This window comes from Rhodamnia argentea, chromosome 5 (genome assembly GCF_020921035.1).
Source record: "Rhodamnia argentea isolate NSW1041297 chromosome 5, ASM2092103v1, whole genome shotgun sequence".
Classification (NCBI taxonomy): domain Eukaryota; kingdom Viridiplantae; phylum Streptophyta; class Magnoliopsida; order Myrtales; family Myrtaceae; genus Rhodamnia; species Rhodamnia argentea.
In genome coordinates this window covers 19,154,161-19,226,249 of record NC_063154.1, presented here as the reverse complement: position 1 = coordinate 19,226,249, position 72,089 = coordinate 19,154,161, and the positions used below count along the sequence as shown (strand labels likewise).

General features: G+C 39.2%; 3 protein-coding genes across 6 annotated transcripts in view; 1 reads left to right on the top strand and 2 right to left on the bottom strand.

The window, feature by feature from the left end:
* Nucleotides 1-16,576: 16,576 nt before the first annotated feature.
* Nucleotides 16,577-20,971, bottom strand: LOC115729888 (geranylgeranyl transferase type-2 subunit beta 1). Of its 4 annotated transcripts, none has more exons than XM_048279275.1 (11): nt 20,909-20,971; nt 20,802-20,876; nt 20,086-20,139; nt 19,792-19,942; nt 19,418-19,534; nt 18,778-18,844; nt 18,529-18,677; nt 17,587-17,720; nt 17,409-17,507; nt 17,225-17,300; nt 16,577-16,906 (listed from the first exon to the last, which is right to left on the bottom strand). In XM_048279275.1, exons 3-11 carry the CDS (start codon nt 20,137-20,139, stop codon nt 16,809-16,811), a joined length of 945 nt encoding a protein of 314 aa, XP_048135232.1. In that variant the 5' UTR covers nt 20,802-20,876; nt 20,909-20,971; the 3' UTR covers nt 16,577-16,808. The 4 variants fall into 4 exon arrangements, with proteins under 4 accessions (XP_048135232.1, XP_030516375.1, XP_048135233.1 ...); XM_030660515.2 differs by having other exon boundaries at nt 20,086-20,145; nt 20,909-20,970; XM_048279276.1 differs by lacking the exon at nt 20,909-20,971 and having other exon boundaries at nt 20,082-20,145.
* Nucleotides 20,972-34,975: 14,004 nt separating this feature from the next.
* On the top strand, nt 34,976-38,321 carry LOC115732224 (disease resistance protein L6-like). The gene is made up of 4 exons (XM_030662879.2): nt 34,976-35,541; nt 36,169-37,252; nt 37,396-37,680; nt 37,854-38,321. The coding sequence occupies exons 1-4, from the start codon at nt 35,012-35,014 to the stop codon at nt 38,319-38,321; spliced, it is 2,367 nt and encodes a 788-aa protein (XP_030518739.2). The 5' UTR covers nt 34,976-35,011.
* Nucleotides 38,322-71,723: 33,402 nt separating this feature from the next.
* Nucleotides 71,724-72,089, bottom strand: part of LOC115732121 (uncharacterized protein At4g06744-like) — a 1,425-nt gene continuing 1,059 nt past the window's right edge. Inside the window, exon 1 of the mRNA XM_030662784.2 lies at nt 71,724-72,089. This exon is cut by the window's right edge and continues 1,059 nt beyond it. Coding sequence (XP_030518644.1) covers nt 71,868-72,089 — 222 coding nt within the window. The 3' untranslated portion in view covers nt 71,724-71,867.

Here is a 72,089-nt window from a genome sequence, read left to right as displayed (position 1 = left end):
TACGCTCTTCATTATGTGGTGCGGTCAATACTCACTCCAACTTGCTTCGGTCAAGCGGCTAAGGATCCCGCATGGAGGACTGACATGGCCGAAGAATGTACAACCCTTATGAAGAATCAAACCGGGGTTCTTGTCCCTCGTCCATCACAATTTAAAGCAATTATATGCAAATGGGTATTTCACATCAAACATCGTTTAGATGGTTCACTTGAAAGGTACAAAGCGAGATTGGTGGCCAAGGGATATATAATCAACAAGAAGGGATCGATTTTCATGAGACTTTCAGTCCCGTTGTGAAGCATGTGACTGTCTATACGGTGATTTCGCTTACTTACAGTCAAGGTTGGACACTTCGGCAACTTGATGTTAAGAACGCTTTCCTTCACGGCCACCTTATTGAGGAGATTTATATGCAACAACCACCAGGTTTTGTTGATGCTAATCACCTCGATTGTGTTTGCAAACTTCAACGGTTGCTTTACGGATTAAAGCAAACATCGCAAGCTTGGCATCAAAGGCTAAGTTCTTTCCTCTTATCTATTGGTTTTCATGTCTCTCATGCTGATTCTTCCTTATTCATCCTACATATATCAGCATACGGTGTTTTCTCCTTGTATATGTGGATAACATCAACCTTACAGGATCTCCCCAAAAACCACTATCCACTTTAATTGCATCTCTAAAACGAGAGTTCGCTCTCAAAGATCTTGGTGACCTCCACTATTTTTTGGGGATAGAATTACAGCACACTACCTCTGGCCTTCTTTTGCATCAAGGGAAATATGCTGCTTAAATTCTTAAGAAGGCTAATAAGGACAAAACACGAATCGTAGCTACACCATGTCCGACCGGTTCGGATCCTCCTTCTCTTCATCAAGGAGCCCTCTTTCATGATCCTACATTGTATCATAGCACGGTGGGTGCACTACAATAACTCACCATTACCCGACTAGACCTTGCTTATGCTGTGAATACTGCTTGTCAATTCATGCATGCCCCTGCTGAAACCCATTGGCAATATGTCAAACGCATTTTACACTTCGTCTCCGGCACTTTGAGTCACAAGATCCTCTTCACTAAAGGATCTCAAGATTTCCTTCATGCTTTTTACGATGTAGGATGGGCCGGTGACCATGATGCTAGACGCTCCGCGGGTGGTTATGCTATTTTTCTTGGTTCTAATCTAATCGTATGGAGTTCTCGCAAGCAAAGAACAGTTGCTCGTTCAAGTACCGAGACAGAATTCAAATATCTTGCTGATACCACTACCGAGATCATATGGTTTCAAGCTTTGCTTTCTGATTTAAAGACCACACTCCAAAAGTCATCGACACTGTGGTGTGATAATATTTCAACTATCTACCTTAGTGGTAATCTTGCTTTTCATGCTTGGACGAAATGCGTAGAGATTGACTATCATTTTGTTTGTGAGCGAATTCATCAACGATAATTACATGTTCAATATATCTCTTCGACGGACCAACCGGCGGACATGTTCACCAAAGCCCTTTCAGGGTCTCGGTTCCACCTCCTTCAGGGCAAGCTTACTGTGATTGCCGCCCCATTAGCTTGCGGAGGGGGTGTCAAAGGAAAGAAATCCCAATGGCGTTGATTTCAAAACTGCCACAATTCCTCCATGTTTTGGTCATCCAATCAAATCATTTCATTCCAAAAATTCACGTCCGATTTCTCCAAATTGATATATCGCTCCTCTTTGATTGATTCACCTTATATGTGAATGTCTTTATTTTAAGAATTAGAATATTGTGTATAGGAAATCACTCTTTTCCTTTTCATGTATTCTTTCTTTAATTTGCTGGACTTCTGTATTATAAATAGGATTGTATCCATACATTTTGTAAGAGAGAAAGTAATATACTACCTCCTATTTCCCATTTCTTCTTCGCTTTCTCTTCTCTAATATTTTCACATAGTATTGTTAGTTGGGTCCCAGTTAACATTATTTAATTTTAGTGGACCCAAGAGGTCAACAAAGTTTGGTGGGTCCAGTTTGAGTTATTTGCAAGAGAAAATATTCAGTGGTTGTTGAATTCCACGTCAACAAGACATGTGGCATAGAAGAGCATATCCGGACCACTGAAAACTTGACATGTCGCGGGGTCGAGAGAGAAACGAAAAAGAAAAATTTAGCTGGCTCAAAATTTCCTCTCTCCTTTGCTGCGTCTCTGCTACTTTGCATATTACCCCGCAACACTCAACCATTAAATGCCATCCTCCCCCTCTCTCCTCTTTTCAAATTTGTTCCTCTTTTTTCTCCCCGCGCGAATGACAATCCAGCCGCCGGCCTCTAGTTCTCGCTTCGGTTTCTTCTTGTTGTGCTCACGAATGCCGGTCCAACAAATTGGAGAACTCTCACGCCAAACCCAGGTTCACTCACTTTGCTTCCTTCTCATGTTCTCCTTCTCGTTGCGCTTCTTAAGCGAATGGTGATTTCGTGTTTGATTGTTTCAATTTTGTGTTTGACTAAAGGTTCGCTGGCCTCTGGTTCTCGCTTCAGTTCCTTTTCATTGTGCTCGTGAATGCCAGTCCAACAGATTGGAGAACTCTCATGCCAAACCCAGGTTCGCTCACTTCACTTCCTTCTCGCGTTCTCCTTCTCGTTGTGCTTCTTAAGTGAATGGTGATTTCGTGTTCGGTTATTTCAATGCAGTCTTTGATTGAATATCATTTCTCGAGTAATGAATTTTTGCCTGATGTTGCTTGCACATAGTTGAGAAAAGTACACTAGAAGTGCCATAACTTTTGTACGGCGTTCACTTGAGTGGCATAACTTTCAAAACGTTCACTTAAGTGCCATGTTGGCGTGGATACCGAAAAAGATGACGTGACACGCTGGAAAAGTTACTGTAGCACTCAAGTGAGCGATTTTGCTCTGACGTGGCACTCAAGTGAACGATTTTTTAAAATTATGGCACCTAAGTGAACGTTTTGAAGTTATTGCACTCATGTGAATGCCATATACAAGTTATGACACTCATGGTGTACTAAACCCTCACATAGTTTGCAAAAGTTGGAAATTGTTATATGGGAAGGATATGAGTTCTTTGACTTTTCTACGATAGATGGGTCTTGTGGCATTTGGAAGCCACATTAATTGTGTCGCTTTTAAGGACAGGTAGTTGCTGTTGCTAGTTGTTTGCTAATGAAAAAGCATTATGGGATGGCTAACCATGGGTTCGATAAGGGGTAACTACAATGTAAATTTTAAGTTTCTTCCTTCCTAACAGCTCTTTTTGATCCACCAATCTTCAGAGGAAAACCTTATTATGTTTGGATATATTCACATTTATACCTTTCCTTGTTGAAAATACCAGTAAAAGGATGAATCTCGTTTCAAGCCATCCTTCTGGTTTGAGCAAATATGGAAATTTATAATGGGAAGATGATAGTTTTGTGCAATTGCTTGTACTCCAGGGGATAGTCATTGGTTGTTCCTTAAGTACAAAATTGTTGCTTGGCCCATGACCAACCTTTGATGTCTAGCTGCATGTCCGTATGTTTGTTATTGTGAGCATGGTATTGAAGTAATTGAATTAAAGTTTACACTTCCTCCTATTTGCTTAACCTATTGAATTAGAATGTTGTGCTTGATTATCTAATCTAAATTTGATTATATGATATTATTGTTTTAGTATGACATCTCAAGGATCTTCAAATTGGTCGGTTGATTTTCCATCCAAGATATGTCCACGTTCTCAAGGAAAACTAAGCATGGTTAAAAAAGTACAAAAGAATCCGATTAATCGAGGAAGATTATGTTATGTCTCGACTTGTAATGTAAGTGTATCAATTTACTATATTGTGCACGCAGTGACCTATGTAATACCCGATATTGATTACCCTAGGTTCTTTTTTGTTTAGACATAATTGTCGGTTTGTGCAATGGGTTGGAGATTATATTGAGGAATGCAGGATCTATTCACCTAAAAATGTGGACGCAATCATTTCTGGAGAGGCATCAAACCAAAATGAAGAATGAACAATCATGAGAGGAGAATTGAAGGAAGTTAGATGAAAAATAGGCTTTATTATACCACTACTAATAATATCCGGAGTCATCATATCTTTCCTTCTTGGAACTGTGATTTCTATGTTACTATATAGGTAATTATAATAGTCAATCTTGATGGTTATGTAGAACTTGCTTTACTATGATTTTAAAGAAACTTAAAGGATAGTGAATTGTCTTTCTTGATTCCATAATCTAGTCGAATTGAAATCGCGTTTGAAATTGTTGCTATCTCGGGTCAACTCAATTTGATCAGATTTAATCAATCATGGATATACGCTTTGAACCGAAGTTGGCAATTGGTTCATGTTGACAGCTGCAAAATGTCCCAAAGGGTGCCCGAGACTTGTAACACCCTACGAAAGGAAACATGAACAGGGAAGAAAAAATAACAGTGCATTTGGATCTTATGGCTTTGCTTTTGTCGGTACTTAGTGAGAGTCGCTTGCATTGTATCTTGTAATATGATTGATCAATTGAATGTACTTAGGTAGCAACAAGTCAAAGTTAAACCATGAAGGATGGCTTTGGAGGAGAAAAATATGGAAGTCTCTCCGTTCCAAGTGGCCTCGTAAAAAATTAACACCAAGAACCCCGCAATTTGATTTGAACAAGCTTATTGACAAATTATGACAAAAGAGATAATATGTAAAATCCTCCTAACTCATTGAAAATGCTGAAATTCTTTGTCTTCCAAAAAGGAAGCAATATGTAACCTCAACATTCACAAAAATTGACACCGTCAAGTTACTAGCAATTCTGACCCAAAAAAAAAAAAAAATGCTAGCAATTTACCAAGCTATCGATTACAAGAGAAAGGCCATATTATGCCAAAAAGGGAATTGTACTTCCAAAAGTTTCCAAAGCATAAGGATAAATAGTAGCTACAAAGCTACTCCCATTAATTAAGGATCCTACCTTTTGTTGATGTCCTCTCATTAACGCATACTCTTGTCTTCATCCGAAAAAACGAAGAAAAAATTTTCTAAAGCAAAGTACACAGAGGAGATACCATTGAAAACAAACACAACAGGAAGAATGGGAAACAGAATGAGATCCATTATTAGGCAAATAGAGAGTTATAGGAAAAAAGAATAAACACTCTCCGGATCATATAACCAACAATAGAGTCAAAACTAGTTCTATTGGTTTCCAAATGATGAAAAAAATATATGAGGTCCATTATTACCTTTTAAACACCACTCATTGCTCTCAGCACAGAGACACATGAATAAACTATTGAGAGGGCTTTTGCGCGCACATTTGAACAAGTAACAACATCATACAGATCGTAATAGACATATGCTACAAGCGGATGCATGCACATTTGATATGATATCCGATCTACCTTTTAGACCAACATGAAGAACCATTTTTGACTCTATTGTTGGCTATCTAATCTGCTTTTTAAACAAAACCCAACAACACATAATTACACATCAATGAACCACAAACAATAAAGAAAGGGCTTTTCTCACATGATGCACCCGAGGTCAAGTCCATCCTATTGATGAAGATTCCTTTCTCTTTTGCTTCTCACTAGCGTCCTTCAACCGAGTATTTGGTACAATTTTGACCTTCTCCAAAGGGGATTGAGTATTTGAATTCCACAATTTTTTGCATATTGAGATTCATCATTTTCCCGCAATAAATTAACATCATCTTCACCTGTGAGAGACTGCATTTTGTTTGTGATACGGGAGCGGAGATGCAACAAGTTTGATGTTGCCATCTTCTCCGTAATATCATGATTCGCACCGATGCTCATAACATTGAAAGACAATTGCATCAACCTCTTGAGGCGCAATGTCTTTGACTTTATCGCATCATGAAAGCTTTCTCCAACATCATCACAAAGACTATTTTCTTTTGCAGCTTTTGTCCACCTTTTCAAAATGTATTGAGATCGAATGTGTGTCAATATACATAAAGTATGCCTGCATAACCATCCTTGCATCTCAAATAACTTGCAGCTACATGTAATGGTAGAATCACTTGGGAAAAAATGGACAATATGCTTTCTGTCACTACTTTCAGCTCCCAGTATATAAGTGTGCAACGATCCATTAGTATCCGATTTCATAATATGTTCAAACATAGACTATAAGAACTTAGCCTGGAATTTTCTATAATCGACATGACTGTAAACATGTACAACATGTTTCAGTATTCCACTATTCACAACCATCATCCGTAGCTTTCCTCGAGCACACTCAAAATCATCACTTACTTCAACATTGTGCATTTTTTCTACTTGCTTCTGATAATGACAAACAAATTAAGACAAAGTCATGGTCTTACATGCCATATCTTGTAAGACACTATTAGTGCTCTCTCTTCTTTGTGTGGATCTAATACCCGCAGAAAAAGTATCTCGACCAAATGCGGGACACCATTTATGGTGTAAATGATACAAATTATCCAACCACTTGTTGTCCCCCAAGTTCCACTCATGACACATAGCTTTTTAAATGTTCTCCATTTTAAGTTCAAATTCACATTGATATAAAAGCTTATGCCAATATTTATCACGAAAACCCGGCGATCTCGGAAGATGTGATATATGATGCGTAGCATTTTTCCCAATATGCCATATACATAGACAATGATTAGTGTTCGGAAGAACAGTTTTAATGGCATTTGTCATTGCATGATCTTGATCGGTGATATAGTCTTAGGTGCTTTATTACACATTGCCTTTACAAAGGATTGAAATGCCCACACAAAAGAAGCAATAGTTTCATCCAATAGAAATGCACATCCAAATAGAACATTTTTTCAATGATGATTCGAGCCAACAAAAGGTGCACATATCAGTTTGTATTTATTTGTATAGTAAGTAGTGTCAAATACCACAAATATCTCTAAAAGTTTCATAATCTAGCTTGGATACACCATCATACCAAAAAAAAAAAAAAATTTTTGGTCAGTCTTTGGTCCTCATCCAATTGAAAAGTATAAGAAAAATTGCTTCCATCTGTTTGCAAGTCATTGAAATGATTAATGAGCCTTTGACAATCACTTGTACTAATCAATTCCCTTCTCTTTGATTGGTAGAAATTTTGATAATCACGAGAGGTAAAGCCAAAATTCTCTTATCCCCCCGCTTCACCACTAAGGTAAGAATACGCTTTCGTAGCCCTTATACCAGCCCTAGCTAAAGAAGTCAAAGTACTCTTATCACTATCTATTATATGCCGATGTGACCGTATGAGATATTTTTGTTTATCATCAATGAATGGATGATTATGAACCTCCTTAAACGTAGTAACTACCCAAACTCCATCTTCGATTTTGAATTTGATGCAAGCTTTACATCCTGTTCTTTTCACGATCCTATAAACATCTCTTTGTTCATGAGGTGGGGTTGGTGGAGAGTATCCTTCACAATTACACGAAAATGTGCATATTCGCAATATTCCTTTGCTATTGTTTGATTTTTCTCCTCTTCGCACTTCAAATTCCTTGCAAATTGCATATGCATTGTATATATATTATATGTTTCATCTTCATTAGCAAATGTCATGCCAATTCTTAATTCAAATTCTTTATCAACGTTATGCACAATGATATCATCCTCTGCAGCCTCTACGAGTTTTTTTTTTTAAATCTACTCGTTTTAAGAAGAAAGATAAACTCTAGAAAACAAACTTAAAATCTAAAGAGATAATCATACCCATTTTTCTTGAGAACACGTCGAATTAGCTACCAAGGACTAAAAATTATCTACCGAATAATAGTAAAAATGTAAGTCGGTGCACAAGTTTTTGTATGTCCACACTTAATTTTAGTTATGATAGATCAAGATGGGGTTTCATGAAAACAATATACATAAAACAATATTCGCACCTTGTAAACATGCGCTTCTAAATCAGTATTACAGCGATGACCTCAACGTTGTTACCTTTCACAAACTGAAGCAAAAGAAAAGGTTGAGCTAAGATGAGTTAAAGCAATCAACGGTTTTAGAGTACAAAATAAACAGAATCGAAATTCAACAAACTTCCAACACAAAAGCAGCAGCAATTTAAACTTACCCATGGGTGATGCTCAGTTAATCATCTCTATGGTCAGTGGCAACAAAGAAGACCGAAGTAGAACGGCCCAAGATCAGCTATGCATAAAACCAGAACGCACCGCATTAGTTTGTAGTTTCCCCTTCTAAAACAAATAGCAACAACAACTACCTGTCCCCAAAAGCGATACGATTAATGTGGCTTCCAAATGCCGCAAGACCCATATGTTCTAGAAAAGTCAAAGAAATTCCCATGTAACAATTCCCAACTTTTGCAAACTATGCGCAAGCAACATCAAGCAAAAATTCATTACTGGAGAGTGATATTCAGTCAAAGACAACATTGAAACAACCGAACACGAAATCACCATTCGCTTAAAAGTGCAATGCAAAGGAGAACATGAGAAGGAAGCGAAGTGAGTGAACCTGGGTTTGGCATGAGAGTTTTCCAATCTGTTGGACCGGTGTTCGCGAGCACAATGAGAAGGAATCGAAGCGAGAACTAAAGGCCAACGAACCTTCGGATAAACACAACATTGAAACGACCGAACACGAAATCACCATTTGCTTAAGAAGCGCAACGAGAAGGAGAACGCAAGAAGGAAGCGAAGTGGACGAATTTGGGTTTGGTGTGAGAGTTCTCCAATCTGTTGGACCGGCATTCGCAAGCACAACAAGAAGAAACCGAAGCGAGAACTAGAAGCCAGCGACTGGATTGTCATTCGTGTAAGGAGAAAAAGGAGGAACAAATTTGAAAAGAGGAGAGAAAGGAGGAAGGGACAACATTTAATGTTTGAGTGTTGCGGGATAATATGCGGAGCGGGAGAGGCGCAGCAGAGGAGAGAGAAATTTTTGAGCCGGTTAAATTTTTCTTTTTCGTTTCTCTCTCCTCCCCGCCGCGTGTCAAGTTTTCAGTGGTCCAGATATGCTCTTCTATGCCACACGTGCTGTTGACGTGGAATCCAACAACCACTGAATATTTTCTGCTATCTGCAGGGTCTCTTTGATTTGACCGGGAAGTCGACTCTTTACTACTCCACCATGAACGTCCATCCTCGTTGAGAATCAAGGAGTCCAGCATCGTGGAGCCAAGACCCGTGGACGTCTCCAAGTTCACTGCCCAAAAGTCCCTAGCTTGAGTCGCAAGTTTGTGCGCTTTCAAATTAGGAGAGCTTATCTTGCAATCAAGGTAATTTTCGAATCTTGAATTTTCATATATTCACTTGCCTATGTGATTTTATTTGCATATCTTGAATATATTGCATGAAAGTGAATATATTTTCAAAATACAGGTTGATTAGGAAAATTTTCTTTTCTAATCCGCAACTTGCCATACAATCGAGAAAGTCCATCTTTAATATTATTGATGGAATACTCGATTAGGTAAATATTCAAGTTTAATAGTTAATCGTGAGATTATGAATTAAAAATTAACTTAAATATTTACGAAATATTTTCATAAAATTAATTGATACATCCACTTTCTCGATTGACATTGATTGGCATATATCTTCTTTCTCGATTTGATATGGATTTAATTTGAATTGATTGATTGCATATCTAACTTTGAAATATATTCGTTGCATGATGTAATATTTTTTCAAAAATTATAAAAGATTTGCATTTATCAATTGATATGTCAAGTTATAAATTGCATTTTAAAAATTCAGATCATGTAGATAATTGCACGTTCAACCTATCGGGGAAATATTTAGGTTAGATTGCATTTGCTTTTAAAATTACATCTCCGAAATGGCAGTTCATGTTAAAAAATACTTAATTTTTAATAAGTTAGGGATTAGGGCAATTTCAATCCTAAAATATTTGAAAAATAAAGTATTTTGGCGTAGTTTTACTTAGGGTTGTAATTAAATCCGAAAATAAAAAAATTAGTCATGTCATGCATTGCATATAGTTTAATTCTTTATCTTTTTATAAATAAAAATCTAAAAAAAATAATGGTCTAGCGCATGTTCCTTGCAAACCATTGATTTCTAGATGTTCATTTATTGATTGTGCAATCACATGATAACCTTTGTTAGTGACTTAGGTTAAAATCAATTAATGTTGCCTAACAAAAAAAACTTTTCATGAAATAAAAATGGTACCGAAAAAGCATTAGAGTAATCTAGCATAACCAAGGCTCCGGACTTTTAATCTCCGCTTCGTAGAAGTAACTTAGTTGTCCCACTAATTTACTTATGTTTCTAATCGTCCTACAAAAAACGATTAGTGGCGACTCCAATTGGAAACATTTGCATGTTAATTACACTGAACCTTAAGTTGCAAATTGGTAGGGCTTGAGAGAGTCCGGGTTAGGTCGATTAAATAATTAACCCGATAATCCATTAGCCTGAAATTTTCTGATTTTAGGTCGCGACAAGTCTTAAAACTTTTGAAAAGTGCAATCAAGTCGTAAACTTATCATGAAAGTGCAATCGAGTTCCGAAACTTCAAAAATAATAATAATAATAATAATTGAGTCCTAAAACTTGTCAAATTGGTGCAATCAAGTCCTTTCGTTTACTTCATTTAACTAGGCCTTAATTGCAATTTTTGAAAGTTTTAGACTCAATTGCACTTTTATGACAAGTTTTAGGATTTCATTGTACTTTTTGAAAATTGTAGGTTCTTTTTTTGTCACAAAAAAGGTTGTTGGATTCAAGCACATTCGTGACGGGTTCTAGGCATTGATTGTGCTTTTAAAATTTTTAAGACTCAATTGCACTTTTCGTTATGTTTTTAAAATTTCTAATGCCCATACCCTTGTATCATTGAAGTTTTCTAAATGTAACCAAACATAAAATTAGCTGAAAGAGCTACACATGGGAACAAAATCCATTCTAACTCTCACAAAACTACACAGCAAAAGGACTGAGAACTCAATGTGTGAGAAGTTTTTAAGGGTAAGTATGGGGCATTTAAAGGGTAAGTAGTCCTCGTAGTGATGTTTGTTTTAAAAAAAAAAAAAAACCCCTGAAGCTGATGACTTGATCTTGAATAACCCCCACCATACCGGTGATACAAAGTTTCGCCGGACGAGGACCACGTGCGTCTTACGTGCCATTTTCCGCACCTTGACAGGAGCATTTTCGTTCGAAATCATGTCAAGCTAAATGAAATTTCCCCCCAAATTTCCCAAGATTCCTAAAATAAAACCCTTCTCCACGAATTTCTTAATCAAGAGTGCAACTGATCCTTCTTTCGTCAAGGAGGTGATTGCAACTTGTTGAATCAACATGACTACGTGCATGTTGTCAAATGTGAGATCGATGGCAGTGATGACTTGGCTGGTCAGATTTGTCTTGCATTTTGTCTCTCCTTTTATGCGAATCAATGCATAGGAATTTCATTTTGTAATTGCAAGTGGTATTCATATGTTCACTTTGTAAGTACAAGCGGTGCAATCATGGTCCCCAGGTGCTGTCGTGGTCCTTGATATTGAAACTTTTTAACTATTTTATGTTTGTTTTTTTTCCGGTGTTACGTCTTGTCGTGTATTAGGGATGTAAAGAAGTAAGCTATTCCATGTTTGATAGTAGGGATACCATGGTTGCTGAAGAAGATGAGCTTCCTATATTTGAATGACTTGTACAGAAGAAATTCAAGAAATGAGGGTGTCAATGTGGACGGTTCAATATAGGGAAATTGAGAGGTTGGAGAAAGCAGCTAGTATGTTGACATTTTAGCTGATAATGTAGATTTATTGAATATGAGAAGCCAAAATAACTATACACATCCCAAGTTCAATGCTAAAGTAGATAGATGAATCGTGTCTTCAAGTTGGGGATGCATTTTAGTAATTCTGAGAAGTTTATAGAGTATGTTACGACCTATGTCGTAAAAAATGGGAGACGGGAAAGGTTCATTAAGAATGGACCAAATAAGTTGATGATATTGTGTCATGAGAACTGTGATTGGCTCATTTTTCTTCCAAAGTGCAAAGGGAACGTACGATACTTGTCAAAACCATTAAGCTTGTACGTTCATGTCTTCGAGCTCTGTGTGTTTCTCAAGTAAGCAACTAAATAGTTAGTAATCAAGTATTGTGATAAGTCAAGGAACAATCCTACATGCCAGGTTTTCGATGAAGATGATAATGGAGTCAAGAATGTTTTGAAGCTATTAAGGGCAATGGTCTGCAGAGTTAGGGCAACACCAATAGAAATAATCACATGGAAGGAGGAGCAATTTTGGTTGCTTATGAGCTATTGCCAAGAACTTTTTTATGCCAACCCAGGATCCACATATGTAAACAAGACTAAGGCATGTCAAGACCAATTCAAATGATAAGAGTCTTCATTTGTCTGGATGCATTAAGGTTTTTCCATAATAATGTAGGTGTTGTGTGGGGTTTGACGGTCGACATTTGTCATTAAGATACAAGACATACTTCTGGTAGCAGTGAGCATGATTGGCAAAAATAATACATCCCTTTACATGGGTAGTAGTAGGACAATAAGCACCAGACATGGCAGTAGTTTGTATGATTGCACAAATTGTGGATTATGGACCCTGAGAATTTTTGAACTACCAGACTTTCTTATGTGACAAGCAGAAGGGATTGGTGCAAGCACTAGCAAATCTAATGCCTGAAGCAAAACATGGATTAATTTTGAAAGTTGGTTTGGAAGGCTGCAATGGTAACTGGGGTATTAATTATGAAATGCCAATGAAAGAACTGAAGGAAGTTAATGAGAAGGCTTATGATTGGTTGTCTTAGAGGCCTCCAGTAAAATGGAGCGAGTTCGACTTCACTACAAGCTCAACATGTGACCTTTTCTTGAACAATTGGCATGAAGCTTCAGCAAAAATACACATTGATGCCAGGGACAAGCCTATCATTACAATCCTTAAAGCTATAATAGTACGTCTCATGAAGAGATTCAAATGCAAAGCGATGGGATGAGTAACTACCCTGGTGTGGTCAATCCTAGCGTCATGGATTAAAGCTGGAATGAGAAAGATCAGTTTGAATTGAGTGGGCCGTTTGGAGACAAGAGGGTAGTTTATATCAATGTGAAAACTAGTTGTAAAATATGGAACTTTGGTGTAATCCCTTGCTATTGTGCTGTGATAGTTCCTCTATAGACGAGGAAAGAGCTTGAAAGATGGGTTGTTATAATGACACCTGTCATGATCTAGTCCACCACAGTTCCCACATGGGATTGTGGTATTCCAACTTTTCAACTTTCTGCATGAATGTTTCCTTATTCTAATATGTGGAAACTCATTTTTCTGGCTCTTCCCGATGTACATAAGAGCTGCCACAACACGACAGTAAGAAATTCCACTAATATATCATCTTCTATAATCTTAACAGCCATCTTATCTCCGAATGGTCCACTCAATTCAAAATCATTCTCCACGTTCTAGTTAGGAATCAATGATGATGAAACCCAGATTCTAAAGTTCCAATATATCCCCCATTTTATGACAGATCACACAAGTGGTGTTAGCCATTTCATCCCTTTATTTATGAATCTCCTTTATGAGCTGCACTCTTATAGCTGCAAGCATTGTTGGATAGGCTCGTCCACAACATCAATGTTGCTCTTATTAAAACTTTCACACAAATTGTTCAAATATAAGTAAAATTTTGAGCTTGTCCTAAAGTGGGACTTGCTCCATTGCACTGGAAGCCTTTGGTACATCCAACGACAAACTTTCTCATCAACTGCCTTAAGCTTTTCCATTACCAATTCAATATTACATGTCCCAATTGTCTTTGCAGCCTTCCTAACCAACTTTTTAAGTTCCTGTCCTTTGTGATGCAGTCTGAAATTCTCATAAAGATGCCTTGAGCAAACACTATGTCCGGCTTTAGGCTTTAGATTTGTTAGTGTTGAATCAATCCCTTTTGCTCATCACATAAGAAAGTCCAATACTTAAAAAAAAAATTAGGGTCAGTAATTTCCAGATTATGCTATTATGCTAATAAGCCAATGTCATGTCTTGTATGTTTCATGTCTCACCACTACTTATGCAAGGGGATACATCTAATTGTTGCCATCTATGCCCACAGCTACCAATAGTATGCCATTGTATCCTGATGATAATGGCAACCATCAACCCCACACAACTCCTACTTCCTTCTGGAAAGCCCCTCAATGCATCTAGACAAATGTAGACTCATCTACACTTGAATTGATCTTGACATGCCTCAGTCTTGATTACAGAGGTCGATCTCGGATCTACAAAAAAAGGGCTTGGCAGTAGCCATAATTGCTCCTCCTTCCCTATAATCATACCCATTGGTGTAGCCGTTAGTTCTGTAGACCGTAGCCCTTGACAGCTTCAAAACATTCTTATATACTCTATTGAAGCACCTTGCTCGCCATGTATGATTGTTCCTCAACACGACACTTGCTTACTAGTCATTTACTACTCACTTGAGAAGCATTCAGAGCTTTATTACATGTACATACATGCTTGAAGTTTTTGACTTATGAAGTATGATTCTTTCGTACTTTGGAAGCATATATGAGCCAATCACAGTCCTCTGAGCACATTGTCTTCCACTTGTTTGTTCATTTAATGAAGCTTTCCCATCTTCCATTTTTTATGACAAGAGCTCCTAACAGACTCTTTAAACTTCTTAAAATTATAAAACACATTCCCAACCCACAGATGTGATTCTCCGTATCAATTTCAGCCTCAAACTTAGTATGTGTATGCTCTTTTGGGTTTGTCATAGTCAAGATATCTACATTATCAGCTAAAACATCTGCATGCTCACCCCTCTCTCCAAACTCCCTATCCCCATCCCTCTCCATTGTGTTGGAGTTGGCGAATACTTCGGGGACCCTTGTTTCTCACACCGGGTACGCCCACGTGAGCTTAGGGAAACCGAAGTGTTACCCAACGACATATGACCCCTACGCGCGAGATGCGGGGGTTCGGGGGCAGCGCCCCCGACACGGGTGTCCCGCTGCCCGGTCGGCGGGTGGGGGTTCAGGGGCAGCGGGCGGGGTTCTCGGGATTAAGAGATTTAGGTTTTTTAGCCCGTTTTTGGGCATATATATTTTGCTCGGTTTTATTATTGTAATTTGCGAATTGGCTGTAAATCGAAAAATATAGTGAAAATCTCTTTGCAGGACGTAACCCTAATCTTGGGGTGAACCCGAGTAATCTCATGCGTCTTTCAATTTTTCTCGATTCTCTATATGATCATCCGATTCGGTTCCGATAAATCCCTTCACATTGAACCATCACCATTGACACCCTCATTTTTGAAATGTCTTCTATATAAGTCATCCAGATCAATAATGACAAACCCATCTTCTTCAACACCCTCAGCTCCCCTGCTGTCAAAAATAAAACATCACTTCTTCACATTTCTCGCCCCGTACAAAATGGCAGTAAAAATAATGTGCATATGTTTCCGTGAATAGAAAAAATTCCCCCCACAAAAAATAAAAGAAAGCAAGCAGAAGACTACAAAATAGGGACTGTTATAGCACCCAGGGACCACAACGACGTCATTTGCAATTACAAAATGTACACGTACATACCACTAGCAATTAGAAAATGCAACTCACTTGCATCGATTCGCTTAAAAGGAGAAACAATGCGAAGACAAATCCGACCAGAAAAGCCAAAGTAACTCTAAAAAAACAACATTGTTCTTGTAACATGATTGTCATTGATCTTCTCAACATGTTGCTTCAACTAGTTGCAATGGCTCTCTCCAGGTGAAGGTAGGATTTGCTGCACTCCTAAATGGAATATTACAAGGATTTGGAGATTTGGATCCACTTTAGGGATTTCAAACAATTTTAGGTTCAAAATTGGAAAATATGGTTTAGATTTAGAAGAATACGAACGAAAATGCCCGCGATTCTCGTCCAACGAAAATTTGTGCTGCTTCGGAGCTGGGGGTTAATTCAGACAAAAGGCACCAACTTCAGTGGCTTCTTTGAGACAAACATCACTGTGGAGGTTCCTTTGCGAAAATTGCCTTCAGGGGCTCTTTTCTGAAAGTATTCCCCAGCTCTGTGGAAAAGAGCCCTTTCGATCCTTGTGTTTTTCATGGTTGGGTGTTCCTTACGTAACAAGAAAACACCAAAGCCCAAGTGTTTTCTGCTTGGAACCAGAAACAAAAATCCCACTCATTCCAACCAGAATTAGGAACCCAATTGATTTTCTACCTGAAATTGGCCTGAAATTGGACAGACTAGACCAGTCTTGTTAGTTCACGGTTCTACTTTAGACTGTTGCTCACCCATACTCATACACCAAGCAGTCCACGAACTATGCCGACTAAGCAATTTCCATCAAGTTTCCAATTGTCAAAGTCTTTAATTTATTTCCAAAGAAAGGTACAAGAACTAAGTTCACAACAAAATGAATGTATAGGGATCAAACTGGAATTTCCAACTATTGAGTTGTGCTTTCAAGAATATTGAGGTTGCCACCAGGCAAACTACATACGCGTCCTGCCTTTTGTGCTAAATTCTACACATCTATAGCTCGAGAGAGACCAAGGTACAAAATGAAGGCTATAGCTTGAGGCTTGAGAGAGATGAAGGTACAAAAAGGAGAAACTATAGTTTGAGAGAGATGAGGGCACAAAAAGGATCAAAGGAAGTTTAGGTTCTCCGAGGGTAACAAATGATTCGCTAGAGAAGTTGTGTCCACTGACTACTATTTCAATTTTTGCGCAATTCAGTATGCAAGGAAATAGAAAGTCGGTTAATGCCGCTAGTACGTGTACTCAGAAAGTCATGAAAATGTAGTAAATTGTGTGGCCTGTGGTCAGGTTCAACATCTGCCAAAGAAAATCCTATTAACAACATCGACTGGCAAGGCATAGGCTGGGTCTATGGCTTTAACTCCTGGATATTCAAGAAGGGAAAGACCTGAAATCACCACCAAGAAAGAAAAACCTTGAGAGTTCGATCAGCATCATATGTCATCTGTTATTGTTTGCATTCTTGATCAACAAAGACAACCTCATATCCTTCATGGTCCAACTTTGAAGTAAATTAAACATAATTCAGATCTAACTATATTTTGTCAAGTAACAATTTAAGATCAATGGATGAACAGACATCGATTTTCACTTTCGGCAATAATATCAAGAACTCCTATCCTGAATTTACCGATGAATTAATTTAATAAGGCCAATTCAACAAGGAGAAGACACAGGATCACAGCAAAATCCAACTATTACTTACCAGCCACTCCAAAATATGTATGGAAAACATCCACAGCATCATCTGGTCTATCAGAAATTCCACCATTTTCAGTGTCCTGAAATAGAAGGCCATGAAGTGAGCATTGTTCCCTCAAACTCAAAATTGTAGTACACTCAATATCCTGAGAGTTTCAATTCAATCCTAGAGGATGCAGTTGAAGAACCTGACAGTCTAATATGAATTTGATAAGCTTTTCTTTGTCAATCCAGTGAACTCTATCAATCATAATCAAGCTAGAAAGCACCCACCAGGAGTAGCAGACCTGAAGCCATGCAGCTAGATCAGTACATAATTTGATAAAACAGTCCGCGTATAGTAGCTTAATTTCATTTAATACCCACATCAGCAAGTTTTTCTGGGCGGCCATTTAAACCTCCAGATTTGACTTGTCGTTCGCATAACCACCAGCCAAGAAGGTCCTTGTCAACGTGATGTAGTGAACCCGTTATAGCCAAAGCTCCCACACAGCAAAATACTGCAGGTGTAACCAAGTAAATCTCCACTGCAGATTGTACTCTAATTCATAAAATCAAATCAATAAAATAAAGAAGGAAGCCACTTCAATGTTGGGCTTTCTAACGAAGGGAAAGATTGGGGTGGGGTTTGTCTCTAACTTGTGCTTCTACCTTTAGGCTCTTGAATCATTTTGTCATTTGGCATAAATATGTCAAAATCCTATTTATGAAAGCTTAGAAGTAGACATAGACACTCATTCCTCTAGTTTCAGCAGATTGTAAGGTCAATTGAAAAAAAGTCGAATCAGGTAAAAGAGTAGCCTACCTAGGCAAGGTGGATAACCAACATATTGAGCTCCGTTATAACTAACTATTTTCCTTTAAATTCCATAGAGACTTTTCTCTTCTTTTGGATTTTCCTACTCCATATCCTTTTATTTGTCTCATATTTCTATTATCTCTCCCCAACAGTGAAGATGGAGATACTTTGATGCAGAAAATTGGGAATAACCGCCCTTTTGAAAAGGAAAAACCCACTGGATTTACCAGTGGAATAAATTCCAAGCCAGCTCATTCAGCTTTGAATAAAATCTTCAGAAAGATATCCAGCTTTGTAACTATTTTACAGCGCACATTTAATTACCAGAAGCCCAGGTTTCCTTCACACTCTAAAACAATATATAATATTGGTTAGATAGGACCGAGAATGGGATTCTTCACCAACATAGTTAGGAGACTACCACATATATAGGAAAATACATGACTTACTAAGCACCAATCAGAAATTAAAAACCGGAGAAAGAGCTCCAGCATAAGGTTATGACATACTTTGCCCTGCATGAGACTCTGCACCAGGAGTGCAACCAAACCCGCCATCCAATGTCTTGCAACTCACTATATATCTGACTGCCTTCTCCACATTTATCAAATCCAACCGTTTTAGTATCGCAAGACAGCATATAGCACAATAAGAGAACCTTTGAAGGGAAGAAAAGGGGTGAAAGAATGTCAATTATTTAAGAGACATCCTCAAGAAGCACAAAAATTTCTAGTTGAACAAAGACGAAGACAAGATACCGAGTATCAACTTCGCCCCAAACATCCCCAGAGAAAGATCCATCTTCGTTTTGCAGTGATCTGATGTCTGAATCACAGTTCAGGCACAACACTGTAGAAAATTTAATAGCAGAGCTGATCCAGCAGTAGCAACTTCGATCTCCACAGAGAGCCCCCCCTCATTAAAGTTTGGCTAGCCAATATACACACTATAGAGTAACTGTGATCAAAATTTCATAACATTTAAAAAGTTTGACATAATCTGACCTCTTACATGCAAAACAGAGGCTTAGGTAAATTTATTACTCTCGTAATGTTGCAAACTGTGCCCTTTATTGATGGATCCCCACTTGTTAAGAAAGTGATCAGGGGCATTCGTAGTGACTGAGGGGGTGGTCTGACACATCACATCTGCTATGTATGAAGATAAGCTCAGCCGCATTCTCATTCTAGAGTAAGGCCAAGGACTTTTTATCCCCCCATTGAATCAAGACTGGCAACCAAGGTCAACCTCACCACAGAAGCCCCACCTACAGACTCTAGAACAATGGACCCTCATTATTAGGTTGATAGATTGCTTGTTTGTTTTATATCATATTTAATAACATCGAGGAACTTGCATCTATGGTAATAGTTTGCAAATCTAGGACGCAAAGGATACAATCTGTCACCTTGTTGAGGTCAAGAACATCTAGCTTGTCAAAAAGGGCCAAAACTTGCACGGCACTGAGTGTATACAGCAGATGCGGATCATGTCCAATGTTTCCACCAAAGCCACCTGAAAAGGCAGGCCTAGGTGAGATTCGCACTTTGCTCTTTAGAGTGAAGTTATAAAAAATATGAATAAAGCAACACTAACCACCCCTATGATGATGTCATTATTGTAATAGATGGACTTTGTTAATCCCAAGCTAAAATATTGATCATACCATCAAATAAGAAATATCTGATTGAATGAGGAGTGGAGGTTCTGTTAGGCGCATATTTTTCATGGGTAATCACAATAAAGAAGCCAAGAGACAATTAAATACAAACCAGACTCATGCTGGCATTGCAGGATCCACGAAACAACTTCATTTGAATCCACAGTGTCAAGTTTTCCAAGAAGATCTAGAGTGGTCAATCCCCAATATGCTCCATTCAATCTCAAGTGCTCCATAACCACCGACTCAAAACTATCCTTTTTCTGAGTGCAAGATCAACCCAAAAACTCAAATCAGTAAACTCCGAAATGCTGAATAGCAGATCCAGATGAACCAAGTCATTTTCACCAACTGGCAGGAAGTGGACAAGAGAACAAGAAGAGAATTGTAGAAATTTCATACCTACCTTTTCAACACACAATATGTACTTGACATGTTTATCGCCAGCGAGCTCCCCCATCTGTCACTAAGAGAGTAAATATTCTATGAACATGGAATCAAATCTTACACATGCGACATATGAACTCAGCAACTCAAGCGCAAAAAGTATACAATTTAGCAATTTTGTGAGGTCATCAAAGACCGTAAGATTCTATAAATTTGACAACAGATTATGTTTAACTTTGTTTTGAACAATCAGATACGTAGTAACAATGAAAAGAGGACATGAAGCTCATCTCCATTTCTAAGAGGAGAAGACGTGGCCATGCTCAAATTGCTCGCATTCCCAATATCTGACGCAAGCCCAAAACAGTCTCTAGCTCAAAGAAGGCAGGCCATTTAGGCAAACAAGCAAGTTCAACAGAAGAAATTCAACGAACACCCATCAGCAATTACGACTCGAAAACAACTGCGGCGTAACATTTTCTGAAATCTCACCTTCTTATACTACAATCTATCTCGATTACCACAAGAGATCTCCGCTATTTTCTCGCTACGCGACCTAGAAACCGCACAACTCCGTGTTAAAGACGATTTAATCAGCAAAAAACAGTCGCGACGTCAAAGAAAATCAATGCAAATTAACTTAAACAGAACAGGAAGAGCTCAAATCGAAGAACAGAAGCCTTCGGCGTGTCGATTCGAAGTGGAAAACACGCAGAAGTTCCCCGCAGACCTTACCAGCCGATCCAAAAAGATGAACTTGAGTGAAAATGACGACGTGGGTTCGATTCAGAAACCCAAAAACTCTCTTCAGTTGACTGAAGATTCCGATTCTTCCGACTACCCTAGACCGCTGGCTTCCTTTCTTAACAGGCTTCCACCTTGTGGAGGAACGAAGCTTTTCCTTATTTCCAAAATCGAAGCTTAGGAGTTAGGAGGCTTTGGGGGCTTTTTTTTCAAAATATGGTTAAATTTTTTTTTTTTTTTTCAATTTACGTGACTTTTTTAAAAATTTACCCATTTAGGATATGTGCGCCTATACATGGCCGGTTCCGGTTCCAAGAAAAGGTGGAACCGGAACCAGCGGTTCCGGGCCGGTTCCCGGGCCGATTCATTCCGGTTCCTTCTTTAATTTTAATTTTTAAAATAATAAATAATAAAATAAACATAATAAATTATAAATTATAAAATATAATCAAATTGTACATTGTAATAAAATGTGGGGAAAAAAGAGAGAGAGGAGGAATGGGCTTGAACTTAATGAATTATTATTAAGCGCCTACATATCTTCTTGGGGATATAAGAATCAAAGTCCATGTAGTTCTTTTACATTTGATAACCCCAACTTACCTCATCGTCAATCGTCGCTACTCGTTGTGGTACCCGTGGCGGTGGTATCTCCAATATCATCGCTAAAAAATTCGTATTCTCGATCTAGCTCTTGGTGTTGAAATTTCGCCCTTGTCCAATCGTCGACATAAGCTTGAGCTTCCACGGACTTCAGGCTTAATCTTGAATGGCGAGAGTCCAAAACTAATCCTCCAGTGCTAAATGCTTGTTCAACTTTAACCGTTGAAGAATGGGTTACTAATATCCGACGAGCGATGAGAGCGAGAACCGGGTAATCGATTTGGTGACTCTTCCACCATTTTAGGATTTCGAAATCTGTACTATGTTACGTGTCACGAAACTCAAATTGAGTGGTTAAATATTTTTCTAATTCAAAAATACTACATGTTGCCCCTTTTTGTTTTTTTTTTTGCCTACTCATGAGCATATTATACCCTCTACTAAGTGAACTACCACATTCGCTACGTGAGGCAGTAGATTGTAAAGATCCATAATCACTTAAATCATATCTACTACAAAATTCTTCATATAATACTACTATAGATTCTTTAACATCTCCTAATATATTTGAAATATCTATTTAATCTTCCAAATGTAAACAATCATGATAATACACATTCAAATAATCTAGTAAACCGTCTAATTTAATACGTGGATAAAAAACAATACCAACTAAATAGACAAAAGGAATTTGCAAATAATAATGCAACCATTTTTCTCGCATTACTAAAATAGTTCGAGCTAATTCGGTATCATTTTCATATTCACTAAAACACTACCAATATTAACACACTCTATTAAAAATAAATACGTAGTAGGATAATAAATACCAGATAAAGTCTTAGTAACATCATTAAAAATTTTCAAAAAATCTATTTTTTTTTTTGCAAACGTCCCAATGTTGAGGAAGTAAAGTAATTTTGGGAATATTTTGTGAAATAAACATACATAATAAATCTTTATAATCAAAAGTTTGTCAAAACAACTCGTACGTAGAATTCCAACGAGTCGGAATATCTTTTGAAATCTTCTTGCCCTTCTCCCATTTTGTTCACAAAATTTTTCCCATGATTTCATAAAATGGGGATAACTCCATAAAAATTTAATTGCACCCTTTATTGGGACGAGAGAAGTGTCAAGAGTTCGTAAACCATCTTGTACACATAAATTTAAAACATGACAAGCACATCTAATGTGAAAAAATTGTCCACCAAAAGTGGATTTGCAAATATTTTCTAATTCGGGAATAGAAGCGGTATTTGTGGCGGCATTATCAAAACCAATTGAAAATACTTTATTTATTAAATTATATTCTTCTAAAACTTGTCTAATTATTCTATAAATATTATGAGCCGAATGTCTTTTATCAAAAACTCGGAATGCAATAAGTCTTTTTTGAATGGTCCAATTGTCACCTATCCAATGACACGTGACACCCATATAAGAATGAATTTGTCAAGGATCACTCCAAATATCGCTACCTATATGCACACATCCATTGAATTTCACAAAAAATTTTGCTAAAGATTTCTTTCATTTTTTATAAAGATGAAAAAGTTCGCGTTTAAGAGTATTTTTTGGAATAGTCCGTGCTTGCGGAATCAACGCAAGATTTATCAAATATTTCATATTAAAATTTTCACCAATATTAAACGGAGCATGATCAAGGGCAACATATTCAGCTAATGTTTGTTTATAAAGTGCATCAGTGTAACGGAATATAGGATGAGGATTAGAAGTGGCGTATCCGGAAATTTGTTGTTGCGTATTGTCGATCCCCGCTTGCGTTGGATATTTTTTCGTCAAATGCCGACGGAATGTTCCGTAGCCGTCTCCTTTCGTAAATTTATATGTTTGCAAACAATATTTACATTTTATATTATACTTACCTTTGCCTTCATTATGTACCTTGTCGAAGTATAGCCACAAGTCGGATGTATTATCTCGGCCCTTCCGTTCCAGCTCATTTGCCGTTGACGTTTCTTCGACACTAATGAGAGGATGAGGATTTTCTTGTGTTGGGATGTGCTCGATGTTCAGAATTGGGACATAGTTGATATTATCGTCGTTGTCTTCCTAACATGCATACTCATGAGGATCATATTTAGGAATGGGATACTCGGAATCTCCCATAGTCATCTTGCCCTTGTCAGCATTTCTGCTTCCACTTGCCATTTTTCGGAGAATTGATCGGAAATCCGATTGAGAAAATTGAGTCGGGATTGAGAGAATTGAGAGAATTTGAGCGAATTGAGAGAATTTGAGAGAATTTGAGAGAATTGTTCTGAGGATTTGTGAGAAAAATGAAAGGGAGAGTATAGATATTTATAGGCAAGAATTAAAAATAATTCTTTTTTTTTTTTTTTTCGAACGGCCAAATTGGCCGCTGCACGTTGGCAACGGCCCGAAGAGCCGTTAGGGGGGGGCGGGGCCCGGGTAAAGAGCTATTGGGCTCTCTACCCCACGACCAAATTTATTTATTTTTTATTTTTTTTAAATTGATGGGTCGGAACCGGCCCGGAACCGGCGGTTCCAGGCCGGTTCCCACGCTTATGGAACCGTGGGTCCGGTCAACGGGCCGGTTCTGGGTCCATGGGCCCAAATGGCCATGTCTATGTGCACCTACCATAGAGGCGCACACCAATTATTTTCTTTTCATTTTTTTTATTTTTGTAACGGCAAATTTTTGTTTTTTTAATTTTTTTATATTTATAATAACATGCCTTTTTTCAAAAATATGGTTAAAAAAAGAAATTATCAATTTAAGTGTTTTTTAAAAAAATTTACTGATTTAGGTCATGTGCGCCTCTATTATAGATGCATGTGCCTCTCACACATGAGCATAAGCCATCTTAATTTTTTTTACCTTTTTTTCATTTTTATATTCCCTGTGCACCACAAGCCCGCGAGCTCCGTGCCGCCGCTGCACTCGCAAGTTGCCGTCGTGTTGTCGTCGTCGTCCCCTGAGTAAAAGAAAAAGCTATTATAAATATAAAAAAATAAAAAAAAAAAAAAAAGGACCTCTGTGTGCCACAAGCCCGCGAGCCCCGAGTCGCCGTCGCACTCGCAAGTTGCCGCCGTGTCGTCGTTGTCGTATGAGTCTTCGCCGAGTAAAAAAAAATTATTACAAATATAAAAAAAAAAAAAAAAGGACTGCCGTGTGCCGCAAGCCCGTGAGTCTCGAGCCGCCACTGCCGCTGCGCCCGAGGGTCCTTTTTCTACTTTTTTTTATATTTGTAACAACATTTTTTTTTTACCGGCGATAACTAGGATGACGACAATGACACGACAGCAACTTGAGGGCACGGCGGAGGCACCGGGGCTCGCGGGCTTGAGGCGTACGGGGTTCCTTTTTTTTACTTTTTTTTTCTGTTTTATATTTATAATAACTTTTTCTTTACTTGGTGACGACTCGGACAACAACGATGACACGGCGTCAACTTGTGGGTGCAGCGACGGCACGATCATCGCGGGCTTGTGGCACTCGGTGGTCCTTTTTTTTTTTTTTTACTTTTTTATATTTAAAATAATGTTTTTTTTTACTCGAAGATGACTCAAACGATGATGACAACACGGCGGCAACTTGAGGGCGTGGCGGTGGCACTCGGTGATCCTTTTTTTTATGGAGGCGCACACCCGTTATTTTTTTTTTGCATTTTTTATTTATTTTTGTGGCCATAAATTTATATATTTTTTAATTTTTTTTCTTTTTATATTTATAATAACGGGACTTTTTTTCAAAAATATGGTTAAAAAAAGAAATTATCAATTTAAGTGTTTTTTAAAAAAAATTTCTGATTTAGGTCATGTGCGCCTCTATTATAGCCGTACAAGCAATCTTAATTTTTTTTTCTTTTCTTTTTTTTTAGCAGCAGATTTTTTTTTTTTACCTTTTTTCTTTTTTAGATTCCCTGTGCACTGCAAGCTCATGAGTCCTATGCCGCCGCCGTGCCCGCAAGTTGCCACCGTGTCGTCATCGTTGTCCGAGTAAAAAAAAACATTATTATAAATATAAAAAATATAAAAAAAGTAAAAATAGGTCCCCCCGTGCGCCACAAGATCGCGAGCCCTAAGCTGTAGCCGCCGCGCGCGCAAGTTGCCGCCATGTTATCATCGTCGTTCGAGTCATTGCCAAGTAAAAAAAAGCATTATTATAAATATAAAAAAGAAAAAAAAAGTAAAAAAAGGAACCCCATACCCCGCAAGCTCGCGAAACCTGTGCCACCGCCGCGCCCGTAAGTTGCTGCCATGTCGTTGTCGTCAACCTAGTTGTCGCCTTGTAAAAAAAAATTCTTACAAATATAAAAAAAGTGAAATAAGTAAAAAAAGGACCCCCGGGTGCAGCGGCGGCAGCTCGAGGCTCATGGGCTTGCGGCGCATGAGGTTCCTTTTTTCACTTTTTTTTATATTTATAATAACTTTTTTTTACTTAGCGACGATTCGGACGACGACGATGACACAACGGTGACTTGCGAGCGTGGTGCTAGCACAAGACTCATGGGCTTGTGGTGCATGGAGGCCATTTTTTTTTACTTTTTTATATTTAAAATAATTTTTTTTTTACTCGGTGATGACTCGGACGACGACAACAACACGGCGGCAACTTGCGGGAGTGGCGGCTCACGGGGATCCTTTTTTTACTTTTTTTTTTATATTTATAATAACATGTTTTTTTTACTCCGTGACGACTCAGATGATGACGATAACACGGTGGCAACTTGCGGGCTTGCAGCTCATGAGGGTCCTTTTTTATTTTTTTATATTTATAATAACTTTTTTTTTTTTACTCAATGATGACTCGGACAACGACGACGACACGGCGGCAGCTTGCGGGCACGGCGGCGGCACGAAGCTCTTGGGCTTAATTGAGATTTTGGCTTAATTCGTCATATTACAAGAAATTGTGACATGCCGAAGAGGTCGAAGAGGTCATTTTCAAATGCTTGAAACATAGAATTCTGATTGAGGCACTTGTTAACACACATTTCCCCTCTTGGTTTAGGTAAAACATGTGAATTTGATTTTTGCAATACTCGAAACCTATCAATCTTGATTGGCTTGGAACCTGCATGCGCAGAGAATTAAGAAGGTTGTCCATCATGCAACCACACTGAACGAAGCGATATCCGCGGCGAGAGGAGTCCCGCACATCCATGCTCACATCATCGTCCGTGGCTATTATGATACCCTTTGAAGTGCGATGCAAGACAGTTCCTCAGTCAGGTCTGAGGATACTCCCGATGTGCGATCTTATTTGTACATGAAACCTTGCTCTGTACGTATGTATAGTAGATCAGATATGCCACGGATCCAGGGTACCGTTAGTTGTCGATGGTTGTCGTTGGTTGCATGATTGTCTGCAACATCTAAAGTCCGGACTCGGCAATATTTTTCTAGCGCTGCTGTCTGTTGGGAGCTGTAAGCTAATATATCTGCCAGAAAAGGCATTAGTCCAGCTTTCGGTTTCATGTCGACGAGTCACAAAGCTTTTGTTTTGAAGGATACTGGAGGTTGACGGCATCCACCTTGTTGCTTTGATGACTCACGCCAGAGGAAGTTTAGTGGGACATGAGTTGGCAGTTTCCTTCTTGTTGTTTAAGGAAGGGGTCAGACTTTCCATAACGAGTGGGAAGGAGAAGCGAACAAATTTGGGAAATTCATGGGAAGTTTGCTTATGGTTTCCGGCAAATTTCCTCAGCAAACCAGCAAGAAAAGAAGGGGAAGATGACTCGAAGGAACTACGCGGTCTGATCGGTGGAAATTGACTTTGCTTATTAGTTAACTTTGACTTTAGATGATGATGATGTTCCAATGTAGTTTACAGGTGATGGTATACCATTGAACAAAAAATTTTATGCACAATACCCTTATTATATTGAATTCCATTTTCAACCAAGTTCTGCGTTTAGGTTTCGAAAAATTCATCTCTTCTTGCCCGATTTTCTATTTGTAAATCATTGCTCTCCCGCTAGAGGGTGAATAATGAGTAATCTTCTTTACACCTTATGCGAAAGGATACATTTGAAGCTGATGGAATTAAAGGTAGACAAAAACATAAGAAAGACAAATCACATAATCTTCTCTCTAGTTCCATACGACCTTAAAAATAAATAAAAAAAGACTAAACCCGCCCTCGACCCGACCCATTTTTTTCCTCTTGATAGTCAGTTCGGGTGGGGTCGGGGCGTGTAACACGCACAAATCTTAAGGGTCAGGTCAGGTCTCGTGGAAACCCTACCCTACCTCACCCTTTGACATCCTTATTAGTCATGCCTTACCTCTGCTTATCCAACTTTAAATTCTTAGTTCATCAAACAGCAAATAGGATACGATAAAATCGTTCGATTTTTTATCCTATTCTATTAGCCAATGGGAAAAGCACCAAGAAGAAACTCGATTGAAATTGGGCGTGTGAAAAGGTGCGCCTCCATTTTGTTGAAAAGCACCTACTCGAATGAAATTGGGCGTGTGAAAAGGTGCGCCTCCATTTTGTTGAAAAGCACCTACTCGAATGAAATTGGGCGTGTGAAAAGGTGCACCTCCATTATTGTTCAAAGGCACCTGCTGCGAAGTTGCCTGTAGGCCTTGGCAAATGGGATTAGATTCAAATTGTAATGTTTTCTGCACCTATTGCAAAGTTGTCTGTTCACGCAATACAAACGTCCATAATGATGTCTCTATTAAACGGAAGTGTCCATCTCAAAAACTGGATAGAGAAAAGCAAATCACATGCATACAAATAGCATATAAACTAGGGGTGAGCAAAAAAGACAGCCCGAACCGGGGCCGCCTGCACCAGATCGGGACCGATGGTTCGATTCTCGATTTTAGAGGAATCCGGTCCGGTTCCCGATTCCTAAAATTGAAACCGATGACCGAGCGGTCCAGTTCCCCGTTCCAGGGCCCAAGACCAAACTGGACTGGTCTTTTTCCTTTTTTTTTTCTTTTTTTATAAAGTAAACCTAATGTTTACTTGTTTAGGCTTAGGGTTTGCTTAGTTTCGCTTCACTTCATGCGCAGACCTCTTTTATTGCCTCTCCAATCTCCACTTCTCTCACGGCTCGCAAGTCCCGATGGGCGATCCTGTCTCCGTGCCTCACCCTAGGAGCCCAACCGCTCGGCCTTCTCTCTCAAGCGTGCGTGTGCCTCTACTCGACGCCTCCAGCGTCGCTCAACTTGCTCGATCCCGTCTCACACAAGCGCCTCTTGCTCGGCTCACTCAGTCCCTCTTGCCCACGTTGCGTTCCTCTTGCTCAAGATCTCGGCTCGAATCTAGACTCTCGCCTCCCTCTCTCGCTCTATTTTAGCCAATCGCAGCCACAATCGCGTCTCGTCAAGGTAAATGCTCAATGCTCTCTTTTCTTGGCCCTAGTTTTATATTGACTTACCAGTTCCATACTTCGTGGTTTCTAGAATTTAGTGCTTTGGGGCCAAAAACAGAGCTTTGTATGTCTCAATGACCTATCTTATTACATATGCAATGTAGTGTTCTTGGCAAAAACAGAGCTTTGCAAGAACTTCTTGCAGCTCCTTGGTGATTGACGGATTTGAATAAACATGTTGCAGTTTTCTTTTTCGTTTTTGGGTGAGAATTTTGTTACTAATTATCATTTGACTTGGCTGGTCGTTCTGTTCTTTGAAGGTTCTGCTTGTTAGTTGTGGTGTCTTTTAAGCTTTTGAATTAGAAATCGATCTCCCTTAGCTTTTATAACTTATAATCTACTTGATTCAGGTGATCTACCTATATGTCAATGGAAGTAGACAAATCCATCGATGAGATGACTTCGCCGATGGACTCACTAGAACATGAAGGTGAAGAAGTCTTCGAAGAGGAAGTCGAATGCATTGTCCATAATGCGTCCATCCCGATTAGATATCGTGTGTCGTAATATTTGTTTTAGAATTAGATCCACAATTAGTGGGCTAATTGATGGAATATCATAAATTCCATGATTAGTGGGCTAGTTAATGGGATTTCATATTTTGAGGGATTTGATTGTCACATTGTTAGGGATTTTATTGTACGTGATTGATTCTCCTATTAATATAAATACGGGATGATGCTCTAAAAAAGATCATCAATCCATTCCAGAAACTTCTTTCTTTTTGCATAAAATTCTACATGGTATCAGAGCTAGTTTTCCGGTTCCCATCTTAAACTTCTCCGTTGTTGTACCATCACCACCACCACATCTTCCACCACATCTCTTTGCCGAAGCCTACAACTCTCTTAGTTGATCTCGCTTTCTTTTATTTTTTGGCCTAACCTCGGCCTATAGAGGTCACTTTTATGATCTAATCAGATCATAATCTTTTTTTTTCTTCCATCTCGAGTTATTGTCATTTAGCAGTGATGTCGGAAAATTCTGGTGATAAGGTCGATTCTCTTACTTCTGAAACCGGGCGGAAATATGAAAAAATTCTCTTCCCCGTCGGTTCGGTTCAGTTTGATGGCCTTAATTACCTACTTTGGTCACAATCTATGATGATCGGTATTGCATCGGGAGAATGTACTGGTTTTCTCACGGGGGAGAAACCAAGACCTACTACTCCTCCGACGGCCCTCTCGAGATGGTTGGCTGAAGATGCCTCTGTAAAGGCATTTCTTTTGAATCATATGACTGATGGTATTCGTAAACAATATGTTTTTATGCAGACAGCACGGGATATTTGGGTATCGGTTAAGGATACCTATTCTGAGACAAGAAATGATGTTCAGATTTATGAATTGATGAAGAAGATCCAGGAACTTCAACGGGGAGGTATGTCCGTTAGTGTTTATTTCTCAAAACTACGTACTTTGTGTTAGGAGCTGGAGGTTTATGATGACACTTATGAGGGACTTGCTGCGGACGTCGTTGTTCGACTTCAACAAAAAGAAGATAAGAAATGTGTATATCAATTTCTTATGGGTTTGAATCCGGAATTTGATATCGTGCGTCAAAACGTTTTGCAAAAAGATCCTCTTCCTACCCTTCAGCAGGCCTATGCCTTGGTCCATAAGGAAGATAACCGGCAGCGCTTATATTCTAGAACTCCTACTCCTGCTCCCGACCGTTCGGCTCTTATCATGTCTTCCACGTTGAGATCCTCTCAAGTTCATGTCCCAAGATCAACAGATAAGTCTTCTATTCGCTGTGATTATTGTGGTAAACCTTATCATATCAGAGAGCAAAGGTGGAAACTTCATGGAAAACCGCCAGGAATTGGCAAGGGCAAAGGTGTGAATAAGGGTCGTTCACAAGCTCATGAAGCCGAGGTGGTTGGGCCAACTAGTTCCGAGTCCGCAAGTCCTAGTGATATTGGGAATTTTGTCACCAAAGAGGAGATACATCAAATTATCAAGGATATGATTAATCTGAAGGGTCCTAATTCCTCTCATGTGGCATCTAGTGCATCTGCCATTTCTTCTACTATTCATCCTTTTTCGGGTATATCTTCACATTCATCTCCTTGGATCATAGATTCGGGAGCTTCTGATCACATGACAGGATGTTTAGGTCGGTTTGAATCATATAAACCATGTCCCGGACGTGACAAAGTTAGGATAGCCGATGGATCTTTTTCTCCTATATCGGGAAAGGGATCAATTTCTTGCACTCCATCCTTGATATTATCTTCGGTTCTTCATGTTCCTAAATTTCCAAATCAATTACTTTCAATTAGTAGTCTTACTCGAGATCTCAATTGCAAAGTAATCTTTTATCCTACATATTGTGTCTTTCGGGACTTGGTGACGGGGGTGAAGATTGGCGGTGGTAGTGTACGTGATGGACTTTGCTGGCTAGATGGATCACCGGCAAGACCTATCCAGGCTAGCACTGCAGATTCCAATTCGGCTGCTATTTCTTCTTTGCGACAATGGCATCGACGTTTGGGGCATCCACCACTTCATACTCTCTATTCATGTTTTCCTAGTTTAAAGAATCAAGTTAAAGATCATCGGTTTTTTCGTGATACTTGTGCTTATTCTAAGCAGACTAGAACTATTTATCCAGAGTCAAATAATAGAAGTCTCGTTTCATTTGATTTGGTTCATTCTGATATTTGGGGTCCTTCCCCTGTTAAATCTATTACTGGGTATGATTGGTTTGTGACCTTTATTGATGATTATAGTAGAGCAACTTGGATTTTTTTACTTAGACATAAAAGTGATGTTTTCAAGGCCTTCAAAACCTTTTTCAAAATAATTCAAACCCAGTTTAATGCTACCATTAAGGCTCTTCGAACGGATAATTGTAGAGAATATTGTGCCTCTTCCTTTCAATTTTTTTTACGAGAGCATGGTATTCTCCACCAAACTAGTTGTGTGGATACCCCTGCACAAAATGTGTGGCAGAGCGAAAAAATAGACATCTTCTTGAAGTTGCACGTTCTCTTTTATTTCAAATGCATGTCCCACCATCCTACTGGAGTGAAGTCGTTCTTACAGTTGCCTACTTAATTAATCGTATGCCATCCAGGGTTCCGCAAAATAAAAGCCCAATTTATGTGTTGACTGGGAAAAATACATTTATCCTCCCACCAAAAATCTTTGGGTCTATTTGTTTTGTTAGAGATCATCGGGTGAAGAGTAAATTGTCTCTTAGGAGTCTTAAGTGCATTTTCTTAGGTTATTCCTCTTCCCAAAGAAGGCTATAGGTGTTATCATCCATCCACTCGCAAGTTTTATGTCTCCAAAGATGTTATTTTTAATGAGTCTGAAGCTTTTTTCGATAATCCACTCTCCGAGATATCTAGTTCGACATTTATTGAACCATTCCCCGAGCTCTCGGTGCCATTATCAACAGAGCAAACAGAGGAGCCTATTGTGAATCAAAGTGTAACCCCAGAAGAGGTTTCACCTGTTCAAAGAGATTATTCACATGTTTATTCCCATAAACAGGCTGCTATGCCCGGTAATCCTCCCGGTGAGTCTTCACAGGCAATACCAGAATCCAATACAACACCCCCGGAGCCTAGTCCTATCGATGACAACAATATTGAGGATGAAACAACTCCAATTGCTCTCCGTAAAGGTAAACGGTCTTGTGTTGGTAAGCCTCGGTATCCTATCGATGAATATACTTCCTCTTCTGTTCTTTCTCCATCATATTCATCGTTCGTTTCTTCTTTAGACTCCGTGTCTATTCCTAATACTTGGCAGATTGCTATTCAACAAAAAAAAAAATGGAAAGATGCCATGTTAGAGGAAATGGAGGCTTTGAAGAAAAATCAAACTTGGAATTTGGTGCCCCTCCCTCCTGGGAAGAAAACAGTGGGGTGCAAATGGGTCTATGCGCTTAAGCAAAATGCTGATGGAACTGTGGATAGGTATAAGGCTCGACTAGTGGCCCGGGGATTCACTCAAATTGCAGGTGTTGATTATCAAGAAACGTTTGCCCCCGTAGCAAAGATGAATACGATAAGGATTCTTATATCATGTGCCGCAAGTTATGGATGGGACCTTCAACAATTAGACGTGAAGAATGCATTTCTTCACGGAGAACTTGATGAGGAGGTGTACATGGACATTCCACCAGGTTTTGTAGATAGCACGACCATTGGAAAGGTTTGTCATCTCAAACGTTCTTTATATGGGCTTAAACAATCACCTCGGGCTTGGTTTGGCGGGTTCATCAAAGCTATGCGAGCTCGGGGATACACTCGGAGTAATGCTGATCACACCTTGTTCATTCGTCGTAGTGGTTCTCTCTCAACTTTCTTAATTGTGTATGTGGATGACATTGTGGTGACTGGAAATGATGGTAGTGAAATCATTAGATTGAAGAATGCTTTGGGAAAGGAATTTGAGATTAAAGATCTTGGAAAACTGCGATATTTTCTTGGAATTGAAGTAGCTCGCTCCTCACATGGGATCTTCCTATGTCGGCGTAAATACATACTTGATCTTCTATCTCAGACAGGAATGCTTGGATGTAAACCTATTGATACTCCACTTGATTCAAACGCGAAGATTCGGGCCAAGACAGGGGAATCGGTAGATCGCGAAAGATATCAAAGACTTGTTGGAAAGCTCATCTACCTTTCTCATACACGTCCCGATATTGCCTATGCGATCGATCTTGTAAGTCAATTCATGCATGATCCGTATACTACTCATATGGATGTTGTGACTCGAATTCTTCGTTACTTGAAAGGCACACCGGGTAAAGGTATATTGTTTCGGAACCATGGTCATTTGAAGGTTGAGGCATTTACTGATGCAGACCGGGCTAGTAGTGTGGATGACAGGCGATCTACTTCAGGTTATTGTTCTTATGTTGGAGGTAACCTAGTTACTTGGCGAAGCAAAAAGCAAGACGTTGTTGCTAGATCAAGCGCAGAGGCTGAATTCCGCTCTATGGCTCGGGGCATGTGTGAATTATTATGGGTTCAGAAACTTTTGGATGATCCGGGATTCCAATTTCAGAAGCCATTAATGATTTACTCCGATAGTAAATCTACTATCGGTATTTCACATAATCCTGTCCAGCATGATAGGACTAAGCATGTGGAAATTGACCGACACTTCATCAAGGAAAAGCTTGATACGGGAGAATTTTGTACTCCATTTGTTCAATCCTCGAAACGGACCGCAGATATATTCACTAAGGCGGTGAGCAAGCGAGTATTTGATTATCATGTGTCCAAGTTGGGCATATGCGACATCCATGCGCCAACTTGAGGGGGGGTGTCGTAATATTTGTTTTAGAATTAGATCCACAATTAGTGGGCTAATTGATGGAATATCATAAATTCCATGATTAGTGGGCTAGTTAATGGGATTTCATATTTTGAGGGATTTGATTGTCACATTGTTAGGGATTTTATTGTACGTGATTGATTCTCCTATTAATATAAATACGGGATGATGCTCTAAAAAAGATCATCAATCCATTCCAGAAACTTCTTTCTTTTTGCATAAAATTCTACATTGTGAAATGTTATTGAATTGTTGTTGAGATTTAAATGTTACAATTGCATAATTTTTTCACGAACACGGGTTTCTTGGAATTGCCCGGGAACCGAACCCGACTGATGGTCGGGTCTAGTTCCCGATTCCGAGGGTGGCCCGTCCGGTCCGCGGTTCCAAAAAATAGGAACTGGGACCACCGGTCTGGTTCCCGATTTTTTATGGGAACCGGACCGGACCAGACCGGGAACCGCTCACCCCTAATATAAACCGCGTAGATGAAGGATGTGGGATACTTTAGTAATTTTCATTATATTTCTTTGTCTTGTTTCAAGATTTCTACTCATAACTTTGAATATGATGAATTTTCAAAATATTAAAATTCAAATTTTATAAAAAATATGAAATGACAAAAAAAACCTATATATTGTATAATAATATATACATGTGGGACGAGATTCCCAAAGGACGCCATCCTCTCGAAGACTTCGCAGCAGGTTAAATTAAACGACGACGGTTCCCTATGAGTCTCAAAAGTCTTCGTCGTGACTATAACATTAAGAAATTGCATTCGAGAAGCGCAAAACATCTTCAGCTTTCTGCGAAATTGCCTATACCCGATACAATGTGATTGAAGAAGAAGTACTTCAAAAGTGCCTATGAGAGAGAGGGGTTGACTCTGCAAAGTGCTAAGTGAGCTCCTATGGCGAACTCAGAAAAAGAAAGGAGCACCAGGAATACATTAGGCAGCGAGTATCAGGTGTTCTTGAGTTTTAGAGGGCTCGATACTCGTCGTGGATTCACCAACAGCCTCTATCATGCCTTGGTAGATGCCGGCGTTCGTGTTTTCATCGATGACGTAGAGCTTCGACCGGGTGAAAGAATTAGTGGCAACCTTCTGGGAGCAATCGACGATTCCAAGCTCTACATACCCATCTTCTCCAAAAACTACGCTTCAAGTCACTCGTGCCTCCGCGAACTTGCGAAGATGGTGGAGAACACCTCCAAATCTGAAGAAGATGGGAAGAAGAAGGTCATACTGCCCATCTTCTATGACGTGAAACCCGATGACGCGAAGTTGAAAACCGCGTTGTACAGTAAGGCCATAAGGAATTTGGAGCACAAGATGGAGGATCGGAAAAAGAAGTTTAGCTCCGAGGACGTAGAGACATGGCGGCAGGCTCTCAAAGAAGTTGATGGCACCAAGGGATGGGAGCTAGAGAAATATTCAGGGTAACAATCTAATCCTTATTGCCAAAACTATTTTGTACAATGGGGCCATAGTTCTTATATGATTTCATTAATTATACTGCAATCTATACTCCCTAAATTTAAATATTCATTTTCATTTTATGAATCACGAGATTTCCAAAGTTTTTCTAACCTAATAGGGTTATTATAATTTCGTTTTTCACCTAATTTCCATGGTATAGAAATTTGGCTTTGCTTCATCTTTTATATACTAATTTGATCCATACATGTATTAAAATTCATATTGTATGCTAGAGAACTTGGTTAATGAACTGTTGACCTCGTCGAAAGAAGTAAGCAAATCAACTCTGCTGTTACAGTAATTCATCGGACGTTTATGTTTTTCATTTTTCACTCTTTTTGCCAGAAATTTTGATTCTTCTTCCTGATATCAGATCAAACATTTTTCTTCCTCTAATTCCTTTAACTTAAACTTGTAACGGATGTTCAAGTTTGTAATTCATCTTGTTCCCGAAGCTTTGGGGATAACGTTGAATTTTTAATATATACTAAACTTGATCGCGATCCCACCCAGTTGCCTAGTGGATGGTTGGTCAACATGCAAATTTATCACCTTTTCTCAATTGAAACTGTTCAACTTTGTGGCAGCCACGGGGATCTCATCAAGTCCGTTGTTAACGAGGTTGTGGTTAGGCTCAAGACAAGACAAAGACAAGTGACCGAAGATTTAGTTGGAATGAAGGTTCGAATAGCAGCCATAAACAATTTATTAGACATTAAATCCGGTGGTGTGCAGCTCATTGGAATCTATGGAATGGGTGGCATCGGCAAAACAACACTCGCCAAGAGTGTTTTCAACCTTCTATGTCATCGCTTTGGGAAAAATTGCAGCTTTCTTGATGGTGTGAGGGAAACCGCAAAAACCAAGGGCTTGGTCCAGCTGCAGACAAAATTATTGTCTGATATCTCTTATTCTGGAGCGGCTTGCAACATTGACAACATCGATCAAGGGATCAATATGATTGAAGAAACAATTTGCAACAAGAAGATGCTAATTGTATTGGATGATGTCGATGAGGGCAACCAAATCCAGCAACTAATCGGAGTGAAATCTTTGTATCCTGGTACCAGGATACTTGTTACTACTAGGGACAAGAGTGTTCTGAATATCAGGAGATTTAAGTATGAAATTTTGCCTTATGAAATGGAAGGGTTGAGCGAAAAAGATGCACTCCAGCTTTTTAGTAGACATGCCTTCAATGACAGCTCTCCTCCAGCTAATTACTACAGTCTTTCAAAAGGCATTGTCGCCACTGCAGATGGACTACCCTTAGCTCTTGAAGCAATAGGTTCATCGCTTTTTGGTCAGGAAAAGAAAAAAATATGGGAAGAGAGGCTAGAGAAGTTAAGGCAAACACCTCATAAAGATGTCTTGGGAAAGCTACGGATTAGCTATGATGCCTTAGAGCTGGATCAACAACAAATATTTCTTGATGTTGCATGCTTTTTCATCGGTAAGAAGAAGACCGATCCAATGTACATGTGGGAAGATTGCGGGTTTGGCCCAGAGGATGCCCTTGATGTCCTTACTAAGAAGTGCATGATCAAGGTTTTAGACGATGATATACTTAGGATGCATGATCAATTTAGAGACCTTGGAAAGGCCATTGCTAAACAAGAGCATAGTAGGTTGTGGGATGACGACATCATTTGCCAATTGAGATCAACGAAGGTAAAGTATGACGAAATTTGAATACACAATTGCTTACCCTTTTCTTAATTGAGGATTTAATCCCATTTCTGCATAGGCAGCTACGTAATAAAATCATGGGATATTGACAAATTCCTGCTCATGCTCCTCAATGTCATTGGCAGATCAAGGAAAGCATTCAAGCACTTCGTTTTTCATCGGGTTTTTGGGAACCCCCTATAACCGTCACTTCGGAGCAAATTAAGCGGTTCCCGCGTGTGCGGTTTCTTTGGTTGTATAATGTCATCTGCCAAGGCGACTTTATAGGCTGTCTTCCGGAGTTGAAATGGATCACTTTGCATTGCCTTGATCATTTTGAGGCAACCAATTTGTTGCATCTAGAAAACGTGGTTCTGGTGAATCTTCTTGGGCTTGATTTCACAGAAGAGGTGTTCGAGAGCCTAATCAAGGTGTGCCAGTTTCCCTATTAGTCTAGTTTTCTCATTCAACGAAGGAGAAAACTCGATGGGTTTATAACCTAATTTTCTCATTTGGTGGAGAGGACAAGATGACACATGGTCCAAATTGGTAGCCTAAGTCCTTATTTCTTGTTTGTCTTGATGTTTTTCATTGGCTTTTGTAGGGGGCAAGGAAATTGAAGGTCCTCACTCTCGAAGATATGTCGTCGATACATGGTACACCAACTTTCCCCGAGTATTCGGTTTTAGAGAAGTTGACTATTTTTTACTGTTCATCTTTGACGGAAATTGACTGCTCTATTGGAAAACTGAGATGGCTGACCGAGTTGAGTGTTGAGTCATGTTGGTCACTCCTAAAATTGCCTGAACAAATTGGAGAGCTACGAAATCTTCAGTGCCTCTCTCTTAGGGAGTGCAATAGCTTGAGTGAACTCCCCGACTCAATTTCGAAACTAGTGTCATTAACGAAGCTGGATGTATCCTACACGAGTATTACAAGATTACCGGATTCCGTCGGTAGGCTATCAAGCTTGTCATTTGCCAATGTATCGTACACACCCATTGTGGAAATGCCCAATACAATGAGCAAACTTCCTCACCTCCAAACACTGAACTTGGATCATTGTTGTTGAAATATGTCTCGAGTTTAAGCCCAAAGCGAAAATCTACCTTGATTGTGAAAGTTATCTTAAAGATAACGGATATTATTTTGAAGGTGCGATCAAGATTGGATAAAGTTTGTTTGAAATTTTTTGGGCTAATTCGGATGTGGAGTGAATTAGCAAAGTCCATATTGGACTTCGTATCTTGGAGTCTGACTTTTTAGTCAAAAAGCAAATTGGCTTGTTGCAGAAGTCGGATAAGGAAAGCCAACATGCACCAGCCAAGAAAGAGGAAAAGAAATAAAATAAAATAAAAGGGAATCTTGGACTTTGCACTTTCGTTGACCGAATTTTTTGGAGATATTGGACGTGGATTCTCTTCTGATTGAGGGGTCCAAGAAGTTAACAGTATATATATAGATACTCAAGAGTCGGGTGATGTTGAACGTACGAAGGTATTGAAGCGCCGCTTATGTGAGTGCTTGTGCATGTTTTTGTGCCGTTCATCCGACGAGTGAAGTTTTTGTTCGCAGAATTACATCAAGAATTCAAGTGTCGAAGTCGATTAAATCTTGAGGTTAGATTTGTGTAATTCCTTTACGAGTTTGAGAGATTGTTTCGTTAGGAATTGTGGGGCTAAACACTGTGTGCGTTCTTGAATGTAATTGGGGCTTGGGAAACACCGAGAGTGTTTGAGTTACTCGAGTTTGGTCTGTAATCTCCGTGTATCGCTCGTTCTATAGTGGAATTCGTTGCTGCTCTCCCCGTGGACGTAGGTCTCTACGACCGAACCACGTACATCCGGTGTTCGATTTATTTTCTTGTTCTGTCTATTTTATTGTTCGATCGCTTGTTCCGCGCAACAATTGGTATCAGAGCTAGGTTTGTCGAGTTGAAGCGAATCGATGGCGACGGAAGAAGTAAAAGTGAAAATCAACAAATTTGAGGGGAAGGACTTTGGTTTCTGGAAGATGCAGATTGAAGACTATCTATATCGGATGAAGCTGCACTTGCCCTTGTCCGGGGAGAAACCAGAGACGATGAAGCAAGCTGATTGGGAATTGCTGGATAGACGAACGCTGGGTGTTATTCGACCGACGTTGGCTCGTAACGTCGCGTTTAATATCGTCAAAGAGAAGACCACTGCGGGTTTGATGAAAGCCCTGTCGGATATGTACGAGAAGCCCTCTGCGATCAACAAGGTCTATTTGATGCGACGTCTGTTTAATTTGAAAATGAGCAAAGGTGCGTCTGTTGCTAATCATATCAATGAATTCAATGTGATCGTTAGTCAATTGAGTTCAGTTGATATTGACTTTGAAGATGAGGTATGTGCTTTGATTCTATTATCCTCATTGCCCGATAGTTGGAATACTACTATTCTTGCTGTTAGTAATTCCTCCGGGTCAACAAGTTTGACGTTTGATGGTATTCGAGATTTGATTTTAAGTGAGGCCATACGTAGAAGAGAATCTGGCGAATATATATCTACCGCTTTAGTAGGTGAAAATAGAAGAAGAACCGATACTCGTGGTAGTAGAAGTAGTATGAACTCAAATAGACACGATCGATCTAGGACCGGCGGTGTTGTCTGTTGGAACCGTGGCAAGAGAGGGCATCTTAGAAGGAATTGTTTTAAGCTGAAAAACGAAACGGGTAAGGGAATTAGAGTTGAATCTGCAGATGATATTGCAGCCGTAGCAGAAGATTCTGATGGTGTCGATAGGGTCTTGTCTGTCACTGAGAATTCGTCATTTGATGGATGGATTATGGATTCTGGTTGTTCTTTTCATGCTACACCAAATAGGAACTGGTTTGCTACTTATCGGTGCATGGATAGTAGTAAAGTGCGGTTGGGGAACAACGCTGAATGCGATGTTGTGGGTGTTGGTGATGTTAAAATCAGGATGCATGATGGTATTGTGAGGACATTGATTGGAGTAAGACACGTTCCCGAATTGAAAAAAAACTTAATTTCCTTGGGTGCCCTAGATTCAGCTGGATGTAGGTATTCTTCACAAGGTGGAGTTTTGAAGATTGTTCGAGGTGCCCCGGTGATAATGAAAGGAATCAAGCATGGTGGCCTATATGAACTTCAAGGTGAGACATTGACGGGTTTTGCTTCGTAGACGTCGACATCGGTTCGAGAGTCTAACGACCGCTCGAGGAAGACACGGGTGTCTGTGCCGGTGCACAAGTTTGATGCTGTTGTCGGGAACACGCGGTCAAGAGCTTTGATCGAGGTGGAGACTGCTAAGTCGATCAAGCATGTGCGAACCGATAATAGCATGGAGTTCTGCTTGAAGCTGGTAAATAAATTCTGCATGATAAAGGGCATAGTGAAACACCGCACTAGTGCTAGTAGACCACAACAGTTTGCGGAATTGATGAGCGTAACATTATTAGAGATGACCCGTAAAATGATCTCTAGTGCTGGTATGGCTAGAAGAGTTCTAGCGGATGCGCTTAGTATGGTGAGCTACCTGGTGAACGGATCTCCATCGATCGCGATCGGATATCGGACTCCTAAAGAAGTGTGGTCGAGTAACGTTGCTGATTATTCTGCTTTTAGAATGTTTGATTGCCCGTGTTATTATCGAGTAAGTGATGGTAAGCTCGATGTGAGAGCAAGGTGCATATTCCATGGCTATGCACGAGGTGAGCGGGGCTATCGGTTGTGGTGCTCAAATATAAATTCACCTATTCGCAGCAGAAAAGTTACTTTTGACGAGTCTCCAGGACTTCGGGGTAGGAGTGTTTGTGGCAATATAAATACAGATCTGAACGATGTTCAGCTTGAGGTGGAGTTGCAACCAGAAACTCCCGAGGTAGCAGATATTAGCGTGGTAATTGACACAGATGGTGCTTGTAGCGAGGTGGAGTCCGTAGAGCCAACGGTTGCTGTAACTGCTGATATTGATAAGGTATGTGTTCTATCTCCTAACAGATATGGATGCAACGATGGTTTTGCTTTATCTACAATTAAGGAGCTTGTGTCGGACTGTCCTTGTGGAGCGATTAAAAGTGCATGTAAAGTTGGTATTCTGATGAGGTCCACGGTTATGGCGAAGTTCAAGCGCGACTTGGACTTGGATGATGTCTCAGGCGGTTGAGCCCATTGGGGCTGTTGGGAGAGTAGTTGCAGATGATGTTCGGATTATAGCAAAGCGATTGTGACATGGCTCAAATGTCGAGCCAAGGTGGAGATTGTTGAAATATGTCTCGAGTTTAAGCCCAAAGCGAAAATCTATCTTGATTGTGAAAGTTATCTTAAAGATAACGGATATTATTTTGAAGGTGCGATCAAGATTGGATAAAGTTTGTTTGAAATTTTTTGGGCTAATTCGGATGTGGAGTGAATTAGCAAAGTCCATATTGGACTTCGTATCTTGGAGTCTGACTTTTTAGTCAAAAAGCAAATTGGCTTGTTGCAGAAGTCGGATAAGGAAAGCCAACATGCACCAGCCAAGAAAGAGGAAAAGAAATAAAATAAAATAAAAGGGAATCTTGGACTTTGCACTTTCGTTGACCGAATTCTTTGGAGATATTGGACGTGGATTCTCTTCTGATTGAGGGGTCCAAGAAGTTAACAGTATATATATAGATACTCAAGAGTCGGGTGATGTTGAACGTACGAAGGTATTGAAGCGCCGCTTATGTGAGTGCTTGTGCATGTTTTTGTGCCGTTCATCCGACGAGTGAAGTTTTTGTTCGCAGAATTACATCAAGAATTCAAGTGTCGAAGTCGATTAAATCTTGAGGTTAGATTTGTGTAATTCCTTTACGAGTTTGAGAGATTGTTTCGTTAGGAATTGTGGGGCTAAACACTGTGTGCGTTCTTGAATGTAATTGGGGCTTGGGAAACACCGAGAGTGTTTGAGTTACTCGAGTTTGGTCTGTAATCTCCGTGTATCGCTCGTTCTATAGTGGAATTCGTTGCTGCTCTCCCCGTGGACGTAGGTCTCTACGACCGAACCACGTACATCCGGTGTTCGATTTATTTTCTTGTTCTGTCTATTTTATTGTTCGATCGCTTGTTCCGCGCAACAATTGTCATGGGATACAAGAGTTGCCGGAGCTCCCTATGAGTTTGACCACTCTACGGCTGACATCTACTTCGCTGCTGACCGTCCCTAACCTCGCCCGCCTTACCAATCTAGTTGAACTGATCCTATCCGATGGCTCTGAAGTTGTGGCCAAACCAAATATAATTCAAAATTGCGATTTGCGGTGGATTGGGTGGTTATCCAAACTGAGAAAGCTGCACTTTTGCTTCTTCAATGTCCGCGCACCAACTACAGAGTTGTGTTCCCTTTCTCTGCTGAAGGAGCTTACTCTATATGGACTGGACTTGCCAACTTTCCAACAACTTCCGTCAAACTTGATAGTCTTAGAGCTCCACAGCACTGGAGTTCAATTTCTCGACGTCTTAGAATGGTCGGAGAGATCACATATTCAGGACTGCAAATCTTCCAAGAAGCCGGTTCGTCACCTGGAGGAGCCAGGGCGCAATGAGCTGCAAGCCCCCGAGTCGACTCATAGTTGGAGGGGAGTGTCCCCTGTCCCGAGCTCCCTAAAGATGCTTCAAAAATTCCATCCGACGGGGTGCCCAGAGGTACAGGATATTCAATTTCTCTCTACATTGGAATCGTTGGAAGAATTTTACATTAGAGATTGCATTTCATTAAAAAGGATAGGCGGCTTGTCAAACTCAAAGAACTTGAAGGATCCGAGTATTTACCGGTGCGAGAGCCTGCGGGTTGTCGAGGGCATTGATGAATTGGAGTTCTTGCTTCGGTTGAGCCTTTACGGGTGCAGATCGATGGAAATGATTTTCGACTTGTTGAGCTCGAAAATACCAAACGAGTGCGGGATAGACATATCATGGAGTGGGAAGCTACTTAACAGCGATCGTTTTGCCAATTGGGAGTCTTACAAGGAGATTGTTCTCAATGGAACAAATACAAGCGTAGGACTCTGAAACAGAAACTCGGGGATCCTCTTCGGATAACGGTGCGCCTTCTTCCTGTTCATGGATCATCGCTGTTTCTTCCGCTTCATTTACTTTCTGTTTCTGCTCGGTCAAAGAACACTGGAAGTGCCAAAATTTGTATACGGCGATCACTTTAGTGCCAAAACTTTCAAAATGATCACTTAAGTGCCAACTTTTTTAAAAAACGATCACTTAAGTGCCAACTTCTTTTAAAAATGATCACTTCGGTGCCAACTTCTTTTAAAAACGATCACTTCAGTGCTAACTTCAATTTCAGCTAACGTGACTTACCATAAATCCGACACGCGTTTTATTTATTTATTAATGTTTGAGCTGACGTGACTTGGTAGAGTTGACACTAAAGTGATCGTTTTTTAAAAAAGTTGGCATTTAAGTGATCGTTTTGAAAGTTTTGAAACTGAAGTGATCATCGTATACAAATTTTGGCACTTAAGTGATCGTTTTGAAAATTTTGACACTAAAATGAGCGTCGTACATAAGTTTGACACTTGTAGTGTACTTAAGCAATTTCTGCTCTATTCTAGTGAAGAGAGATGATAGAATTAAAAGTTTTAAGTGGGGTCATTTTCCGGAGAAAAGGGCCTAAAGTGAATTATTTTTTAAATAAAGGCATGAAGTGGCTAAATCTTTAATAAGGAGCATGAGCTCGCCGGTCAGCCTGTATTAATCAACCATAAATAGTTTTAAACAACAAATGGTGGCCGATGTGAATCGAAATTTCTTTTCATTCTTTTAACCTTGATGCTAAGTTTCATAATTGGAAAGGTAAATAGGGCTTAGAAAGATTTGAACTCGGAATCTCCACCTCTGATACCGTGTGAGATTTTATATGTTCGCAACTGTTTTAAATGCTTAAGCTATTAAGTGAACGCATGATTTATATTCTATTATGGCGAAAGAACAGAAGAGATTAGGATGTGCGTCACTATGCTGTTGCTAAAAATGTAGACAATTTCCATTTTTGCACATGCCGCCATGGAAAATACTTGGATGTCGTGATTGCTCGCACATTCTCTGCTCTAGCATACCTAATGGAAAACCGATCTTCAAGCATTTACCTTAATTTACAGTAGTCTAAACCATTAGAAGCTCAACTCTGGTTCATCTTATTGAAGGCATAATCGACCAAGTTGAGGGGACGATATAAGTTTCGTGGGCGCAGCCAAGAGGATTGGGGATCCACAGCTCAAATTACTGCGTGACGGACTGGACGATTGGCTATACAAAGTAGACCTCAGCTCTGTTATCTGTTGGAGCACAAACATCAGGTCTTGTCGCTTCATGATAAGCCCGACGTTTCCGTTCTCCGTTTTGCAACAATCTTCTGATTTGAACTGAATCAGCAAAATGACCACCCACTTACTTTGTAGCAAGGTGCTTGGTCAGGCAGTCGTGCATCTCGATTTACTTCCACGGTGCTCCATTGTCGTATGCCGAATTCTCCTACTGAATCCGCAATTCCTTCCTACTTTCGCACGTCCAAGATGAGTCCTGAGGAATGTCTTAAAACTGCAGCGACTCGGTCTTATCTTTCACCCGATTGTGTCCATTTTGATCCACCATCAAACAGATTGACGATTGCTGTGGGGGAAATTTTTGTAGCTTTATTACTTCCAGGATGAATGTATATAAACGAATGCACACCCTCTTCGTAGCTGATTTGTAGGGGTGCTTACCTGTGCACTGATGCATTGAAGGTTAGGTTCAAAGTTCCCATTGCTTTAAACCATACAAATTGACGAGCTGAGCAGGTACCGTGAGGTGGCGCTGGGGAGATGTTGGCGATATTTACAGCGGATGTGATGGCGAGAAGCAAGAAGGGCGGGCAAGCGGAGTGTTAAAAATTTTAATACGCGGAAGCGTGATGTTGAGATGGATTATAATCTGTGGTTAGTGATGTGTAAGTGTGTAGGTGTATAGCATGTATTTGGTAGAAGATGGACAGGGGAACAAGGTAGGATGGTCGAAGAGTGTCGAGAGTTTGGGTCGAAGAGTGTTGAGAGATTAATGACTAAGTTTTGTAGCGTTTCGGCTTCGATCAATGAGGAATGCTTCCCCGACAAAGACAGTACAATCTCAATTGTAGATTCACATACCATTACCAAATATTTTGTATAGAGCACTCATTGATTGGAAAATCATGTGGTCAGAAATTACTGTCAGTACTATCGGACTCTCGGGCTAGCAGATTCCTTGGCTAATTTATCTTCATCATCAACATCAATGGCGTAATTGTGGGAATGTTACTAATATTTGATGCCATGAGATGAATATAAGGATGGATGAACAAACATAAGAATCGCAACTAGCATATAAACCGGGGGGGGGGACTCCTTCTTGTTACTTCCAATGCAAGCTTGCTTTGGAGATCTATACATACTAGTTTTAATTTTTTTTTCGTCGAGTTTAAAATGGCACTTTGAATTTCTTCCTAAAAATTAAAATAAGCAAATAGAATAATTATGTCAAATTAATCACTTAATTAGAAAAAAAAAACCTTATCTTTATAAAAGAAAATAATCAAACGCGAGAACTCGAACCATCACCGTAGAGGTCGTAGCGTTACTTAGGCCTTCTATTTTATTTCTCAAAACATTTATATACTCCAAAGGATTATGAAAGGTTTTGCTTTGGGTTATCAGCCTACCGTTAGGTTGATGCATTGGTAACTAGAGATTTTGGTTTCAATTACTCGCTAAACAACTGTTGGTTAATGATAATTTTCAATTTTTCAGTAACATAAGCCTACAGTTTCTAATTTTTTAATAACATAAGCCTACAGTTTGTAATTTTTCACTGACATAGATACAAGCTTAGACAATGCATACTTCTTTTCACCCTTTTTGACTCGGCTATTAGTTCTAATTGACATGAAAGAGTATTGATTTTAACAATGTTCCGTCCAAAAGTGAAACCCATACTTGGCACAGTTGATTGGGTGTCCGGGTCTCAATTCAAGAACCGGAGGTCATCTGTTCAAATCACATCAATTACGCAAATTATGATTTGGGATAGAACCACTCATATAGGTCAAAGGCCTGAACTTTACTAGCTAATAGGCTTGCATTGCGTTTTATGAACTTCCAAATAGGCGGATACATCTATTTATTTGGATGAAATCGATTGTATGAAAAACCAAACAAGTCGATATCACTTTATATTGGATGTCTTAAAGTGAGAAGCACAAGAGATCGTGCTGCCCCCTCAAATTATTCACAATCCAAAGCTTCTCAAGAACAATTCATATGATCGGGACATATTATTGCTCTAATTTTGGCCATTCTCAAATGCATATCTATATAAAACATGCGTTTGACTAGAAATTTCTCCCAAAAAAATGGATCATTTATTTAAAAATATATTTATTATGCGGGGAACTGATATATAATTCCTTCTAAGGAGAGAAATATCAAGGTTATCAACCTATCGTTCGGTTCAATATTTTCACAAACTGGCTAAGATCAGCGAACTCCGTCCACAGAAACGAAAAGAAAAAAGCAACTATACTCGCTGAAATTAATGAAGCCATAGGGTTTTTAATTAGAATGATTTTTTTTTTTTTTGGTAAAAGTAAGAATTATATTGAACTAGAAAGCGCTGATTACAAAACAAACCTCCGCTGCACACCACAAAAGTGTCCCCAAAAGCATAAAGGCAGCTCGGTTTGCAAAAGCCAAAAAATAGCAGAGGGCCAAACAGACGGCCTGCTGCACATATACAGAAGGCCGTGAGAGCCTAACAAGGGACATGTGTAACCTATACAAATACTATACAGAAAAAGGGCCAAACAAAACGGCCAGGGAAACAACAAGCAAGGACAGAACTCAACCAAGTGTCGGTCAAAAATAGTAGTGGGGATGCCCCAGCTAGCTTACATCCTATGGTTTCTCGGCGAGTCCTCAACTCGAGAGAAAGTGAGAGCCTTGTCTTTGACAGCCTTCTAGAGATGTAGCTTGAGGGCTGTCACGATGAGTTGCTTGTTCCGAAAGAGAATATGATTCCGTTCCGTCCAAATCACGTGACAAAAGCCAGCAAAGGAGAATCTAGCGCGATACATTGGTGGAAGTGGTGGCCACAGATGTGCTCATCGCCCACCGAAGATTTTCCTATTTGTTTCTTTCTAGATTCTTGTTTACCTTTCGGATAGATGAAAGAGACTTGTCTTCAGGAAGAGTAAGACGTAGAGAAGGACACCCTACCTATATAAATGCCATTTTAGTGATGAAATCAACGTGTTGGTAACGTGTTGGTGACGTGTTGTAGCGTTCAACGAAGATCGCGAGTGAATCCTTGCTAAAAGGAGAGAAATCTCGAAAATTCTGTGAATCTTATTGATGATGTCCTTCAAAAAACATGATAAACACCTTTTATAGGGTGTTATCCTAACCCTAGTCCAATTAGGAATCAAAATATCAAAAAAAAGAAAAATTACAAAAGTGCCACTGAACTAAAATTAAGCCCGAAAATACTAAAAAAAATAGGAAAACCCATCTAGACATTCCCGAATCACCAAAATTCATCGTTAGTCATAGCCAAAGGTTTTGAGTATTGATCGGGACGCCGTTTCGCTTCAGCTTACCGAATTTGAGCTCAATCCAACGTCGTCGACCCAATCCGCCGGTTCTAGCCGCAGCACCGTTTTGCCTTCCGATTTGATTTCCGTCGATCCAATCGATTCAGGAACGCACTACTAATGACATCCGCATCATAACGAGAGAGATTTCTTGTTAAGTCGCTGAAAAAGCATTGGCTGAAGGCATTTATTATTCGTCGGCGACTTAAGTCTACAATGCACAAGTAATGCAAAGCCGATTTGAACCCTTTTCTACTCCCACGAAAGTCGGAGAGGCTTTTAGATGTGATAACCATGAAAGAGCATTGATTTTACTGATGTCTCATCCAAAGTGAAATTCGATAACTCCCAGAGTTAGCACAGCTAGTTGGGGTATCGGGGATTCCCCCTCGGGTATTGGAGGTTACCTGTTCAAATCTTTAATTGGTTAAGAAGCTTGCAATGTTTTTTATGAACCTCCAAGTATACGGGCTGTAATGTATTTTATGGGGAGAAGAGTAAAAAAAGCCCTAAACCTATTGTATTAGTGCCAATTCAGTCCTAAACCTTTTGCATTGGTGCCAATTAAGTCGTAAACCTTTTATTAATGCTAATTTAGTCTTAAACCTTTTACAATAGTGCAAATTTAATCCTTAAAATTTTGCATTTATGCCGATTGTTAATGGTGGTTGGGTTGCAAATTTTATATACCACTGTTTCATCTGGACCACTAATTATAACGCTGCATGAGCAAAGGAACACAATTAGTGCAGTTGCAATTTTGTGGAATGAAGCCATGGATCTCTTACCTCCTTTTCTTGTTACTCCTGATCCTATTTTGCTTCTTATATGGGGCCTATACCCAAGAAGTGTATGTCTCTCATAGATTTCTCCACTCTTTTGAGATTTTCTTGTTTAATTTCTTTGGCAAGCAACTTTACTTCTAGAATTTGTCGACACTCGTGAGTGTAAAAGACAGTGAAGTTCTTGTAGTTTAGCATCTTAGGAAGTTGTCATTGTTTTATTATCTATAAGCACATTTTCTGCCGTAGGGTATCGAATTTTGTTTGGAGTTGTTAGACCTTTTCTTAATCAGCCTCTTCCAAAGATACATACATATATGGGCTTAAGTACACCCCAAGTGCCATAAGTTGTGTACGGCGCTCACTTTAGTGCCAAAACTTTCAAATCGATCACTTTAGTGCTAAGTTTTTGTAACTTCGATCACTTCAGTGCCAAAACTTTCAAAACGATCACTTTAGTGCTAAGTTTTTGTAACTTCGATCACTTAAGTGCCAACTTCTTTTAAAAACGATCACTTTAGTGTCAAATTCACCGAGCCATGTCATCTCAAATATTAATAAAAAATAACAAGTGTCAAATTTTCAGCAAGCCACGTCAGCTTTGGCACTAAAGTGATTGTTTTTAAAAGAAGTTGGCACTTAAGTGATCGAAGTTACAAAAACTTAGCACTAAAGTGATCGATTTGAAAGTTTTGGCTCTAAAGTGAGCGCCGTACACAACTTATGGCACTTATGGTGTACTTAAGCCTACATATATGTATGTATGTATGTATGTATGTATGTATATTAGATTTGATATTCATTTGGTAATTAGATTTAATGAGTCTTCTCCTCCATGTTAGGCGAGTATATTTCCACGGCACGTGAAAGATAGCAATTTTCAGGAAAGTAATAACCTCTTCTGGGCTTTCCTCTTTTGGATAAAATGCCCTCTTGGGATGGACTAGGTCAAAGCTATGTTCCTCCTTGACCTTTCCCTTGAAAAGTTTCTTTGCCATAGCCGCCTAGCTCTAAGCTCCATCTCCATTCAAACTCATTCTTAATCGATACACTTGTTCATTCATGTATTTGACGGGAAGACTCTTGCACGAGTAATCGAAATCTTTGTTGGCGATAACATCGCTTCGCTGCTAGTTTGATTGTTTTGAATAATGGGCTCATTCCATAAAATAATTAGCGATCGCAAGGTCAATAGATCACAACTTGATTTTCTCATGTAATTTGCTTGTTTGATAATAACTTATGAGTCACAACTAGCCAAATATGTGCCTAGTAGGCAATAGGAGTGTGCAAAAGAATCGGGAACCACCCAAACCGAACCAAACTAGTCCGGTTCTCGGTTCTAATAAATGGGAACCAGTTAGTACCAATCCGGTTCCCGGTTTTAGAGTAGAACCGCCCACCTGGACTGGACCGGATCAGTCTCCTTATTTATAAACATATATATGAAGAGTTTAGTGCAATCTTAAGCACTAGTTTTTTCGTTGTCGAATGTGCTGATATCACAACCTTGTTGCAGAGTAAAGAGTCATAGTGTTTACTAATGCTCCTGACATGCATATGTAATTTTTAGGTGTAAAAAATCGGTACAAATATGCTTTACAATTGCAAGAGAGTTATCCGATTTTGTGCTTATATTATTCGAAGCTCTCTAGCTAAACTGTATGCCGCAGCGAACAGACTAAACTCTTGGGCCAAGCTATACAAAATAGCTGCACGTATCCTTAGCCTCCTGTTAAGAGAGAGTCCCATTCTATATTCAATAACTAGGATAGCAGCGACGGCATTTAATATACTCCTACACGTAAAGACAGTGGGAACTTCTCAATTTGATCTACCCTAGCTTTTGAACTTCTGCTAGACCAAGGATTCCGTTGTTCATACATTGTCATATATTGGTAACTCCTAAAAAACATGCGTCTTCAGCACGAATGATGAGTAACACGAAAAGAAGACAAAGATATACATGGCTTCACTCCCCGGAATCGCAGTTGTACTAATTCTGCTCCTTGTTGCGAGCAACGGCATGGAAGGCGGTCCAGATGCATCTGTGCAATACAAAATGTGTAACAACAACCACGGAACAATCTCGTACATTGACATTGTCAATAATCTCAATCAAACTTTAGCGGACTAGACACCAAGCTCCGGTTACGATTACTGTAATGACAGGCACCAAGCCTTTACCGATGTTTGCTATGGCCACGGAAAGTACAACTAGATACTCTCTCAAGAGGATTGCCATCAGTGTTTAGGCGTCGCTGGTAATTATCGACAAACAACTTGCCCTTGGAACATTGGCGCACAAATTCAACTTGTGGATTGTAGAATCCGGTATGAAAACTATGACTCCCGCGAAATATAACAAGCTCAATGAGAAAATTGTCAAAATTATGGCAAAACCTATCGTACTGAATAACTTGAAAGGTAAGTAAGATAATAATTTATGAGCCTTTCTCCCACTACTTCAGGCTTTGAGCTTCAAATGTGTGCTACGGGCCTTGGGGGCTTTGTGCACATGCGTCATGTCATTTTCTTTGGTAAGCCTTTTGGCATTTTCTACTATTCTTCGTTCCTATGCATGTTGTATACTTAATTATGAATATAATTTCATACTCTCAGCTCTTTCCACAAAAGTTGCTCTTAGTTGTTGATAGGCGAAATTACGATCATTACTGGTGTTAAGTGTTTCTTGAGAAATCGTAAATGTGCAATAACACGTGCAATCTGCGTATTAAGACAGGCAAATCATAGCTTGCCATGAGGAATCGATAAAGGATTGATCAACGCTAATAGTCGAGCTCCAAACACGTCGCGGGTTCCCACAAAAAAGGACAAACAATAAGATAAGAGAAAGATACAACCTCGTATACCACACCACCGAGGGTGACCAACACCACTCGGCATTATCAATGATGACATCAGCAAATAACTCCTCTATCATGTACGAGATTTCAAATATTTGAAGTAATAAGAATTTTGTCATCTATGTTCATTTGAGTTTTTATAGCTTCTCGGAGAAGAGTTTATGAGTATAAAAGCATTCCTTGGGCCACGATCACTTGAGGCTGCTAATTTGAGTACACTCGCAGAAGGACAATGAAGATGTATGCACATTGCTTTAGTTCAATGTTTTAGATGCAACTACATGACAGAAGAGTCATTAGAAAAGGAAAGAAAAATGTTTTCATGACAGTCTGACAAGACTATCGGTTATTTCTGATCACCGATCCATACACCGTCACAGCGTGTTTTGCATAAAACGCTCATCAATTGGAAAATCTTGAGGTGAGAAATAATGACAGTATTGTCGGACCGTCAAGCTAACAATTTCCAAAAAGAAAATGTTTTCCTAATTTTGCTTTCCTCAGGCACATCCTATATGAAAAATTGGGGTACTATGGGCTTGGTCGTATTTTGCATTCTCATGGGCTTAGTCCAAATAATCCAATTAAGCTCAGAGCATTCTTGCATAAGTCTGTCCATCTATAGTACATTTTACATGGGCGTGTTATTACCAAATGACGATATTCCTAATATGCAGATGTAAATTAACGATCGGGGTCAATCCCGAATTTCTCTATGTAATGAATGGGGTCACCAAAATTTAGGTATCAATAATTGGTACAAATATTATTACAATCGCAAGAGCGTTATCGGATTTTGTGCTTGTATTATTCGAAGATCTCTAGCTAAACTGTATGCGGCGACTTACAAAATAGCTTCACGTAACCTAAATTTCGTAAGCCATTTTCTAATCATTCATATCAAAGTAGCATCCTGACTCCCAATATTGAACCCATCCATTTCTCCCATTCTACATTCAGTGCCTGGGATAGCAGGGACCGCATTTAATATGCTCCTACGTGTTAAAGACAACGAGAACTTCCTAATTTGGTCTACCCCAGATTTGGAGCTTATCCTAGACCAAGGGTTCTGTTGTTCATACATTGTCGTATATTGATGACTCCTAGAAGTGAAGTTGGTAAATGGTAAAATCAACGGATAAATTCACGTAAGAGAGCGGTGAAACCAGTGAAAAAAAAAAATGCATCTTAGGAACACAGCTATTGCTCTTGTATAAGAAAGCAAGAACTAACTAACGATGAGTAACACGAAAAGAAGACAAAGATATACATGGCTTCACTCCCCGAAATTGCAGCTGTAGTAATTCTGCTCCTTCTTGCGGGCAACGGCATAGAAGGCGGTCCAGATGCAACTGTGCAAAACAAAATATGTAATGGAAACCATGGAACCATCATATACATTGACGTTGTCGATGATCTCCTTCAAGATTTAGCGAACCAGACACCAAACTCCAATTACGATTACTATACTGAGAGCCACCAAGCCTTTTCTGATACTTGCTACGGTCATGGAAAGTGCAATGGGAAACTCTCTCAAGAGGATTTGCCATCAGTGCTTAGTTGTCGCGGGTAAATTATCTACAAGCGACATGCTCTTGGAGCATTGGCGCACAAATTCAAATCGTGGATTGTAGCATTCGTTATGAAAACTATAGCTTCTCCGACTAATGCACAAATTCAACTTGTGGATTGAGACATGCATTTAGTAGTATCAAAATTATGGCAAAATCTATCATACTAAATAAGTTCGAAAGGTATGTAAGATAATAATCAATGGGCCTTTCTCCCACTACTTCAGGCTCTGAGCTTTTGATGTGTGTTCTGGGCCTTCGGGCCTTTGTACACAAGGGTCATGTCATTTTGGTTTTGTAAGCCTTTTGGCCTTCTGCTTTTCTATTTTTCTACGTTCCTATGCATGTCATGTTCTTAATTATGGATATAATCTCATACTCTTGGCTCTTTCCCCAAAAGTTAATCTTTGTTGTTGATAGGCGAAATTGTGATTATTACTGTTATTCAGTGTTCTTGAGATATTGTAAATGTGTAACAATAAGTGCAATCTACATACCGAGATAGCCGGATTATAGCTTATCACGAGGAATTGCTTGATGTTAACAATCGAGCTATAAACACATTACCGGATCGTACAAAAAATAACAAACAATAAGATAAGAGAAAGACACAACCTCAGATACCATGCCACCGAGGGCAGCCAAGACCACTCGGCAGTATCAAAGATGACGTCGGCAAATAAGTCCTCTAGTATGTGCGGGATTTCAAATATTTGAAGTAACAAGAAGCTCATCATCCGTCTTCATTTGAGTTTTTATAGCTTCTCCAAGAAGAGTTGCTCTAGCTCTGAATAGTAGACGCAACGACATAACATAAGACTAACCAGAAAAGGAAGCCGAGGCATTGACTTCGATTAGATTGAGGAAACGGTGCGAGACCAAATGATGTAGCTTTAGAGGAGGTTCTTTGGGATTGTGCTGATTCAGGTGCGGTTTAGGAGTTCTGGAATCAGAGTGGTTTAATACGTTGAATAATAATAATAATAATAATAATAATAATAATAATAATAATAATATCCAGATCAAAGATTTAGCAGACAAAATTTTCAGCGGATACTCATTGTGCAAAAATCAAATTTAAGACATTTTAAGCACACCTGTCTTGAAACATTAACTCAGCTCACTAGGGCTTATCACGATAATCAACTTAGCTCACCTCTCCCATGCGTATCATTACTTTGATGTCATATACAAATCAAATCCTCCAGAAACATGGGAAAAATTGTCTGAAATCTGTCTGCATCAATACGCGGATCGCACACATAACTACGGCGAGGTTCGTAGTTTTTGACTATCTACGGTCACAATTGAACTTTAGAGAATGAGATGAAATTCATAATCACTTGAGTACGCAACAAAATGACATAGGCGATGTGCACAAAGGACACAAGGCTCATGATAGAGAATAGAGGCTCAAAGCCTGAAATAGTAAGAGAAAGGCTCATCAATTAGTCGCTTACTTAACTTTAGGAGTTTGGTGTTAGAGAACTTTATCATATGATAGATTTATCCATAATTTCGAAGATATTGAGATGCACATCTTGTTGCGACGGTTCATCGTAGAAGGCATAATTTACGTACCGATTCTACAATCAACGAATTTAAGTTGTGCACCAACATTGCAAGGGCATGTCTATCGTAGCAGTTGCTTGCCAGCATGTCAGCACGCATTGCAATCTTGATAAGAGATTATGCTTACGCACTTACCATGGCCGTAGCAAGTATGGGTAAAGATTTGTCGCATATCAGTGAAGTGACTGTAAAAACGGGTGCTTGAGGTCTTGTCGGCTGTATCTTGAAAGGTACCATTGATCAATTCGATGTACGAGGTCGTTGATTGGTGGTCTGCGCTACAGATTTTTGTACATCACAGTTGGGTCTGGGCCTCCTTCTATAACGTCGCACCCATCAAGGAGTGCAATTACTACTGTTGCGATATCTCCGCTCTTTCGTGTGGATTTCTTCGTCGATTTTAGTATTTACCAACTTCACTTCTAGGAATTATCAATGTTCGACAATGCATGGACAACTAAATTCTTTGGCAAAACTTCAAAATCTGGGGAAGGTCAAATTAAAAAGTTATCATTGTCTTGTTTTACAGGAGCATGTTAAACGCCAATCCTGCTATTGCTCTCTCTCTCTCTCTCTCTCTCTCTCTCTCTCTCTCTCGGATTCGGCGGCGCTCCATAAGTTTACTTGTCAAATATTTTCAATTTTTTGACATTTCTCAAATTAATTATTTTGGTATTTTCCCCCAATAATCCCTTTAAATTAGCGTACTTGGTTGTGCTATTGAGACTTGTAAGACTATAATAACCATTTCAAACAGTCGGGAACTTTTAACTTTTCTGATAAAAATGAACAGCTTAATTATTGGACCTTTAGTTAATTCAGCATATTTTCCAAGATTATGCGCATATCTCTTTCAATGGTGCGTATTTTTGATTGATTATAATTGATATTATCATTACTTATTACATTAGTCATTCTTCTAATATAGCCTATAAATAGGCTACATGTACTCTTTTCTAGATACATTATTTTTAATTAAGTATGAGAGCCTCCTTTCCCGAGACAACTGCCCAACGCTTCCTATGCACCCATAACAAAATAAACCCATCCCCGTCCCTCGACAATGTTCATCAGAGTGCTTCATTCTCTTCTAAGTAAGTGCCACGGTGGTCGTGTTCCGATGTTGGTGATACGCCGCCTTGTCGATCCTTTTTCACGGAGGTGACTTTTTTTTTTATGCTAGTTGCACCGGTCGCATTGCTCAGTAACTTTTTTTTCCAAGCCAGTAGTATAGATTGCTTGAGGATATGACGACAGCCATATAAGCCGCATTGCTCTGTTATTGTTTCGCAAGCTAGCCGCATCGGCTGCTTGCTCTTTGCCCTCCAATTCATGACATTTCACGCGTCATTCAAGAAGCCAATACCACTACCAGACTTGCCTCCGTCAGACAATAAACATATTGAATCACTTTGTCAACGAAAGCTTGGAGTCCCCACGTGCAACCACGCCACAGATCTATCATGCCCAGCGTTGTGCAGTGCAGGTTTCGACCATTTCCTCCATCTGATTTTATGGTGATTGAAGACTTAATTGGACATTGTTCGGATTATTTTTGCAAACTTATATTGATTTGCTTCAACTCACCTTACGTTTGAGGGGGATGTTAGCAATATTATGATACTTTATAAAACTGAACGGTCGCCTTCATTTCATTTCAAAGCCTCTTCGTCTCAGCTATTTTCTTCTCTCACGTTTTCAAAGATTCAAACTTTTTCTCTCAAACTTCCTTAAAATCGTTTTTTGGCTCCAAAATCTGCTTCCACTCAACGCAAAACCCACACTGGGGCTCGTCGCTCGTATTGCCTCGCTGGGATGGCTTCTACGGTTTCGAAAGGTCCTACCCATTTCAAGATCTCTGACGGGGTTTGATGAAGAAGAGAATGCTGGCAACAATCAGACACAAGCGACTCAACTAGATTTACCGGGCACTCTGCGGAAGGTTCGAAAAGCAGAAGAGGTGAATCTGTTCAGATTAATATCATTGAAGATGTCCTTGCTGAGACTGAGAAATCAACAAAGAAGAGAACGGGTAGCTCTGACTTGGCTGCTGGAGGTTCCTCCCAACCCTCCAAAAAGAAAACTGCTGCTGGAACCTAGAATCTTGCTTCAAAGGTTGGAAGAAGAATCTCGTGATGGAGCATTTTCTGAAGCTGTTAATTTTTCTGTTGAGGATGAATAATTCTCAAGTGATCATGGTGAAGAGAAAGAGGAAGAAACGCTAGCCGACATTGCTAGTTTGATTGAAGAAGCAAAGGCTGAAGCTTTTGAAAGAGAAGAAATGGATGAAGAGTGGGCACGTCTGTCAGATGAAAGGGAAGCTGCTTCTGAAAATGAGATTCTTGGAACTCCAAAGTTTTCAACTGCACAGGAGTCAACCGCTCGTGCAGTTGAGCCGCAAGAGAATATCGTTCCAGAAAGCTGTTCATACTCAGAGAGAGTTAAATAATGTGGAAAAGGATGAAACTCGAGTGAACATTGAGACTCCTGGTATTTTTGAGCCTGCAGCTGACATGGTGATTGATGACACTATTCATGAAGTGATCATTGGGGTGCCCTTCTCAGATTCAAGGGGAGTTTCAAAAGACAGATCTAAATCCTAGTCCGCAGCTTCATGGTCCTCCCGCTCATTTATCCAGCGCTCCAAACATCTTATCCATCATGGGGGTTGTCGACAACTATATTTGAAAAATATAAATAAAACAAAAAAAAAAATACAAATTATGTAAAAAAATAATAACATAAAAGACCAATTTGGTTGCTCTTTACAGATGATGCTCGCTTTTCTTCATGGAAACGACGATCAAGCTGGCTTGATGATCAACCAAAGACTGAAATGAAACCAAAAGGACTTCTAGAAGCATTCTGATTCTTCAATAACGCCTGCCGGCAGAGTTCCTCTATAGCTTGGCCAGGTACGCTATCCAGTTTTACCTAGTTTTCCTCTGTTTCTCGGGAAGCACTGTCGCTAAGTTCAAGTGGTGAATTCGTGATCAGATCATAACAAAATGAGACAGATTTATCGTAGGTATTGTTGAGTTAGAGCTTTATACATCATGTTTAGGCCGTAAACTGCAGTGAATTCGAATCTAGAGCTAGCATTTCTGACTGTACGCCAACTGTTCCATGAAATGCCGAAACTAGTTTAGGGAAATCGGAGTTTGGAGATGGAATTGACTCGTGATTGCTTCATCAATTGCATAACTATGCCTAAATCCATGGTTTTCCTTGGTTTTATGACATGTTATTCAGTTTCCAGCACCCGCCATGGACGAGTAGTCGGCCCATAGCGCCATTCCTTTTCCGACGATGCTTTTGACTGAGAACTTCACCGTGTTAGCTCTTTATACACTTCTCTTTGTTACGTGTCGGTGGTGCTTGTTATTTCGCTTGGATTGGATGTTTGACATGCAGTGTTTTGGTGATAAGAAATGGCTTCCGATAGTGGTCTCTTGGGGCCTGTTTGGTGATGTTTCTATTTCAAAAAAGTGATTCCAATTATAATTAATTTTTTTTATTCTATTTCCTATATGAGTTTTAGAGAATTAGAACACGTTTGGTAACAGCATAAAATTTCTGTTCTCGAAACAGAAACGCTTTTGGTAATTGTACAAAATTTTTGCTCTGGGAAATAATTTCTCTTCCCAATTTGTCATTTAAATCAAATAATCACTTAATCACATTTGATGACTTTCTCTAGATCCCACAATTGCAATCCTCTTGCACCATGCTATCTTTTTGGCCAAAATAGGGATGCTTCAGGTTTGTTCCTCGGAAGGATAACACACTTACATTGTTGTTTTTCAATGCTTCTCTTGAGGCTATGCATATGTTAAGGATGAAAACGGTGACTCTAATTATCTTTTATTGTTTAGAATGAATAAAATTCATCTTTGTCACATAGGTGCCTTAATTTTACTCTTGGATACCATGCGAAAGGTCACTAATGTAACATGGTACTTCGGCAACAAATCGGGCGGGGTTTAGAAAAAATTGAAAGGAAAAATCACCAAAAACAGGATTGGCCAGTTGAATGGACCCATTTCCTATTTTTTAAAATTTTCGAGATTTTTTGGAATGATTTTCCTATCAGGGGAAAATTCATCATTTGGGAGAAATCGAAAGTCAAAATCATCAAAAATAGGATTGGCCAATTGAAATGACCAATTTCCTAATTTTTGAGATTTTTTTGGAATTTTTTTCTTATTTTTTCAAAATATTTTAGAATTTGTATGAATTTTCCATTTTTTGATTTTTAATCATTTTCTGATTTTTTTTTATTTTTTTTTAATTTCAGAAATTTTTATTATTCGGACCGGGTCAGGTTGACCCAAAGTTGATGCAATGGGAGGAAAGGTTGTTTTGGCGAGCAATGAAGGCTCGAAATTTCCAAATAAGAAATTCTCTATATACAGTATTCGAGCAAAAAGAAGAAAAATAACAAAAAAATAAAAAATAATTCCGAAAGGTTAACAAAATTAGGAGAAAGCTTAGAAACTAGACTTTGACCATCTTTTCTTGGATTTTTGGTGTTAATACTAGTTTAGAGCTACTTTTAGATTTTCCTAGATTAGAACACACATAGTTTAGGAATTTAATGAACACTTAGATTTAGCATAAAAAATGTGAGAATCTTTGAACAAAAATTGAACTCAAAATTGAATAATCTATTAGGACTTTCCATAGGAGGGTGCATGTTTTAAGAGACGGATGCCAAGTCGCTTTTTGCACATTTCCATCTCGATTTTTGTTGATTGTGCACTTTTAATACATTGATTGTTATTTTCATTTTTAGCTTGGTTAAGATAAACGATAGATCATACTAAACCCAAGAAAATTTGCATGAAAATTTAGCCAACACGAACTTTAGGGCTCACAATTGGTAAAAAAGACTGCCTGGACACTTTAGTGAATAAACAATCAAGTTTAGGTATTGAAAGGGCACTAGCTAGATAACTAGTGTAATCAAATCACTGAATCTAGCAAACTTTGGTTGCATAAAAAATAAGGTACATGTTCGGAGCATGCAGCGGAAGTCCGATACGGTCACACGGGGAGATTCCTAGGAGGGAGCTAAAGTTCGAGCCCGTTAACATATCCAGTTAAACTCATATTCACTCTTAAGCCAAAAAGTTATGGGCTAATTTGAATATATTAACTGCTCCATACCTCATCTATTCTCCAATATGAGACTTTTTTAACACAACTCACACTTGCATTCTAACAATCTCCCCCTCACATGTGAGCTCTAATGTTAGGTTTGCTCCTCCTTAATCTAAGAATCCTTCTGCATAAACTTATCTCAACTTCAATCTCCAAGTCAATGCAATGCACCAAGAACTATGCACTACAACCAGCTAACATCAATTGTTAACTTAGGATTGCACATCACCCATGATCTCTATCTTGCTTCACTATACCAACTTTCCATGTTCTCTTTCTCACTAGACTCACATTACCCAACCAACTGTCCATGGTCTCTTCTTGCCGGACCAACCATGATAGCAATCTCCACCCTGAAGCAAGCAAGAATCATGAGATTTCTTTTCTTGAGATATTCACCAAACACAGGAAGCAGTTAGGAGTGAGTCACCATTCAACTATCGGCTCTGATATCATTTGTTGGGAGTGTGTAGCGGAAGCTGGATATCTTCACCCAGGGGGATTGCCAAGATGGAGCCCATGTCCGAGCTAGTTAACACATCCAATTGGATTCACATTCACTCAAAAACTTAAGCCAATGAGTTGTGGGCCAACTTGGATATATTAACTGCTCTACACCATATCAATTCTCTAATGTGGGATTTCCTAATAATCTCTCCCTCATGTGTGAGCTCTCATGTTAGGTTTGTTCCCTTTTAATCCAAGCATACTTACTCATCAATTTATCTCAACTCGAATCTACAAATCATTGTAATGCACTCGCAACTATGCATCGCAACCAACTAACATCAACTATTAACTTGGGATTACGCATCACCCATAGTTTCTATCTTGTGTCACTATACCAACTTTCCATGATCTCTTTCTCACCGGACTCACGTTGCTCGACAACTGTTCATGGTCTCTTCTCACCGGACCAACCGTGACAACAATTTTCACTCGAAGCAAGCGTCGATCATGAGATTTCTTTTCTTGAAATATTCACCAAACACAAGAATAGATTTAGAGTGGGCTACCAATCAACCATCAATTTTGATACCATTAATTGATAGCATGCAGTAGAAGTCCGATACCTTCACCTAGGAAGATCGCCAAGAGAGAGCCCAAGTCGGAGCCCATCAATATATCTAATTGGACTCACATTCACTCAAAAATTTTAGCTAATGAGTTATGGGCCAACTTGGATATATTAACTGCTTTATACCACATTAATTTTTCAATATGAGATTTCTCTAACACAACTCACACAAGTATTCTAGCAGTACACTCCCACTCCTTATTTGGTTTTAGCTGTTAGGAATCACACACTGATTCTAGAAAAATAATCCTAGCAATCAATCCACACCGGCATAATATAATAATAAAAAGAATAGAATCAGAAGAACATACCGGAGAATTTATTATCGAAGTTCACCCAAACTTGGGTTACGTCTCTGCGTAGAGGCACTCTGCGAATCCAATAGTCTTCAAGAAAACTAAGAATGCAATTGATGATCTTCTCACAAAATCGGAGCAAAAAAATATCGAGAACACTTAAGAATGCCATCACAACGGCTTTTTTTCTTTTTCTCTCTATTCGTTACTTTGCACTTCTCTCTCTCTCTCTCTCTCTCTCTCTCTCTCTCTCTCTCTTATGATGGCTACTACCTTTACATCGCTAATATAAGAAGCATAGCTTTTAACCTAGAAGCAAAAAAGGACAAAAGACAAAAAGGCCCTTAATGAAATATTTTGGCTTCACACGCTAACAGTTTTCCATTTGAAGACAAATATATCTAATGCACCAAATAACTTTGCATCTATCCTCTTCGAAAAACTAGTAACTAAAACTTGCACATCTGCAATACTTCTCATCAATCAACATGAAATAATGCCATTAGCAATAGTATAGAAAGAATGCTTCTCTCTGTCTACTATCTTGGTAAACATGTCGGCCTGATTCTTTAAACCATCAATCTTCTGCAGCTTTAACTCGTTGTCTTTCAATGCTAACTTGATGAAGTGATAATGCTTCTTTATATGTCTAGTTCTTGAGTGATAAGCTGCGTTCTTTGCTAAGTGCATTGCACTTTGACTATTTCTCCATAGTGTGTTCACCGGCTACTTTCTATGTAGCTCATCCAGGTAATCTTGTAACCACATGATTTCCTTAGAGGCTTCCATGATCACTATATTCTGCTTCTATTGTCGATAGAGCCACTATTTTCTATAGTTGAGATACCCAACTCTTGCTGTATCAGCAATCGTAAAGACATATCAAGTGGTACTCTTACCGTTATTTCGATCACTTGAGTGATTTCCATCTAAACTTGCAATTTTAGAGATGTGCCTCCATAATAAAGAGAGTAATTTGATGTACTTGCTAGATATCTCAATATCTATTTTACTGCTTGCCAATGCTCTTTGCTTGGGTTCCGTAAATATTGACTCACAACTCCCACTACTTGCGTAATATCTAGTCCGTGCTCACCATTGCATACATTAAACATCCCATTGTTGATGTGTATGGAACTCTTGCCATCTCATCCTTCAAAGCTTGAGTACTCAAACACATATCCTTGAAAAGTTTGAAGTGACTTGCTAGAGGAGTCGCAACCGGTTTTGCCTTATCCATGTTGAATCTCTTCAACACCTTATTTACATAGTCTTCCCGTGACAACCATAATTTCTTATTTTTCCTGTCCCCGATGATTTTCATGTCTAAAATCTTCTTGGTCTCTCCCAAGTCTTTTATAGAAAACTGCAATGCTAACATCTTCTACAATTCTCTTCCTATTAAAACTAGCTATTAGCATGTCATCAACATATAAAGAGAGATGTACAACGTCACCATCGCTATACTTTCGAAAATAAACAATGATCAGCCTCACGATGTGCAGATCCTTTTTCTTCCATAAAGCCATCAAACTTTAAGTACCACTGTCGTGGAGCTTGCTTCAAGCCATACAAGCTTTTCTTCAAGTGACACACCATATATTCTTCACTTGTGACCTCAAAACCTCTAGGTTGCATCATGTATAACTTTTCATCTAAATTACCATGCAAAAATGTAGTTTTTACATCTAACTGCTCGAGATGAAGATTCTCTACTGCAACTATACTCAGCAAAACTTTTATTGGTGTCATCTTCACTACCAGTGAAAATATCTCGGAGTATTCGATCCCTTATTTTTGAAAAGAGCCATTTACTACATGTATCGCCTTGTGTCCGATACTACCATCACCTTCATTTTTTTTTAATCTTGTACAACCACTTGTTTAACAAAGCTTTTTTACTAGTAGGCAACTTGGTCAACTCCTAATTTTGTTCTAAAGTAACGAGCTTATCTCATCTTTCATACACGCTCCCACTGCATGTGAAATGTGTCATTTTTTGCTGCATCATAAGTGTCTGGCTCTCCTAAATCTATATATAAGGCATGGCTCAGAACAATATTAGTTGATGGATAAAAAATTACCTTTGGCTTTCGTACACTTATAGATCTCTTCAAAACAGATCCTTCAGCGTCCTTAGTCTATTTTGGATCACTACATTCCTCTTGAACTGCATGTTCACTAATAATATGTTTTCTTGAACCTCCCCTTTAGGTGCACTCTGATCCGTTGGAATCATCTTCATAGGAATTGTGTCCAACTCAACATATTCTGGTTTTATTCCTATATCATGCTCTATCTAACGATCTTTGTACATCTTTTCTTCATTGAATATCACATTCCGACTGTGAATGACTTTGTTATTCTCATAATCCCTAAGCCTATATCCATATTCATCACCGCCATATCCAATAAAGATGCACTTTTGGACTTAGCATCAAGCTTCTTCCTATCCTCTTTGTCAATCTAAGCATATGCAATACAACCAAAAACTTTTAGATATGAATGACCTTTTTACCTAACCACTACTCTTATGGTATTCCTCCACCCAACGCACTAGATGGACTCCAGTTAATCAAATATACACCTGCATCAACCGTAGCTGCCCATAAGTGTAGTGGGAGACTCGCATGTAGTCTCATGCATCTTGCACTCTCTAAAATGGTCCTGTTCATCTTCTTAGTTACATCGCTCTCTCGAGGAGTTCTAGGAATAGTTTTCAACCTCATGTATGCCTTTCCGACTCAAACATTCTTTAAATTCATTGCTTGTGTATTCACCACTATTATTAGATTTCAAAGCTTTAATTTGATAATCTGTCTCTTTTTCTACCATGGTCATCCTTGAAAATCCCGAATACTTATGATTTTTCTCTGAAAGCATAAACCCAAGTCTTTCTTGTCGCATAATCAATAAAAGTAACGAAATACCTCTTACCACCATAAGAGTTAAAGATTAGACAAATTACCCGTAGCCACCGTAGTTGCAACCATATCAACGATATTGTCTCCCTAGAGAAGGTAAAGTTTACCTATAAGCTTTTCCTTTGCTACTACTCTTGCCCCCGAGGTCATCATCCACTCTTTGCATCCAAAAGTTGTTGCCATGCCTTCTTGGTCAAATTTACTAGTTGAATGCAGATTTTTCTTCAACTTGGGAATATGTTTGGTTTCATGCAAAATTAGACATTCTCCACTTGAGATGTTCACAATCACAGTTCCTTTTCCTACAATTGGACACATGTGGCCGTTTTATACAACCACTTGCCCAAAATCTCCATTGGTATAATTATCAAATATATCTCTTTGGGAGGTGCAATGAAAAGAAACATCAGAGTCAAGAAACTACTTATCTGTTGTCAAGTCAAACCCTTTACATAAACACAAGTTCTCTAGCAAAGGTTCATTACTTACCACAATTAGCTCCTTGATTATCATCTTGTTACTTCTTTTTATAGGCTTCACATTGAAATCTATGGTGTCCTATCTAGTGACAAAACCAACACTCATCTTTTGCAACCTCTCTCTTTCCCCTTCATTGTGACCTACCACGCCCTTTGAATTTTCCTCTGCTTTTACTTTTTCAATAGTTCTCTACTGCTAGTGTCGTCGAAGACATAGATGCTAAAGATTTATCTCTACTTGAGACTTTTCTTCGCATCTTTTCATCCATGATACTGCTTACAGCATTATCCAAAGTTAAATCATCCTTCATGGTGCTAGAAATTCTCTACACCGCGGTGTTATAGCTTTCCAAAAGGGAACGTAAAAACAGTAAAGCTTGAAGCTTCATATACAGATTTATGCCTACGGATTCTAACTGACTCGTGACTTGCGTAAAATTTTTAATATACTCTGCAACAGAACCTCTGTCAGATAATTTCATATTAACCGACTTCTTTAGTAAAAATATTTGATTTGATGTGGATGGCTTCTCAGGAATATTCGTTAGAATATCCAAGGCTTCTTTGCAGTCTTTGCTTTCACAATGTGGTACCCTGTCTTTTTCGTCCACCCTAGATGAATCTCACCTAATGCCTTTCGATCAAGAATTGTCACGACCCGAACCCCGCGAGCTCGTCGACATCCCACCCGGCCACGCTTATGTACAGTTCTCCAGGATCCAAAGGCCAACAAATTCATACGGAAGCAAAAACAAATTCCCGTACAGAAACAATTAACATCACAATGACTTGGGACGGTAAAAACAAACTTATATACATATCCACACGTTCTGTACCATTTTTCAAACCTACGGCTTCGGAGGCCACTGTACAATCCTATGACCACTAGAACAAAAAAAGATTACATGATCGAAGCCTACTATACATCTAAAATAAAACAGCCAGCAAAAGTTAAGAGGCCAACTACCCTAGGCCTCGTCCTCGCTATCCGATACTATATCATCTCTCGTCTCCAACTCATCCTCGTCAAGCTCAGGTGGCTGTTCCGCATCCAATGGCTCTACAACCTCCCCATCTTCTCCCGGTACCATGACCTCGGGGAATACCGAACCTTTGAGGCGGGTCATTCATACTTGAGGCAAAAGGTCTGAAAAACAACGAACCCACGACGGGGTGAGATAAAATCTCAGTAGGAAAATCTCTAACCCTAGATCGGGTCGCTAGTGCCTCCAGACACAAACTAGGTGAGCAACAATTTCTAACAACTCTTTCTTGCGCTACCCAAAAATTCCCCAATTAAATTCCAGAAATTTCCACTCTTTCTCCAAAAATTCTCACACCTTCTCAAATATTCTACGTTACTCCCCTCTCGGCGTTTCACGCCTCGGTCCGACAATAAAATATTCTACGTGCTCCAAGGCACGTTTTTAACACATCAGACCATAATATAAATATCCACCTTACTCCAAAAATTTCCACGTTACCCCGAAAATATTCCACGGCACTCCGAAAATATTCCACGTTACTCCGAAAGTATTTCACGTTGCTCCAGAATATTCCACGTTACTTCGGAAATATTCCACGTTACACCAGAATATTCCACGTTACTCCAGAAATATTCCACGTTACTCCACCGCCATCAAATAAGTTCATAACATTGAGCCTCGGACCTTTATGGAACACGGCTCTATATATATACCAGGGTCTCAGACACATAGGAATACGACCCACGGATCTTGGTCTCGGACACATAGGAACACGACCGGATCAAGTCTCGGACAATTAGTCGAACACGACTCACTTTGGTCTCGGACGACTTAATTGAACACGACTTTCTTACTTTCTCGGTCTCAGACAATCAGACGAATACGGCTCACTTTGGCCTCGGACGACTTGATTGAATACGACCCTCACATTTCCTCGGTCTCGGACAATCAGACGAATACGGCTCACTTTGGCCTCGGACGACTTGATTGAATACGACCTTATCATTTTCTTAGAATAGTTCGGGACCACGTGATTCACTCACGTTAGAGAATTAATAATTCGGGATCACTCGATTAATCCACACTAAACCAAATATTAATTCATACTACCCGATCAATTAATACTACCATAGTATCCAATCCACGTCATGCGACCATATTACGCTAACGTAGCAATTTATAAATCACGTGCCATTATAATTATACTAACGTGGAAATATATCACGGCCGAACAATAATAATTTTCTAACATATAATTAATTCACGACCAATGTACTATACTATAATAATGTCACATTTAATTAGCACCGTGGCATAACGACTTTATGTCACGTAAAAGTAACTCTAGTTAATATATTAACTAACCATGGTTCAAAAATTAACTAGAGTTAAATACTAACCTAACCATGATTAAACTATAGCATAAAGTAACTCTAGTTAGGGCATAAAGTAACTCTAGTTAGGGCATAAAGTAACCATAGTTAAACTTTGACCACTATTACCTTCTTGACTTACTATTCATGCAAGAACAAGCCTATCTCACCTCCATTTCTGCAATTTTCGTCCAGCCCCTCCACAAGCTCAAATCCAACACTTTTCTTCATCAAAAATTCACAATTTCATGGTCTTTTAGCAACCTAACCACCTAATTTAGGTTTAGAAACAATCCTACCTCAAAAACTCGCAAAAACGTCCATTGAACGGTTGAGGAAAAGCCCGAACCAATCGGCGATTCCGGTGACCCTTGCACGGCCGGCGACTCGGCGACGATCTAGCGACTCCAAGCGCTCCAAAGCGACACCAAAGAAGGCTTGAAGAATTTTCGGCAATGGAGGGTGAGAGAGAGGGCGTTCGGCCAAGTAAGGGAGAGGGAGAGGGAGAGTGAGGTAGAGAGAAAGTGAGCTAGAGAGAGAGAGAGAGTTCTTGGATAATGAAGAAGAAGAGGCCAATATAATAATTAATATAGGTTAATAATAATTAATTATGCCCACAAAATCAAGAGAAAAAAAAAAATTATCTCCCCTCATTGACTAGTCAATCTCGGCCAAAAGGGGAAATGGCCAAAATACCCTTCGTTCCAAGTGAAAAATAGGGTATTTTTTGAGGGCAAATGGGTCCTTTCCCATACCCAGTCCAAATCTACATTTCCTGAACCTCTTTGGGGCGAACCGCGAAGAAATTTCACACAGGATGAGGAAACGTCCAAAATTTTTATTTATTGAAACCCCCGAAGGTCCGACGTCAAATTCTGAAGCTCGATTCGTGACCAATCTCGATCAATAGAATTTTCAGCGTATCTCAAACTAACGGGCGGCTTTTAGGAGTTACGCGTATCGACCCGTGATTAAAATCACGTTTAAGAATTAATCGAGCCATGGCGACCTTGGTTGTCATTCAATTGCGAGGGTCAATCACTAGTCCCGATGGACACGATCGTTAGAAAATAATTTAGGGACGTTCGGAACCCATACGAGGTCAAACGGAATCACCCGTGATCCAAGCATAGGGTATTATCCAAATCGTTCCTTAATCATTCTAGGATCGGCCTATATTGGTCCAGAATATTCCCTCGACAATTTTCATGGCCAAAGAGTCAATCCAGGATCAAGTTCTTAGGTCCACGTACTTGATTTTCCTAGCTAGCCATTCCCATTTGGTTAGTCTGCTCGAGAGGGATCAACTCCGAGTGAGATTAGACTGAAATACATCAATGAGATATTTCATTCATTTATAGCTTCAAAAGTGGGTCGGAATTCAGGATGTCACAAGAATTTTCCATCTTGAATCTGCTGTCGGATCCACTTCCGCGAGTTCAGGTTTCGAATCCTCAAGTGGGGCATAGATATCTTTCCGATTAAGATAATCTTCGATTTGGAGTTTCCATCATCCGAAATCCTGCCCATCGAACTTATCGATTCTGATTTTATCTTCTGCCATACTATTTTCTTTCAATCTAACGTCACCAAAAAACCCTCGATGTTTTCAATTAGCCAACCTAGGCTCTGATATTAATTGTTAGGAATCGCAAATTGAAGAATACACTGGCAAAATATAATAATAAGAAGAGCAGAATTAGAAGAATACACTAGAGAATTTGTTATAAAAGTTTACCCAAAATTAGGCTATGTCTCCGTGCGGAGATACTCTGTGAATCCACTAGTCTTCGAGAAGAGTAGAAATACAATTGATGACCTTCTCACAAGATTGGAGCAAAAATAAATTGAGAACACTCAATAATGCCATCACAGCCTCTCTTTTTTCTTTTTCTTTCTATTTGGTACTTTGGGCTTCTCTCTCTCTCTCTGTTTTTTTTTTTTTTTTGCTCTTATGATGGCAACTATCTTTACATCACTAATATAAAAGGTATAGCTTTTAACCTAGGAGCAAAAAAGGACAAAAAGACAAAAAAGCCCTTAATGAAATATTTTAGCTTCACATGCCAACTTTAGCCAGCCCCAATAGGCTAGTGGCGTCTCTTCACATAAAATTCTCATTGAGTTAATTGAAGCTAAAGTTGATTATCTCAGCGTCACGCGAGATTTGGGTTTGGGAGATCCCAAGCTCGGAATTGATGGACAGTTTTGGATTACCTATTTGATGGTCAAGCCATCTTTTAGAGTTTACGATTCGGATCGTCTTTTGAGTAAGTACCTCTAAACTTATTCCCGGATGGTGTATCTCCCTTGAGGGTAGGCTGCGACAAAGCTGCTCAAGGAAAATAATGCTGCTCTGAAGGGGAATCAAACAAATCAGGCTGTCATGAAGATGATATGCAGAAGATGAAGTCCAAGCTGGAAAGCCAGATGCAGACTGTTAACCATGAAGTTGAAAAGAACATGGCTGTTTATGAGAATGTTTTGGGTCAGCAGCTGATGAGCGTTGAGGAGACTCTTCTCAAGTTGGAATGCATTTAGCTAGTTCCCATACCTTTCGATCCATCTCAGTCTGGCGATCCTGCCGAGCCCACAAATCTTGTTCCTAATCCCAACTAACCATTTCCATCTAAACAAACTTTAGTCTATGTTTTTAAGTTTATTTTGTTGTTTCTGTTTACTTTGAGAATCTACAGTTTGAATGATTTATTTTTGGGTTGTAAAATTTAAACTAAGTTGTGGTTTGATAATATTGCTTGCTATTAGTCCGTTATTCTTTTATGAAGCCGACAAAAAGGGGGCGGAAGTATTTCCATGCAGATAGATGCAGACTCCGGACTAAGAATGTTATGCAATTTCCTCGCATATAATATCTTATTTATCGATAATATTCTCCATTGCTCTTGCAGGACACATTGGTTATACAAATAGTTTAACTCACTCTATATTATATTTCTATAAGGTACTATGTTTTCTCTCTTCAAAATATTGAAATTACATTATTTTGTTAATTTTATGCAAATGTTTTGTCGTTATCAAAAAGTGGGAGATTGTCGAGAAAACCTTCGAATATATTTTGAAGATGACAAAACGAGTCTTAGTTTATTTTGAACCTAAAGTATTTGTTTTTCAAGTGTTACTCTTATTATGAAGGATGTTGAATTCTAATTTCATGGATATCATGAGAGTACGAGTGTGGACAACATGCAAAAGGAGTTGATATTCTCAGACTCTATGCAATAGCTAAATTCTTTCATATTAAAAAATCTACTTATAAATATCTATTCAGACTCAATCTCCACAGCTTATATCGTCATAGCTAATAAGCTGGCTTAGATTTGTTATATAGAAATCATTGATTGATCATTAGTCTTGAAGATTCTTTTACAACAGAATTATTAACACAAGATATCTCGATTTGATTGGCAATCATTCTCAAGCCATGCTATCTTTCCTAATACGAAGAACTCTACTTGTAGGTTACCAAATCTATATGGAGATTCCGATCTTATTCCTCAATGGCTATCAATCTTCTTTAAGCAAATTTGTCCAACGGGTTGATTGGAGAGTGATCCTCTAAATGCCATTTAGTGGTTAGTTTGGAAGTGAAAGAGTATAAAAGAAGACTAGAGTGCTGAAGACATAAAAGAGATCAAGGATCGAAAATTTCAAAGTTAAAAGAGAGCTTCTATCTTACACACTTGTTTATCAAGCTTCAATTGTAACCCTTGATAGATATTGCAAGAGAGATTGTGTGAGATAGCGAGACTTACTAAAGTTGAGTGTTATCACTCAATTTCATAACTTCTCATTTAAGTGAAATCCAGACTATACGCTGTTAGCGTGGGAGAGTGGACATAGGCTTACAATAAGCCGAATCGCTATGAACTCTACTTGCAATTTTCTCTTTTTCTTAATTCTTGCTCTTTCTTTTTGATAGAAGATTGGACACTGGTGGATATCATCATACCCCCAATTATATTCAAACTCTGATCTCACTCAATTTTGACAATACTTAGCTTGATTGTTTTATTTTCACATTATTTTATCAAGATTAATTAAGATCACATATTCACCTCTCTCTAGGTAATATTCTAGCTTACAACACTATCAATATGTCCTCCAACATGTGTTGGGAAAAATTATTGCCCTTTAACTGAACCTGCAAGTTAATGGTGCCACATTTGTAATTCATCGGTAATAAGCATGGTCGGAGAAAATTTCTTTTAATATCCCACTCTCTCACCTCTTTCAACAATTGAAAAAGAGAAAGAAAGTATCGAGTGAACTTAGTCTAATAAGAGAGACATCACTTGAGAAGAAATACTAGAACATGTGTTAGGACTAGGCGTACAACTACAATAAAAGTAAAGAGTAAAGGCAAGAAAGAAAAATCGAGATACAAGTTTATCCTTATTCATCGTTAAACTAGGTCTACATTCAACAGAAGATTCCATTATAGTTAGTACCTTTCACCTCTCTATTACAACTTTCAATTATAAGAGAAATTTATAATATATATATATATATATATATATATATTAAGTAAATATTCATTGAATCCCGGTGCTTTCCTATCGATGGAAAGTATGAACCACATCCCAACAACATGCAAAAGGTTCTACTAGATTTCATATAGTTTTTATAAAGCCTCTGCTTGTCATCTCGCCCTTTGTTTACATAATAACCTTTTTCTAACGAGGACGACTTCAACTATGACGTGAGCATGAGATTGCACATCCTGTGCGAGACTCGAGGACAAGTGCCAGAGACTATTCCCTAACCATATAAGCATTCTCTGTGGTTATTATTGCTGGTCTTCCCATCCTTATTTCTTGATGGACACACCACACCCTCATGTTGGATACGAAGAACTCACGCTCAACCACCTCTCATCCTCACAATAATCTGTGTCGAATAAGAGCAGGGTAAGTGACCGATGTCCGACCACCCGGAGGACGACTAACATAAGATGAATTGATCTTGCAAGGAATGGCGCTCATCAAGTATTGCCACGGACAAACCCAACTGAACCAAAACGAGTGAAAATAGAACTTCACGCACTCATAGTGCGGCCTCTGATAGGGAAGCCCAGCGATGCAGTTCATCCTTACGTCCAG

Coding starts and splice junctions, on each gene's coding strand:
- LOC115729888 (XM_048279275.1), bottom strand. CDS start 20,139: ATGGGGGAGCTCGCTGGCGATAAACATGTCAAGTACATATTGTGTGTT. Junction 19,535..19,791: donor GCAATGCCAGCATGAGTCTG/GTTTGTATTTAA, acceptor CTGCCTTTTCAG/GTGGCTTTGGTGGAAACATT. Junction 17,508..17,586: donor GCCCAGAAAAACTTGCTGAT/GTGGGTATTAAA, acceptor GCATGGCTTCAG/GTCTGCTACTCCTGGTGGGT.
- LOC115732224 (XM_030662879.2), top strand. CDS start 35,012: ATGGCGAACTCAGAAAAAGAAAGGAGCACCAGGAATACATTAGGCAGC. Junction 35,542..36,168: donor GAGCTAGAGAAATATTCAGG/GTAACAATCTAA, acceptor ACTTTGTGGCAG/CCACGGGGATCTCATCAAGT. Junction 37,681..37,853: donor TGTTCGAGAGCCTAATCAAG/GTGTGCCAGTTT, acceptor TGGCTTTTGTAG/GGGGCAAGGAAATTGAAGGT.